This window comes from Falco peregrinus, chromosome 2 (assembly GCF_023634155.1).
Source record: "Falco peregrinus isolate bFalPer1 chromosome 2, bFalPer1.pri, whole genome shotgun sequence".
NCBI classification, from domain to species: domain Eukaryota; kingdom Metazoa; phylum Chordata; class Aves; order Falconiformes; family Falconidae; genus Falco; species Falco peregrinus.
In genome coordinates, this window is record NC_073722.1 from 113,000,690 (window position 1) to 113,072,778 (window position 72,089).

The 72,089-nt window shown below is 44.8% G+C and overlaps 1 protein-coding gene across 4 annotated transcripts; it reads left to right on the top strand.

Annotated features, from left to right (window-relative positions):
• Positions 1-16,625: 16,625 nt before the first annotated feature.
• WSCD1 (WSC domain containing 1) lies at positions 16,626-49,696 on the top strand. 4 transcript variants are annotated; one of them, XM_055797694.1, is made up of 10 exons: positions 16,626-17,112; positions 17,352-17,396; positions 26,370-27,066; positions 31,973-32,087; positions 33,849-34,033; positions 37,215-37,336; positions 43,288-43,453; positions 44,961-45,125; positions 45,832-46,032; positions 47,957-49,696. In XM_055797694.1, exons 3-10 carry the CDS (start codon positions 26,640-26,642, stop codon positions 48,307-48,309), a joined length of 1,734 nt encoding a protein of 577 aa, XP_055653669.1. In that variant the 5' UTR covers positions 16,626-17,112; positions 17,352-17,396; positions 26,370-26,639; the 3' UTR covers positions 48,310-49,696. The 4 variants fall into 4 exon arrangements, with proteins under 4 accessions (XP_055653669.1, XP_055653670.1, XP_055653671.1 ...); XM_055797695.1 differs by lacking the exon at positions 17,352-17,396; XM_055797696.1 differs by lacking the exon at positions 17,352-17,396 and having other exon boundaries at positions 16,626-17,099.
• The last annotated feature ends 22,393 nt before the right edge of the window (positions 49,697-72,089 follow it).

Here is a 72,089-nt window from a genome sequence, read left to right on the forward strand (position 1 = left end):
GGCATCCAGGCCAGGCTGGCGTCAGGAAGCAGCAGACACGAGCCAGCACAAAGCACTGCCTTGCGCCACGGCTAACGGTACAACACAGACATGCAAGGTTAGGCGTGCGCAGCTGGCTAAGGAGGGGCTGGGAGCCTGTCCCCCACCCCGGCTAGCTGGAGCCACTGCTCTGCCAGCAGTGAGGGCCACAGTATCGCCCGCTAGGCTGGAGCAAGCCACGGGCACACCCCGCCTGCGGGTGGGCAAGGCAGAGCCCGAGACCCCCGGGCTCTGTCCGCAGCCCCAGCCGCCCGCTGGCCACCCGGGTGGAGGGACCCTCGCCTGCTCCCACCCGGCCGCGGGAAGGGGGTCCCGGGGCTGCCTCCCCACGCCAACGCCTCTCCCACCGGGAGCCTGATGTTGCTCTTCGCTGGGGAACACTTGGTTGGAGCTGCCAGAAAAGCCATACGAGGGCCAGAGAGGTACATAAAATGCTCCGTTAGTGAATTTAATGCCTAGTGATAAAACGTTTTATCCATTCTGGAGGACAATATTTAAACAGATGCTGTTAGTGGTTGTATTTCAAAAGTCAATGGGGCTAAATAAATCTAACATTTACTTCTACTAAAAATGTTATGAGGCCAAGCTCTTTTTTTTCTTTAGGTGTTCAATTAAGCAAAAATACATGGATCTCCCGCAGAATTTAGGACTGCCATGAACAGGAAAGCTTTTTGGTTAAGCTTTCATCTCTTCATGTAAAGAACTATATTGATGATTTTTAAATAATTTACATCCCAGAAGTAGTATTAAAAAAATGTCCCAAATGGAGCTAAAAGCATCGTAAATATAATTTCCTGTCAGATTATATGAAATACTCTGATGAATGAATAATTCTTAAAAGGACACTAAGTGTGGACTTGGAAGGTCTGACTCCAGTTTTCTGAAAATGCCAGCTTTGAGTAGTGTGCCATTTGACTTCATTTTTGCTTGTCTTGAGCAAGCCCTCTGAGATACATGAGTGTGTACCTTTTTTTTTTCTTTCTCTGATTTATTACATCAATGGTTATGTTTTGAAGAGCCTTATCCATCTGAGAAGCAAAGGGAAACTAGTCATCAACCTGGAATTTGGGGAAGGGGAGAGAAGGGAATCACAACTCTGTTTACAGGCTGGATAAAGATCCCTTTGAGCCCATCACCACCTTGCCAATGAAAACAAATGTCTTTTAGTTTTCTTTCTGTGTGAGTGCCTGTGGGAGGGGTAGGAGACAGAGGAGGGAGTGAATGTTCTCTCTGCTGTTATAATGCTGAATTAAGACTACCACCTACCCATCATCTACTTCCAAATCCTTTTTGCCTTTTAAAGATGACTGATGTTTCACAGCCTCCTGTTGCCCATCTTGCTAAAATATTAATGCATCCAAAGGTTCAGATGGCTGCAACCATCCAGAACACGGAAACAGAAATTAAAGGCAAATAGGCAGAGCAAAACCCGGTAACAAACGCTTGGTTCTGAACTTGCCATTAAAAGATGACGTGAGCGTACATTCAGCTTGAGATATGAGTGATCCTTTTTTGTTATTAATGCAATATTTATTAGCAGTGACTCCTCTCCTTGAAATTTCCACCAGCTCTGTTTTCACACCATGTTCATCATCACAGCTTTTCAGTTTCCGTACCCAGCTATCACATAAAATATGCCCCTGTTTTGCCCAGCTTCTCCAGCTAGCTTTCTTGCATGTCATGTGCTCCTATTGTGTAAACAGCCTGTTTCTCTGGATGTTTTTAATTGCCATTCTAAAAATAACATGGGCAATTTCTTCTCTCGTTCTTCTTAAAACATTCCAAGGACACTCTGAATATTTGATTGGCTTGACTGGGGACCTCAGCAACAGTCATGACTAACATGGACTACGATTTTTCATTTCACATCCAACTGGTTAATATTTATGTGAACAAAAGGTAGTGTGGACTATGAGCAGGTGCCTGCTCTGGAAGAGATGTTAACTGGGGTGGAAATACGACTCACTAATGGTGCCAAGGGCACAGAGATCTTCAATTCTTTTGTCGGGGTGGATGTGGTGCTGCTTGAGGCATAAGTAAAGACCGCCTCTGCCTCAGGAATAACACCCGGCCAGGTCTGAGGGAGAACCACTGAGGGTCAGAGCAGAAGGGGTTTGGGGACTTCAGTGGAAGCTGAAGGGGACACAAGAAAACAGACATGGATGAAGAAAGACATATTTGGCTGGTGATCTACAAGGTGTTGACCACAGCTCCTGGCACGAGTGAAGAAAAAGTGAGTACTCCTTCCTCCAGCCCAATTCCCATCAAAGCATTACTGCATAAGACGGTATTTGCTGTAAGCGGGTTTGGTTTTTACACACACAGCTCTGAAAATTAGGGTAAACTCAGTGAAGACATAGTGCTGGATGTCACTTTCCCTTGCCTCGGGAAATAATTCTGACAGATGTTTATAAATGTGTGAGTAGTGCTTACTCTTGTAATGCAGCACTACCTTCCCAAAGAATATTGATGTTGCTCAAATTATACCTGTTTTTAATTGTGTTATGGAACTGTGTTCCTGTTTTATATATTGGCATTTGTTTGATGCATAGAGACTTTTTATAGATTTGTTGTTCATCACAGTGAGTCAAAAAAAAAAAAAAGAAAAAAAAAAGAAAGGAAACTACCATGGAAATGTTTCTCCTCCTACAATTTCTTCTAGAAAACCTGTTTTCCCTCATCCCACTTTACCTTATTTGAGAGTCCGAGGCAGATTTCACAAGCAAAGTCATTAGCAGAGTATCTCCTAAGAGGGGAACAAGGCAAAGGAAAGGCAACAAACTGAAAATAAACCACTGCCCACTAAAACTACAGAAACCTGATCCACCAGGACTCAGCCAAACATCAGAGCATGGACCCCAGCATTTCCAAAGGGAGGCCACCACGCTGCTGGACAGCTGGGGCATGACATGCTCTCTCACATCCCATCTCTGAAATGGTTCCCAGAGAGCCAAAACAGCTCTGGGCAGTTGAAACAGCTCACAGGTTGTCCTGAGCTGTGATGAATACCCTTCAGAACCTGCCTTGGTCCCCAGATTCAGAAGGCACCAAGCCATCTGAAGTCAGCCTTATCTCCAGTTCCAGCAGTGGGCTGAAGCCATGAAAGTAGGCATCCCTGGCTCCTGCACCAAATTAATCTGGGTCCCTGGTTAGCTGCGTTTGCTATGACACTACAAATTTGGGATATGGCTCAGAGACGTGTTCTCTGTACTATTAGCCATTTCTTCTTTTGCAGCTGTGTGTGCTTCTAGGTGATGGGAGAGCAGTGGTGAAATAAAAAGTGACAGTCCACATCAAGTGTTGTTAGGATGCTGTCATTTCAATTTTTAAACAGATGGAGTTGGTACAAATTGAACACAGCTCTTGAGAAGCACTAAACGGCTTTAGCATGATTGGTGGAACTGACCTCTAAGCCCAAGATGTAGTACCATTGTTCAAAACATCAGGGATGACCTAATGTTTCATACCACTGACACTGCCAGTCAGTCAGTGATCTGGGTACTGCTGGAAAGGTGCTGTGCATCTGCGCTCAGGAGCCCTCTCAGGTGCACAGCACTGACACTGGAACCGCTGCTACTTGTACATCCTGGCAAGTTGCATGGTCCTGTACACAAGGAATTACCTTGGGCTCTTCCACCAGCCTCCTCAGACCACTGGTCACCCAGCCCTGAGTCTGCATGAAGAACCTGACCCATCCCCATCCCTACATGGGGTCATCCACTGATGTTTGAGAAACAACACGGACCAAGATAAAATTGTCTTGGTATCCTATTCCATATGATTACACGGCTAACACCTTCATCACAAAGTACTGCAGCAACTTGCAGGCCATCAGGATACAACCTGCTTTGTCTCTCTCTGAATTTGGCCAAGGCAATTAGACGTTACTCTGCTAGCAGCACTGAAAGATACCTCACTACTACGTCCTTTTGCTGGTTATGTGGCTGGCCTTCTCATCTGCTGCTCTGTGACATCCTGTTCTAAAGGCTGCACTGAAATTCAACACAACAGCAACAGCCTTTGATGTTCTCAGAGGTAGGAAGAGTGCCATTTGGACAGCCAGGGAACATTACGGCTTGTGGAACTATCAATAAAACCTGAAAAACCTGCCTTGGCATCAAAATACCAAACAGGCCTTCTCACTGCTCTGAAGATGAAGGTTTATATTTCATTACACCACTGAACTCTGATTATTTTGCAAAGCCACATCTCCATCCCCAGCAATTTAATGGGTGTGAGAATTTTTTTCCTTGCTTGTACAATTTGGAAAGTTTCTAATTTGCTAATCAAGGGATCAGGATACAGTGATCGTTCTTCTGGTATTTATTACCAGCATTGTAAAAGTAATTATGGGGAAGATGTCCCGATATTGATGCCGCACAAAACCTTAAGACTGGATAGAAAAGTAATTATTAACAGTTCTGTACTGTGTCTTTGGGAATAACTGAGATGTGAGCGACATACAATGGCTGTTCAGCTCCCCACTAGATCAAAGCCCTTGCATCATCCATGACTGAGGTGCTACATGGGCAGGACCATGAAGATTAAAGCCAAGCCAACTGATCATGCCTATGGAGGTTTACATGGAATTCTGCTGAGCTCAGTCAATGCTGCGGTGACTTACACAGACGCATCCTGCAGGGCTGCGATGGCTGTCCATTAGGCTAAAGAGGAACAGAAGGCTGTCATTAGGTGAACAGCAGCAGTTTGGTTTCAGGACAGTTAAGCTTTTTGTTTGCCTGCGGTCTACAACTGATGCAACTCTTCCAGATACAGCCCCATGGGCTATTGACAACCTCACCCCACGTTCATGAAGGAAATGCCATGGCTGAGCTGCCAGTTGCTCAGCCACCTCTAGAGCACAGGGCACTACTCGAGGATCACCACATCTAGTCTGCAGACAGGGAGAGCAAGGCATGAAGGAGCAAGTGACTTGTCCAAGGGGGACATCTGGCAAACCACCATGAAAGCTGAGAACAGACAGTGAACGCTTCTACGGCACTGGTCCTACCTACAACACTGACCTGTCCTCCCTGAAGAGGGTAAAACATGTAGCTCTTAGAAGAACAAAACTATGCTCAGCAAAGAGTAAAGACAAATGCAGATGTTATGGGAAGTGCTCAGTTTCCTTCCGCTCAGACTGAAATTCAGAAATTACAATGGCTAAACCCTAAGGAGAAGAGGATGAAAGGGCTTTGCTCCCAGGCATATAACACTACTCCCCTTTGTGGGACAGATGGGAGGAAACAGAGGGGAGAAGAAAAACAAAGCTGGAGCTGAAAGACTTTTTTTCTCCCCCCCCCCCCCCCCCCTTTTTTTTTTTTAAGAAAGAACAAAATGAAAGCAATCCTGAAAGAACAACTGTTCCTTTCAAAGCCATTAGTTTGGGAAGCTGGCTGTAAAAGGGTACATTTCTGAAATGTGGCTGCGGTTACCAAGCAACGGCTGAGCCCCTGCTCCACTGCCAGCAGCATCCGAACTGGGAGGGAGAAAGGCGGGGGGGCAAACCCTGCAGCTGTACCCCCAGTGCTGGGAACGGCCCCGGCAGGGCTCACGCAGCCGGCAGCCCCGAGCGCAGGCACAGCCTGTGGCGTACGGAGCTGAGCATCCTCCACAGGGAGCGGCCACAGCCAGCCCCTGCTCCCAAAACAAACTGCAGCTTTGAAAATAACGAGGATGTAAAACCGACTGATCCATTTCACTTGACAGAGCCTGATGGAGGAATGGGGAGAAGAGGAAAATATGAAATAAACCCAGTAACTGCAGCAGAAGACCTCTAGTTTTATGTGGGCAAAACTATGAGCATAATTTGATGTCTATTACTAAAAGTAAGGGAAATGGCAAACAAACCCCTAAATTAAAGTTAACAGTTCTCATATGCATTGGACACACCGCAGTGTTTTGCAGCCTTTTCTACAGCTCAGGGATCTAACAATGGAAAGAGAGAAATAAACCCTCCTGGGACCTCATGTTTCCAGGCTGGTTCTGTGAGCAGCTGAAAACCCACAAACTCCGGCTGGGTCCAGAGCTCCATGGTGTTTCATCCCGGTAACTCCAGACAAGGATATCATTACACTTATCTAATCCATGAGCTGTTTTGTTACCTCCATTACTGTTCTAAATGAGAATTAGGCACAACATGTGCTTAATTTAGGCTATGAGTTGAGCTGGCAAATATCTGTGCTTATATCCAAGCCGTACAAAGAGCTGAGGAGTTTTCTTTCCATGCGTTTGGTGAATAGAACTGGCCCCAAAACTTGACAGCCTCACACTGCCCCAAACATCTCCCTGCCAGCATGCATCCCCAAACGCCCTGAGCTGTCTGGATCTGAGACTGGGTTCAAATGCCTCAGCTTGAAGCGTTAGCAGAAAGACAGTGATTAAATGGCTTATGAGACTGCTGAGGATGCCAATACCAAAACTGCCCACCTACGTCTGCTCTGTTGATCACATAAAAAAATAGAACTGAGGACACAGACGAGTTGTCCACACAACTCAGCATCCTGTCCCTGATGCTGACTACTTGCACAGGCTTTGTGAGTGCACGGGAAAACTGTGTGGTGAATAACTGAGAAAAGAAAGTTTTACTGTACACCTCCATTTCATTCTTTTAACTATCACTAATGGGACTGTTATGACTTCCTTACGCAGACATGTTTCACTCTTTGCGTGCCACCAGGCAACTGTGCAGACAGTTTTTCAAGTCTTGAAACTCACTTTGAGCATTGCTGAACACCTGCTTGTTCCAATGTTACAAGAGAAATGAACTTAGTACCTCCAGTTCACTATTTCTCTACCATTCATTCTCCTACATTTCTCTGTGATGCTGTCCTTGTCCTTCCTTTGTGATCCCTGACTCTGGATTCACCTTTGACAGTCTGCCATGTATGTTGTTTGTGATGCACTTAAAACTGGAGGGAGGGGGAAGTTTTTGCCATAGAAAAACTAACTGGCCAACTCAGTAGTGCTGCCAGACAGCGACCTAATTCATGGGCACTGAAGACCGCAAACTAACTGCCACGACTCTGCTATTTCTCCTTTCAAAGCTGGGAAAAGGTGGCAAGTGTTAACTGCAAGGCCAGGTTGCGAAGAGCACTGCATGACATCCTGGCTGTTATTTAAACACTGAATCGGTGTGATCTCTGTTGTGCTGGGTGTTCAGGGCTCCCTAATTGTTGCTGTCAGCTCCTGATAAGGAATGATTGAGCCAGCTTGGGAAAACTCCCCTAACCTAATGCTATAACAACCTCACTTTTCTCTACAGAATCTGAAAGGGAGGCTACGAAGGTTTCTGAAAGGTCCTGGTGCTGCTATTTTATGAAATGGGAAGACATTGGGGACATTCAAATGTTTATGGCTCTGGTGACTTTCTACCTACTCACATTTATTATAGTCCACTAAAAATAAAGAGCAAGACATTACCTGCACTTGTCAAAAGACCAAGCCTTCAAGCAGAAAACAAAAGCAGACGTATTTGATTGAAGACTTTAGCTGTTGTTGCTTTGTGATTACCACAGAGTAAGGTCTTATCATCCACACTATTCCTTCACACAGTCTGGCTGAGCAGCTCCAATAAAGCTTCCCTTGAAATCCAGCCCAGAGTCTGAATGGGAGAGGGGGAGGCAACATCTCTAGAGCTTGGTGTGGTGCAGGACCCACTGCATACCTAACACAGCAGTGACGCAAGCTGCTGGTGAAACTGCAAGTTTCAGTTTCAAAAAAATTGGCCTTTCTTCAACAAACAGCTGCATTTAAAAGATAATACCAGTCAATAACATCAAAAGGCACTACTCAGAAGAATACCAGTACTTAAAGCTAAATGTGTTTTCTGAGGCTGAAAAACACTTGAATAGGAAGAACAAAGATAGTAAGCTGATTTGGCCAAGGACTGTCCATCTCCCCTGAGCTCAGCTCAAAGGAATCCCACAGTTAGAGACACAATATCAGGAAGGAATATACATTCAAAGTTACATTTGAAGGCCCTTGAATAGCAGGAAGCGCTCCGCTTCATGGGGCCAGGTTTCAAACACGCCATTTTCTTTCAGTCCGTGGACCTTCACAAACCTTAGTATTTACTTACTCAAGACTAGGACACTCTGCACGTTGCCATCGCTCCCCGGCTTCTTTCCTTGGGCCATGGCAAGACCAGTGGGCCAAGTGCGGAGACGTGGCATGACTGGGGCCCAGATACATGCCAAGAGCAGCAGTGGGTGCCACCAGGCTCGGGCACAGCCGGCGCTGCTGGCCTCGCTGGAGAGACACCACAGAACAAAATGGGCAGCAGGGGGGTGGGAGGGTTGCACCGCATCTGTACCCCCAGCTCCCCCAACATCTGGCCACCCCAGTAGGTTGAAATACTTCTACTGAGGCAAAGGAAGATGGACATCATGAACAAACAGAAACATGTGGGCAGAACAGAGACGACTACAGGCGATGTGACCACAAGTGTTGAACACATTTTGAGGCCACAGCAAATGAAGACCATTTTGTCCAGCTTCCTACAGAACACAGACCATTAAATGCCCAGTAGCTTGCATCATAGCTGTGTCCTGTTGTGCTATATCAGATATCATCTCTTATGACTAAGGTTGTCACTGCCCAAATCATAATCAAATTTCCTCAAAGATTACAGGTATATAAAACCCATTTCTGCACACACATTGCAATGTGCTCTGTACATTACCGACCAGAAGCTCTACTATGTTCTTTGGGTCCAAATCTTTGAGTGGTGCTTTTAGCAAATTTACCTTTCGCAGCCACTTAGAAACAATTCCGCTGTATCACCATCATCTCTTACCAGTCAGGTCAAACAATACCCTCAATTTAGTTGCTTTTGCATGAAGTTGCAAGCACAAACACCAGAAGAGATCAGCAAAATGTTGCTTTTTACTGCAAAACTAACAATAAATTCTACCCCGGAACCCATGTTCACATACCTATCTACTCTGCTCAGTGCCTGCAGCCGATTCCCTTGAATCCTATCCTGTCCACTGACAACACCTAGCTGTCTTGTTTCTCATCAATGGTACAGAAAAACAGGGTTGTCATCGGATTTTTGTTCCACCAGTTGCATTTCTTTTCCCAGGGATGCTAACCACACCACCAATACTTTCTTGTGCAGCAGTACATGCAATTGCCATCTGTATAGTTGGCACTTCTTCAAAAAAATATTTGAATATCTGTGGAACTTATAAGAGTGTAAATGAAACATGACAAAAACCATAACACGACATAATGCATGCCTGAAGTAAGGGAACATCAACAAGTTCACAGTGTTTGAAATGAGGGGAAAAAAATGCTGCACAAGTGCTACACAATCCCCCTCTCCCACCAGTTTGCCAGAACTTCCTCCATACCCATTCGCTTCAAAGCAATCCTGTTCCCAATATGTGCACACAGTAGCTGCTTTCTGGAAACCTATTCCATTTTCAGTTGAATCAAACCAGTCCCACATTTCTGTGCCAGTGCTAGGTGATGATTACTAGAGCAGCAAGGAGCTGCGCAGCTTGATTACACACAGTACAAAGCACCACTGCCACTTTTTGTTTATTTTGAAGCTTCCCCTCAGCATTTCATGCGATGCTATGTTAAAGGTGAGAAACAAAATCTTAACAACTTTTAGACCAGCAACATCCTGACCAAAACTCATATTTACCTGCTCCTTTTCCACAGTGTACTTCAGTCTTTAATAAATTGGAAGCTGAGCAACAGCAACAGCTATAGTTATAGCAAATCTTACTTATGCTGAACTTTTACCTTCACTTTTCAAATCTCTCCTGAATTTGGAAATTAACTTGGCTTTCCTTTATTATATCTTATATTTTTGAATGTTATTTCACCTCCACCTAGACACTACAGATGTGTTCAAGACCCTCATCTATGTTATCCTCTTTCTTCATTTATCTTTTAAGTGGTTGTTTCTTCACGCACTCATTATTGCAACAGCTTCTGTCCTTTCAGACCCCCCAAAAGTAAAAAGTGGTATCAGCTGCTTCCAAACCCATGACCTACCTTAGCAGCAATGATAGCAGGAAAGGGGAAACTCTGGAGTTGGAGGCCCCAGTCCTAGGCAGGGTCTGTGCTGCACCTTCCAGCACCTCTTCCCACCATTTGGAACCACACTCCATCATTACCTGAATCAGGTGCAACAGCTTACTGCCCGGTGCTACAGTGGCACTTGCTATTAAGCACGGTACTGCTATACAGACTAGCATCATTTTAGCATCTGCCTTTATTTTCACAGCTAAAGCAAATTCTGATAGATGTCTTAGGAATGTAAGATTTTTCACTTACCTGCACAATCTTCAACAAATGCTCTATGTCTGGCATTTGACATACTGGGTGCTCTGAAATCATGGAGAATTTTGCCAATAATTGTATTAAACCTGATAGTTTTCCCTGTGTTACGCATAATATGGCATTCCTGTTATAAAACTAGTCATTCTGAAAAAAAGAACAACGTTGTCAACCACTGCACTAAACAGCTGTTTTCCTCGGTCATTTCACGAAATAACTCAAAATTGTTGGTAGGCATTACACAGAATGCCTAATCCCTGAGAATTTTGAATTATTAAATAAAAAGGACAAGAAAACTATTTGCTACCTTACATTGATTTATGAAACCACACAGTCTTTTAGATGTTTCTTCTTGAAACCACATTAGCAAAAACTGTCACTTATCTGAACGGATCCGTACTTTTACAATTGAGCCTATTTTCTGAAGTGACTGAAACTTTGAGTCATTTAGCACGAGAACTGCTCCCACAACAGGATTCTAAAAGTAATGCCACTCATTTTGCAATTTCTGTGCTGTATTTTGTGCAACAACCAAGCAGAACCATCAAGCAGAGAAAGTGCTTTGAATTTTACTCAGATGCAGAATGCCTCCAGCTGCCGTTCATTCCATCAAATGACTAATTTTACAACATGACCATAATGCACACATGCTTTATTTTCCTAGTTTTGCCCCTTTTCTCTTAGTGTTACTAGATATCCTTTTCCACGTCTGCATCCTGCTCAGCTCTGTATCTCGTTTTCCTTTTCTTTGCTCATTCTTACACTACTTCTACCATGTAAAACATCAGATCCTCATTTGAATTTAAAATCTGATCTATTTTCCTCTTAATTTAACAGTAGCTGCAACAGGCACCTTCATGGGTCTTGTCAAGGTACAATTTCTCTGTAGACAATGGGACGACACAGATGAAAAATACTGTGAGTTAAACAAGAGTAATGTCCTGTAGCTCTGAGTCTGAATACAGGTGAAACAACCTCACACATCATTCTTCATAATCAACACCACTCATGCCTCATCCCATACAGCACACATTTTTAACTTCTCCTTCCGAACTGCAGGTATTCTCAGCAGTCCCATTTGAGGGAGAGGAAGGTGACGGCACACCAGCTAATGCAGACAGATGCTAAAGGCCCATTATTCACACTCACCTTAAAGCTCTTCAGGTGGGCTTTTCAGTGCTCACCCTTTAGAGCGATGACTTTGCTTTGCCATGCTTGAGACTGCATTAGCACTTCAAACACAGAACAGGTATTTCTCTTTAAGGCATTTAAACTGCAACTGTGAACAAAATATTAAAACAAGCAGCCGCTTCAGTCAGCCTGGATTAAACAGAGCTGATCATCGCATAGCTTGGAGGCAGAGCACGCATCACAAGATCGACCCCTGCTCCCTGTGAGGGACAGAAAAATTCCCCGGGGAATGGGAGAAAAATAGTATTATTAACCAGACAGGAAATTAGGGAGTGGAGAGATTATGGCCAGGACTCTGAAGGATAGTTAAGCTTCCATCTCTCTTTGAAATCTGAAAAAGGCACCAGAACTCTCCTTGTCAAGGCTTTCAGACACCCCCACCCCATCTTAAGATCATATGGTGAGTGTGTGCCAAAGGTAGGAACTGAGCCCAGGTCCCTCAAGTCACTGGCCACTGTCTTAGACAAAATGTCATCATTTTCTTTTTTATCCATGTTTGAGAGCAGAACCTGGCATAACCAACGACAGAAATGAGCCCCCCTCAGCCAGCCACCTTGTCGAAATTCAAATGCTTTTCCTGGGTCAGGTTTTCTACGGTTCTTTTTCTCTGGTCAGAGCTCTATTCCCAGTCCTAGAAAGTCCTCTCTTACTTTTTATTGAAGCCATGTAAAATAAAGCATTAAGCTAGATAAGCAGGCAGGATAAGATTCTAAAAACAGTACTGCCTCTTAGGATTTAATGGAAATCCAGATGTTGGTGAATTCCGTATCCTGCATATTTAGAAAAACCAAAGTCCTGTTGATGAGCATTTGCAAAAGACCTCCAGATTCCTATGACCACCCCTAGATTTCACATCACCGTTTCCACATAGAGGTCAATTATCTCAGCTGCCTTCCCATTTACCAAAAAAATGTGGCATTTCCACAGAAGCTCTCATTACATTTAACTTTCTGATTATTTTTTTTAACAGCATCATGTTTTTTGTCATCCACCGCCACGTTCCCAGGCTCACCAGACAGGGTCCTGCCTCCCATCAACAGAGGTGCAGATCTGGAGTGGTTCCCACGGCCTTTCTGGGAATCACTTCAGATTTGCATCAGGGCACAGAAAAAGCAGAGTTTGGCCTCCTATTTTCTCAACTGGAACACTGTATTGATTATTATTTTATCCATGTAATATCATTTTAGTAACAAAACGGAGCTGACATGAGCACTGTGGAATGAAAGATAATTGCAATGTACAGAAAAAATGAAGTACCAGCACATCAAAGGGTAGGGGAGACCTTGCAGATTCAATATATAGATACTTCATACAAGATGCAAAGCATACTTGCTAAAATGGCCTCCCCAAAGTTACCATGGATTTAATCCCTATTGGTTACACTTGGGTAAGAAGAGAGCAAACTTAATGTCACTTGCCAGACAGTACTAATAGAGATTTGTTAATCATCTAATCACAGAATAGTAATTCTTTAAAAAAAATAAAAAGAGACTGTCCAATGTGATGCAGGTCTTATCAGTGCTGAGTACAGTGACAGCAAAGCATCCTATCTATGCTATATATATGATATATCTATCATACTATGGCATCTAATCCGTATAGTATAAATAAAATAAATAAAAGTATATATTGATTTCATTCAGCTGACTTAATTAAGCCTTTGCAAACCTTATGTGGACAACCTTACTTCAATTTATGAATGCCTTGTTTTGTTTACTGAAACTACGTTATAATTCCCATCTTCACAGAACAGAGATTTCACGGCTCCCTGTGATTATTAACATCATCCTGTCCAAAGGGCTTACTGACTTCTTAGCCAGTCTCTCTAGACAAGCTAAACTGAAATAATCAAGCAAGCTTGAAAACAGTCTTTTGCTTGCTTTAACTAAGTTAATCAAACCAGTGAAACTTTGTGCAGAGCACCACGCATGCTGCCGCTGCCCGTGCCTGCTCCAAGGGGCCAGAGCAGCCGTGCCCCCACAACAGCGCACTCCCATGACTGCTACATAGTGCAATGCAGCATCAGCAGGGGACACGGAGCACCTCCTACCCTACCCCGAAATACTCCACTGCACTAATTTCAGGAGAGAGGAGTGTTGCCATCTCCCCTGGGGATAAAACCCTACCGTCCCTTTATTTTCCTTGCTGATCTCATCAACGTGGTGCCGGTTTGAATCTTGAGCAGTGACATGACACTGCTGCTTGCAGCCCATAGCCCCCTCGGCTGGGTCACCCTGTGGTAGCAGGGGTCTTGCCCATGGCTGCACCAGGACTTGCAAGCCTGCGCATGGTATTTTGTACACAAAATCCTGGAAACAAGCTGGCACTAAAGAGGGCTCAGTGCTGCAGGGCTGATGTTTTATAAAACCTAGCAGTTTGTCTGGGCTTTTCCTGAATTCAGAAATCAAGGCAGAGCAGCTACAAGACCCCCAAACAATAGTGGTTGTGTTCACATCAAATCTTTGACAATAGATGGTATGTCAAAGCGATAGCGTGTCCCCAGGCCACACTCATCGTGCCGAGCAGGTCTCACCAACGCCTTCAGAAGCATGCCAGACGGTTGCAGACCTGAGCTGGCACTCGCTCTGGTAGCAAAGGTCCCAGCTGGCTGTTCCTGCCCGCACGCACCTTCAGAGACCACGCTGCCCACACCACCGGCGTGCCTGCTCCCACCAGCACCAGAACACTCCTGGCAGAGCTCAGCCACCCGTTCCATTCCTACCCACTGCACCAGGGAAGGGCTCCTGTGCTGGCACGGGTGTCCGGGAGGAGAGGTTTGCTTTCATGGCTGCAGCGCTGAACGATGCAGCCGCACTGGTGCAAGTGTCGCACCGCTGGTACGCTGCAGTGCAAAGCAGGAGTTTGGTACATTTTCAGCATCGTTTTTCTTGCTGATAACACTGAACTTCATTTCCTGCCACTGCTTTACCTGGGCAGATTCCTGTAATTCTATTGATTTAGGCCCCAACCCAGCATAACATTTAAAAATGTCATTACATTAAACATTTGATTAATTTAATTTCAGTAAAATTAAATTAATTTCAGACTTCTGCAGCCTTAAAGCTGTATGCACACATAAAGGTTGGATAGGTTGCAATCTAACAGACGCACAACTTTTCAGGGAGAGAATACTTCTCCAGCCATCACTATTTTAAAATCTGAATGTTACATTGTTAAGTCTTGCAGTCCTCCACTAATCAAAATCCACAAGATCACTGTACAATTGCAGCCCTATCAATACATTCGGTCCCAGAAAACATTTGTTAAGAGCAAAAGCATTTTAACTGTTCATTTCCACATTTTACCAGGTCTGAAGGATCTTCAGATTTGTACAAATGTTGTAACAGCCTGAAATCCTTCCTGGATTTCTGTATATGAAAACTATTTGCAACTATTGCAAATTTGTTCATAGCAGGTTCTCCTGTCAGCAGCTGCCATTTTTTTCTCATCAACAACAACAGGCATATCTTGTGACTAAATGGATTTGCAATTGTCATTATGATACAAACTTTTCAAATTCTATCACGAGCCCCAAAGACCATGCTCACAGCATCGCAGCATGTAGTCAGACACAGCAAGGGATGCGAAGAGCAGGACAAGGTGCACAGTGCTGGGGGATGCACAGCTTGCCCACGATCGCTGGGACCTTGGGGGCAGGGCTGGAAGGAGACCCCCATGTCCCAGCTGTCCCCCATGGCGCTGGTGCCTGCCTCACCTGCTCCCCTCGCCCCTTGGAAACACACAGAGCACTACGGTTGCTGTTTGAAGAGGCGCCGCTGAGTGCAGGGTGCTGGCGGCAGCACCCTGGGCTCTGCTCCTGCTGCACAGCGCCTGCATGGGCTCAGTGCTTAGGCGAGGGGGCTCTGCTGCCCACCCAGCCAGGCTTCCTGCCCGGCACCCAGCCAAAGCTGCTTGCAAAGGGGATGCGGGGGGGTCAAGGATCTGGCAGTGAGCAGAAATGCAAAGTCCTTCTTTTTCGTCTACCATGACTGAAAATTATTCCCCATGTTCTGTAGCTAGAAACAAGACTTTTTAAAGCAAAACACAACAAGACAAAACATCCTTCAAAAAAGGAAAGGAAAAGTAAACTGAGAAACTTCAGTAGCCAGGCACAGCACAGTTTACTTACTAAGACAAGAAACACAGGTGGAACTAAAGCAATGCAAACACAAATGTGGTAAAATTACTCCCTTGATGCTGGCACCAATTAAAGATTGAACCTTTCCAGCACCACTGCGCTATTTGTTGCAAGGTGGCGAACAAGCGAGATCAATCTATAGCTCCCGTCTTTGGGAGCATTTCTAATCCAGTTCCGCTTCGCAGCTAGAAGATTTTGAAATTAGCTAGCACGTATGCAGAGATCTGAAACGAACAACCAGGTCCCTCTTTGCCTAAACTGCACAGAGATGGGAAAGCTGAGTGTAATTTAAGCAGCGTTAGCATTGTGTTGGTGGGTTCAGATCCCACTCAGGGAGCTTGCTGTGTGGAGAGAGATCCATGCACACAGCATCACTGAAACCCACAGAACTGGTCAGAGCATGAAGTACCGTGCAGCATACAGAAGGGAAACAGGATCAGTTCCCAAGTGGCATCCAAATTCCCTCTTTCAGATCCAGGAACCCCCCCGGGTGCTGCTTTCTCACAGCCTGGCAGGTGTTTGGTCTGACATTACTGACCCACACTCCCTACAACTGCATCCGTTTTTGGCACCAAGAGACAATTCTCCACAGCTTTTGTTTAAACATGCAGAGACTATGGGGTGCTGCAAAACCACATGCAGTTACAAGCGTGCAGCCTACTCCCATTTAAATGCAGATGCTTTAAGAATAATTATAAATTGATCAATCTCCATGTGAACCAGTAGCAGAAAGGAGTCCATATGTGCAGCGAAGACAGCAGAGCAGGGCAGGCAGTCCTAAGGACACTAAGCAAACTGCCTTTCAGCTTGCACATTTATAAATAATTTACTTCTATCCACCTGTGCCCAGAATAACAATTTGCTGCCTGAAATCTCCGAGCTGGTGCTGGAAGGCTGCTGGGGACTCGCTTTCCTGGGACCCTCTGCACCTGTTGGGGAGGGGTCTGGGTCTCCGGAGGAGCAGCTCCAGAGGGATCTGCCCCTAGTGGGAAGAGGCATGGAGAAACAAACGCAGGAGCATCCGTTCAGCTGATCACATTAGGTCTTCATGCTGCTGCTGCTTAGGTATCTGCCTATGCAGCCATCCATGCGTTTAGACAAATATATAGACAGAGTGTATGGATAGGTCTGGAAACGTCTGTAGCTGCGGAAGGCTGCAGAGCTCTTCCGTGAAGCAGACGTAAAGGAGCGGCTCTGCTTCCCCGACCAGGGGGAGTGTTATGAAACACGAGTGTACCGACTGTGGCTGAGGATTCTGGCAGTGCAGCACTGAGGCTGCTCCAATCGTGCCTGTTGGCGCAGGAGGCCATGGAGCATTTCTCTCCCACCAGCCCCGGCACGGCGCAGGACCCCGGCACCCTGGCCCAGTGAGCCGCAGGGACCCCGGCGAGGGACCCCGGCGAGGGACCCCGGCGAGGGATCCCGGCGAGGGACCGTGACAGGCGGTGGTGAGCAGGGAGCATGTGCGGGCTGCGTGTTGGCTGGGTTAGTTACCGGTATTAACAGCTGGAGGAGCAGAGTGCCACACAGCCAGGCAGAGCACGGAGGGGTGCTCGGGGATTACGGCTCTGCGCGCTGGGCGCGGGAGGCAGGAGGAGGATTAGTGGGGAAGGGCAGCGGGAACAGGATTTATCAGCTTTCCAGATATGCATTACAGCTTTTTATAATATTTCACTGGATTGTCTAGGACTTTGCCTGGCTACAACCGGAGTTCCTCGATCATAAAAGAAACGTGAGTTTTTTCCTCTTTTTCTTACACAGTTGCATTATCTGTGTCTGCAAGCTGCTTGTCAGCTGGCCTTGACACAAGTAATAACCAGACAACTTTTTGCAGAGGCTGAGGTATTAACATTCATCACAGTCTGAATGGCTGTTTGATTTATTAAATTTATCCATGGCATCTAAGTACACGAGGCTTAGCTGCATTATTTATAAATTGCAGTTTGCTCTCAAGATGCCCTTCTCTGGGCATCCACGAAACATTATACTGGAAAAGTAAGAATGGATAATGTGAGTGTGTGTTTGTGTCACATAGACTGGTGAGGCAGACTAGAATGCTCGGCTTTTCTAAACAATTTCTGAAGCATCACTGTGCTAAATAAATAGAGTAAAAATTTTTAGTAGGTGGATGCCACAGGAATTTGGATGTCGAGGGGTTTATGAAAGACACTTAAATACCTATGATTTAGTTAAAGATCTGCATGTTATTATAATTCTAGTAGAATTCCTTGCACACAGGAAAAGATCTCATCCCTAGCTACTGTGGGCTGAGACAAAAATCAATATATAGTACCTATTTTACAACAGTACCTTGGAAAACTTCAGCCTACAGCTACAGCACCATGTTGGAGTTTTTTGGAAATTGCAGATAAAGCATCATTCGCTGGGTGCTTGAGTTCTTAAATATCAAAGGGATGTACATTATGCATGAATGGTTTATTACTGATCAAAATACTTTCTAGGTTCAAGAATACTGTTTGCTGATAGGTCTCAGTTTATCGGTGAATGGTGACAGCAGACTGCATGTTATCTTTTGAGTACACATCCCTCTGTGTACCGAATGCATACACACATACATATACATGTGTGTGCAAGCACACATATAGAGTGTAGGTATGTACATGTCTGCATCTTTTCCACACTGGCATGGAATAAGACCTCCTGATTATTACTTTCTCACTGAGCTAAGTAGAAAGTATTGGATTAATGGAACAAATACCATATCGCCATGGTGTGCTTTCTCTGACAAGCTGTCAGTGGAACACTTTCCAAGTCAGCACTCTGCCTCACAACACGCCTTCCCGGCCCAGCTGCCTCCCGCGGGCTCTTCTGCATCCCTCACCACAGGCGACTGTGTTCACCAACAAAATCACTGCCTAGATTCACACCTACTTGTGCTAGAAAATTGGTCTCAAAAAAAGTGGAATATCTAGTGAAAGAGCTGCCGTCAACCAAATTTGAACAAGTCAGCGCTGACTCTCCAGCCTCAGGCTGCAGCTCTGTTCTGTGGCATTGCCTTTCACTTCCAAAGCTGAATTATCCATCAACTGTAAAACACCTCCCATGTACAATATGCAGTGAGTATCATGTATATTTTTAACTTGTGTATTTTCAACTTGATTTGACTAGTTTATGGACTATAGAGTTTTTTCTCCATCTTTCTGCTATCTCTGCATGAAGATTTTTTTTCTGCTGTATTTATCACAATGCATCATTATTTAACAGTTTTAACATGGTATCAGCACCAAAGATAACTTTGCAATCTAATTACATCTTGTAGCAAGCGCACTTGTAGCAAGCAGTAGTAAACTTGACAGAAAGCCCTCTCAGCTTGCAATGTTTCCACTACAGCATGTGGAGAAACTGTGGTGCTTCTACCTCATTTCTAGTTTGTTGGCAGACCTTATGTTGTGCTTCAAGTAATATTCAAAGCAGCACTGTTTCAGGAAATTGTTGCTCATGAGGGGGGATGTGTGTGGAGTCAGCACAGATCAATCCTCCAGCAGGTAAAACTTCGTAAGCTGGAAGAAGTGCTTATTGTTTCTGAAAGCCCAGACAGCAAGGCCAGATCTCTTGGTAGGGAAGCTGGCATGACACACCGGAGCTTCAGTGGTCAGGGCAGGCTGAAGGTCCCTTCACTTATGTCTCATTGGCCACCTCATTACTGAAAATTCCTAGATTATAAGCTTCATTTTGATGGGAAGGGGGTGGAAAAGTCAGTTTCTAGAAATATTTGAAAGTGAAATTATTCTCCAAATCAAACTATCGGAGGTGACTTGGGAAGAGATGAGGAAGAAACCCTTTTACTGTATTTAAATACAAACCCTCAGCAAGTTCTGCAGCAGCAGAACTGACTGACGTGGTGTGTTTCACATGGAGCTTGATGCAGAATATCCATGAGCAAATCATGGGCACTAACTCATAGCCAGCTTTGCATGCCTGAGCTAGACATTCCTGCCTCGGAACAATGAAGAAAAGCAACCTGAGTTTTCCACTTGCCTTGCAGGAAGGGCAGGGGTGAGAAAACTGGAGAGCAATAGAACTGGTGTGAGCTGTGGCAGCTGGTGGAGCTCTGTGGCATGCTGCTGTGTGCGGCTTGAGTTGTGCCAGGGCTGTCTCCTGGTCCTGCCCGTGCAGGACGGCTATGCACTGCTGGGACGGTGGCTGTGGTTCTTCCAGGGCCTGTGATAAAAGCTTCGTCTGCGGGTTTATCGGAAGAGCGCGGGGCGAATGTCTGCCCAGGGCCAGAATTGGAGGGTGTTTCTGCCTCTCCATCTGCAGCCAAATGCTCTGGGAAGGCCAGGTTGTTGGACTCTAGATGGGTCTCATTTGAGCATTGCATTGTAACTGCCAGAAAGGTCAATGATCAGGTTATATTCCATAGACCCTTTCTCATAGAAAAGTACACATTTAAGTTGGTTAAGGAAATTAATATTATACTAACCCTTCATTGAAAATTTCCTCTCTTTTTGGTGAAAGAACATCCTAGGAAAGGTGACAGAATTACAAAATCACCTCTTCTTCTTTCCTTTGCATGAATTCCTAAATTACACTGTTAAGTTAGTGAGACAATTCTGCATGATGTTTTCTTAAGAGCCAGAAAAACTAAAAATGGACCTGAGCCAAAATTCATCAGCATCAACCTGTATCTTGATCTGAGTGGATTTGGGCTTAAGACAGTAAGAGTACCAGGACGTATCTTCTAAACTTAACTTTTAGCATGTCTGATTTCCACACAAATGTGGATCCACATTTTCATTTTTCTCTCTTTTTGCATGGTTTGGAAACTGGGATAATATGGAATTCCTCTGTCGACTCCATTCAAGGTATGAGGGGAGAGCTCAGACAGCCCACCTTTGTAGTCTTTTTTTAACCCCTTTCCCAAAACTCAAGCAATGGCTCTGGCCACATATGAAAGTATGGCTGTGAGAAGCACTTGCTGTTGGCCATCTCAGGACCAACAGAGGCAGATACTCAGGGTTACTCAGGATGCTTTTAGCTATTTGAATAAAGGAACCGCAAATATTTGATAGGATACTGACATTAATTTTGGGGCTTCCCAAGAGTTTTTCTTCCTACACACATTCACACAGTATGACGTCGGCCTTGACTTTCCAAACAGCCTCAAGAAAATAGCACTGTGTATCCAAAAGAACGGCTGCAAGACACAATCCTCCAGCTAGATCCTAACCCACTACGTTTGTCCTCAAAGAAAGCTGCCAAAAGAAAGCAGAAAAGTGGAAGAGGGATGGATTTTTCTAAAAATAGTGTTCATGAGTCCAGTTCCCTTCAGTTTACAATAGAAAACACAGTCTTGCTTCCATGCCAAGAACTCTGAATTTGCAAAATCCTGCTGGTCTTTAGACAAATCAGCTATTGATGAGCTGCAGCTGTCAATGCAGCATTGACCTTAGTTTCTGCACTGAGTAACCTATTAAGTGACAGTCCTCAACAGAGCAACTCTTCATCTGCAAGTCTAGGGCTGTTCTTCAGTGTCTTCAGCTTTTACCAGCTTTCACAGCACCACTGAAAGTATTCAGTCTTCTCTTAAAAATGCTGTAACTATTCCTTTAGCTAGGGGAGTAGAATTTTCAAGAACTTTACAATTTTTCTTCTATTTCTCTTTACAAATATATTAATGCAGCTGCCTAGTGTGACATCTTCTGTCACACTCTACGAGATCATTTTGGAAGCATGGCACTGACCTGCTTTTCATTATAGCAATTTTTTAGTGGTATTTATACATCTGGTATTATATATGTAACAAATGAAAAATAAGGATTAAAAGAAAACCAGCACTTCAAATTGGAAACACCTCAGGTCTGGTGTTTAGTCCTGTCAGCGCACTTTGAGATGCAACGTACCAAGTTCACAGTCTGTGCTTTGGGATGTCTCAAGGCTGTGTATAACCTCATAGCATTATAAAGACACCAAGGGAAAGGCGCATTTCCAGCATGGCCTGAAACGATTAGCACACACAGACAACTCCCTTCTCTGCATCCTTCCCAAAAGAGCTCCCCACAGACACATCAGTGGTGCAGGTGTTCCCCTACCTGTTAACCACATTGTTTTTATGAGATATTGACAGAGCTCTAGAAAGATACTTTATCCTTTACCAGGCACAGTGGCTGTTCCCAGTGTCTAGAGCATGTTCAACCAGGGACCTTGCATCCTCTTGAAAATGGCCAGCTGCCTGCTGACAGACGTACTCAGAGCTAGGCACTACATGGCTGCCAGAGCTTGTTTCAGATGATACCACTAATTCAGAGGATAACACTAAAGTTCCCTCAAGGATTGCTGCCTCTGCCACCCCACTCTCCTGGGTAATGACAAGATCCCACAGGAGCAGGCTCTGAGCAACGTGGCCTGCAGGAAAGCTTCAGAAAAGCAAAACAGCTTTTCTGTGGATGCTGGTAGGACCATGCCTTGTTTGAGCATTGCAGCTTTGTGGAAAGCCTTTGGGAAAGCATCTCTTACAGCTGGCACCCAGCACCATGCGCTCCAAAGCCTGACAGCACCTGAATAAACAAATAACCCACCTGCAACAGTTTTCGGGAGCATTCCCCAGCACTGGGACAGCGCTCTGAAATCTTGGCTACCAGCCAGCAAATCCACTGGTGATCAAGTCACAGCAGATTTAGAGGGATCTTTCTTTTAAGATGTTGGCTTTCCCAGAGATAGCAAGAAGAATCACAGCGTTATCCATTTTAGGAAACTGATTGGAACAGATTCCTATATTGAGATACTGGGATGTCAGGTAAGATGCATTTTTCAGCTCTACATTCAATCCTGCTGGCATATATAGAGATCTTACAGAAAAAAAAAGCCCTCAAACTATTTTTTCTAATGACGTTTCCAGACAAAAAATTTCAGGCACAAACAGCTAAAAATGCCATTCAAACAACTGAATGGTTATGAGTTCCCAATAGCTAAAAATTTACCTGCGACTAGTAAAGTGAAAAAAATCCTTATTTCATAAAATAAAATCACTCAGTGTTTTTCTGAGCCACATAAAATTCTTGCCCTCAATAACCAGATAATTATCTATTTCATAAAAACATTGCCACCAGATGCACCACCATTTTAGTGGTGCAAGTGATCCTTTCCCTGCTGAAGGCACAGTACCCAGCTGATCTTCTGTACTACTGCTCACCATCTCCAGAGCTGAGCCTCACCACTACTTATTATTTTCCTTTTTTTCCTCGTTGCAGCGTTAACCCTTTCATTGTTCTCTTCACCTAGAGGTCTTCTCTGCTGTTTAACAGTTCTCATTGCCCATCTCGAAGTCCTTTCAATTATCATTTTATGATTTCACTAACTCAACTCTCAACTAATATGGTCCTAAAACCCCTTTGGCTTGAGAACTGATAAATAGGAACAGAAGACTCTACTTTTCTTCCATTTTCCTTTATTTTTTTTAAGTGAAACATGTATGAAACAGATAAATGATACATTTTCTATTACCAGATAGTAGTTCATATCTTCCTCACTCTTTCCTTTTTAATATCATCATCAAAAGTGATGCATTTCAATTCTTTTAGGCATACTTTGATGATATTGCAATATGCCATTTATGGAAAAAACAAATGACATTTTTTTTATGTCAGCAGCATTCTCTGCTATTTCCCCAGTAAAAAGCAACGTTTAATTTTTGAATTGCACATTTGCAGCAGTTGCTGTGGGTGGAGAGTCTGCTTATTTATTTGGTTGGTTTTTACTACAACGTACTGTCATGGTAACTGTACTGAGGGCGAATGCATCTGGAGGTAATTGATATATGTCATATTGACTGCAGTAAAATTGGCTTGTATCATTTAAACTTTTTCAACCACTGGGCAAGGGAAAAGTTAGCCTTTTGAGACCCAGAAGCAGCTTTTCCTTAGTAGGTAAATAAATAAACAAACTAGGCAGAGCAACAGGAGCAATGCCAAATGTTTCTTGATGTTTGGATGCAGAGCTTGCTGCATATTTAAATTAGGTTTGCTGTCTTGGGTAGTAACTCCAGTTCTGCTGATGCATGGCAGGTTTTCCATCCTGCTAATGTGGGAGGCAGCACATCGCACCCTGCATAGCCATTGCTTGGGCAGATGGTGGCCAGATCCACCTCCCCTGGCACCAGGAGGCATTGCCGTGTGCTGCCCAGAAAAGTGGCAGAGCCTCTTGTCGGGGGATGACACCACTTCCAGCTGCTCCCCACTACCTCACAGCAAACATGAAGGAACTTTTCTGAAATTTGCTGAAAGATGCATGCAGTAGCACTAAAAGGGACTAAACTGGGCCGGTGATGCAGTTTCAAGTATAATGTGCCCGACCATGGCTACACGGCTTCGATGCTCCTTCTCCAGCCAAGCTGCCACTCTCGGCACTGTGGATTGGCAATGCCTGAAGGGTCCCAGCCACCGCAGCACCTTCCAATGCAAATGACTGGGGAGCACTTGAGAGCTTTGCTCACTTTGTGAGCAAATCAAAACAGCTACGAAACCCTGAATTACAGTTGGATAAAGATGACTGCAAGTCTTACAAATTTATCTAGCCTCATCTTGCTACTAGGCGGGAAAGAAAAAAAAATCTTAAACCTTTTGAAAACCTATGTGATTGCTGCCACTATCATCGCACCTACAAGGGTTTGCGGCAGCATTTTATTAAGAGCCATACCTTTGCATTATAGATGACAGCTCAAACAGTGTGCTGTCTGCTCAGGTGCCAAAGCATGCAGCTGCCTCCTCCGTTGGCCAAGCCTTCCTCAAAATACTGTATGCTGTAAGGAGCACAGTAATTTCCCAGTTAGAATCTCAAATGGCTAATACATGCACACATCTTTCTTTTCAATTAGACAGCCTCTTTTGGGAATAGCTCAAGTTTTCAGTAGCCCCACGTTAGGAACAACTAGTGTATCAAATCATACCTATGCTGACAGACAGTATTTCTTCAGATAAATTAGCACAGTAACAATCAGCAGTATCTAATTATGGCTAATTTCCTGTTCATCTGCCTAGGTACTTCTGACCCTTTACTGTAATTCTTGAGCACTCACAACGTTGATCAGAGATTTTCAGTAATTTAACTTTAAGGGTCAGCTCTTTAGCTACTGTAAATCAATGCATTTTCTTTGGCTTTAGAGCTGATCAGAAGCGGGGGGTGGGTGTCAACTTCCACAGTAGAGAAAGTGGTCTTAATTTACTACAACATGCTATGGCCTTGAAGCCCTTTGCACCTGCTCACTCTCCCGAGTTCTTGGAGAAAGCGTAGCAATAAACACATAGAATATTTCTGGATATTACTCAGCCCTATACAATTGAGACCATGACACATGAACTTTAACAAAAAAACATTCTAAAAGCCACCTAAATCAGGTCCTCCAGACCACCCATCTTGTAAGATTAGAAAACGGGGACTCCTGCCTTGAGCCAACCCCATTTAGCAACGGAGGCTGAAAGGTCACACAAAAGGAATTCAGGCTCCATTGACAAAAGATGCAGCTGAGCTTTAATATATTTTTGGTCTGCAAGTTTTTGAGCTTTGTTTTTGATTTCTGCTTAAGATAGAAAGAAGTTCCACAACTAAATGACAAAGGGAATGGATGGAGACTTAATTGGCAACATCTATTTAAGAAAGAGGCATAAGTGAACATCCACAATACTTTAAATCAGATACCAAAACAAGAAGTACAGTGAAGGGACGTTTCTGTGCCAGGACTGTGGATTTCAGCAGTGTGCCCCAATTACAAGTTAAGCAAAAGCCATAATATTTTCTTTTCTGGAAAACACTGCATCTTTTCTCAACACTTGCCTGGCTCCACAGAGAAGTGATTGACTGGGAAAACAGGAACTTATGGGGAGATGCCAGCTTTTATTTGCTGCGGGAGGTTAAAGGTTCCCTAGAGCACAAAGGAGCTTTTCTTGCCCAGACAACCCCATCATGGTATACACCAGCACAACTAAAGCCTGCAAAGCTCAGAAGCAGTCAAGAGATATCTGGTGAAACCTGAAATTATTTTTTTCAAAACTTTCACTGGTTTTTATCCATGGCATCCACACCTCAATATTTGGCAACAGAAATCTACTAAAAAAATAGCAGGATCTCTAGTTTCTTTTAAAGCAACATGCACAGCAACTCACAAAGCTCTGTAAGTACACAATCGTCAAATATCCTTCCAGCATAAAGCCTGGCTTTATTGCGCTGCAAAGAGATTAATAATCTTATCTATTGTGAGTTGATGCAATCTTTTTTTTCCCACACACACCCACACTGCTGTTTCCTTCTGATCTGCATTTGTAGCTTAGCTACTGTCTAGTTGAAAGGAAGGAATTTGATAATACCTTCCTAAAAAGATGCCTATACTGTGGCTGTCTGTTCCAGGCAGTGACAAAGAATGGAGATGTCAGCTATTGACAAAAGAAAACAAAGAACTTTTTTCCCAAACATCCCAAGAGAAATAACCTCATCATAAAGGTATTTCTTTTTCACTCCAAGTTAAAAGAGAGAAGGGGAAAAAAAAAAAAAAAAAAAAGTAAGGCTGAAGATCTGAAACTAGCTTCTGCTTAATCGATCATTCTCATTGGATTCTAGTTTTTGAAGTGCGTAATTATAAACAACAGATGGAGAAAAGCTGAGCTAAAAAGAAGGAGGGGGGTGGGAAATAGTCACCCTGATGATGGGTATTTTCTATTTGGATGTGAACCAACCTTGCCCCTTGGTATTTCAGGTTTCAGCATCGTCTGTCAAGCAGCTCAGCAGAGCACAACAATGGCATCACCCTGGGTGCGTGTGGGGCCCCTCGGCCAGGCAGGCGCCTGAGGCCGGCAGCAGTGCCGCGCCAGGCTGCTCTGTCTGCCACGGCCATCCGGCAAGAAGGCTTTTCAGCAGGAGAAGGCACCGAAGTGATGGGCTGAACTTATGGGAGGAACCAGTGTCCAGCCAGACGGAGATTCAGGGGCCTGTCAGGAGGCGTGAAGGGCCCAGTTTCAAAAAGGGCATGGCCAAAGCTTTCTTCAGGCTACAGAAGTTTCTCCGTCGGACCCAGTTTTTGCTCTTCTTCCTCACAGCAGCTTACCTGATGGCTGGCAGCCTCCTGCTGCTACAGAGGACCCATTTGGTTATCCAGCAAGGTTCGCGTGGGACCTCCACTAACCAGGCCCTGCCAGTGCTGGATGGGATGGCTGGGGTAGGGATTGTAGACCCCAGGATGCTGCAAAACCCCCGCCCCGGTCCCAGGCTGCTGGTGGGCATGGATGCTTTGCAGGAGCCAGCCCTGGACCAGCAGCACAGCCCACGGTGGCTCGTGACCCGCAACTCGGAGCTCAGGCAGTTGAGAAGAAGGTGGTTTCACAGGTTCATCAGCGATCAGGAGCCCATGCAAACAGCGGGATTTAAAGCAATGAAGCACACTGCTGAACACAAAGGTAAGGGAAGTACCCCTGCCCTGTCTTCTGGCATGTGTATAAACTGCACGTCCCCCTAGGACTGTCCCAGGTAGAGATGGGCGAGCACCACAGTGCCCCTGCAGCAATGCCTTCCTCCTGGCTCATCACCACTTTCAAACCAGTCCTTAAGCATATCCACAGGCCAAAGTATGGTCCTGGTGTCCCTGGTCATGCTGAGCTGTAACTTCCTCCAAAAAGTATTTTTATTGATTGAGCAGAAGCCCAGTGAAATATGCTTCCCTAATTTACATTATTTTCTCTTCAAGCATGCAGAAATGAACACTGTTTAACTGATTTTCTTTCTCAGAATGGGAATCACTTTAAAAGTGGATTTCATTAAATTAACTACCCAAAACCACGCAACACCTTAAGTCTAGAAGTGCCTCCTCACTGCTAAAGCTTTCTAGCATATACCAAATTCTGTTATTGCAAACACACTCACTGTTCCTGACCTACCCCCTGTGACCACCTCTGCAAACACATTGTCCTTAGGGGGACAAGATGTGGGCCATACAACCCTTCTGAACTGGAGACATGCTCCCAGTGTTTGGCAGATTTGCTGGAAATTTGCAACAGGCCAAGGGGAACACAAGGGGAATTCACGCCGCTGAACAGGTGTAGTGCATCAGTGGCCAGAGCACTGGGTACAAAACTCTACATTTTCCAATCCAAATGGAAAGCCATTCAGGTTTGACAGAAAAGTGAGTTCACTTCACTGTAAGCCTGATTGTGCTGCCCCAAGCACCGCTGATAAATACATGCATGGACTGCTTTGGTTCGTTCAGTAGGAAAGCTTTTAATAAACTATTATTCAGAGCAGGCAAAGCAGCAAAACAGGAGTCTGTAGATATTCACATTTCCTGCATGGCTTTACACCCTCATGACCCTCCAGAGAGCTGCATCACCCCAGCTAAGTTTGGGACTGCATCCCCTCACTGGACCCACGATGCTCTCCGGAGAGGTGCACAGAGCCGGATGCCCACAGCGCTGAGCTGTTACACAGCTGAGCAGCTCACCACGCAACGGGGAGCTGGAGCCCCAGCTCTGCAGTCACCTCTGACGGCTGAGCATCCCCCCAGGGAGCAGACAATCCCCCCATGAGGAACCCAACACAGAAAGCATCAGGATTCAAGCTAGCTGACTGACCATGCTCTCAAACCTGCAGCATCAAATCACGAGTTTGCAATCTTTCATCCTTTGCCTTTTAGAACTAGTTGTTCTTGGGGATGTTTCACCGACAATAAAAAAGGAGTGGGATCTGGATGACTAGACACCACATAACTAAACTGCTTCTTAGTTTGTTGAATAAATTTACCCAAACAAAGGGGCACCTTCTGCAAAATCCCCACAAAATGGGTGCCACCTCATAACTCCTACTGACTGACTTGTCAGAAATGGGAATAAGAAGGTGATAGTGATGGTGTATGGGAGATGAGTCACACAACGTGAGCCAGGCAAACTGTAACCACTGGAGTTACCTGAAACATCGATCTGGAGCTTCCATGAGTGCTCCACCGGTGCTTTGTAACATCCCATTTGTAACAGGTTTTGGTGGCAGAGAGGAGAGGCTGCAAAGTGCAGATGTCTCCCAGAGAACCCTACTGCACTTTGTGATGTGCCCCGAGCACAAAGCCTGGGACCTCAGAGCCTAACAACAGCCCCTGGAACAGCACAGAACATAAGGTTACAACTGCTCCATCCCATGCATCAGTGACCAAACCTGGTGCAGGGCAGCAGAAAACTTTGGGGAGGGGCTCTGTCCCCATCCCTGTCCCCACTGGGAAGGGCAGGACGCAGACACCATCGGCTCTCTGCGGGAGGAAGATGCGCCTTCACCTTCAGCAAATATACATCTTTTGCTGACTTTAGTCACCATCCACTTTAAATAAGCTCTTCATGGATAGTTGCAGAAAAGAGTAACATGAACCCTGCAGGCTACCACTTCTGTATGTGTACCTCATTAAAAAAGTATTTAATATTTACAAAATATTACTTTTTCACACTTTTGCAAGCAGCAGGCACCCTGGTCTCTGCTGTGCAGTAGCAGCTGATGATTTAACAAGGAGGGGTCCAGGCAGGGTGCTACCTAGGCAAGCCTGCTGTTCCATGTTGGGAGATTTGAGGGGGCCAGGGAGGACAAGCAAGTGATAAAATAATACCGGGTACATTACGTTCCCTTGCTCTGGATACCCTGTGATTTTGTACTTCCATGCTGCACATGCTCTGGTAGCACAGATAGTTTCAGTGGGTTCAACGAAGAAAACCTGGCTGGCTGAGCTCGGTGAGTGCCCACAAGCCCTCTGGCTTTGCCTCTTCCCCAGTCCTGACCGTGTAAAGACAGCATGGCAGATTCTCTGTCCGCGGACTGTAGCTGCTGGGGCTGCTCTAGTCCCTGCTGTGTTTGGTGACTTTCTTTTCCCCCCAATGAACAAAAGAATAGAGAAAGAGTAGAGAAACTTGATGAGTCTTTATAAGCTACTCTAATATCAGCCAGAGTTTGAACCTGTTCTTTAAAAACTTCAGTTAAAACCAAAAAGATTAGTTTTGAAATTTATTGATAAAGTTAGTTGAGACTAGTGCCTTGTTCAGGTTGACTGCTGACTGAGAGGAGCCAGAAGGACTATTTACTGCTGCATCTCACTGAATTATGCTGACTGAAATATGCACCATTTCAATATCTGACTGAGCATGAAGTGACATTATTAATAACAGTACTGTTAACAAGCACTGGACTGGAATGTTTTTGGAAATTATCAATTAAAAATTTCACTACCTATGTAGAGCATGTCTTCTTCCTGCCTCCCCCCCCCCCCCCCCCCCATAGTAAACTTACAGGCTAGTCATCTCATTATGGATCCCTTCCAAGATATAATGAATTCCTCTGTTGCTGTAATGCTTGTTAAAGTTTCAGCATTGCCCTGTGGTTCCCGCTCAGTAAAGCGTACATTACCTTATCACAGAGGCTGTGTTTGTGCCCTCCTCACCAGTGCCATCCTAATAATGCCCGACATGCCTCCTGACACAGCATGGCTGCTCTGCCCCTGCTCAGGCACGGGGATTGTGAGCCAGCCGTCACCAGGCTTCCCAGGGCAGACCCTTAACCTGAGGCAAAAATGATGGCATCTGCTCCAGCATACTGTGAACACCTCCCACTCCCACCCCTGCCCCACCTTGCCTTGCTCTGTGTCCACACAGGATCACGCAGCCTTGGGTAAGAGAATTCAAGTTGTCCTTTTTTTTTTTTTTTCTTAGCTCCACTTCAAGCTATCTTGCCTGCTTACATGGCAAGTGGCTCAGGGTAGGGACCACACCTTGTCCTGCCAGGAAGACCGGCAAATACTTCTAGTGCTACAAATAAAACCAGGAATTTGTTATGTAAAAAATGAAAAATTTCTGTTATGAAGGCTTTCAGCAGATGGGGTGTTTCATATCATTTCCCCTGGCCTGGTTATGCCATTGCACAGGATGCAGAGGTGGCAGGGACTGGCTTGCTGACATGACTTTCCACTCTAAGATCGCAGAGTCTCTCCATGACTCATTCACAGGAGGATGTGAATGAGATATTACTGCTGCCGGCTGGCAGCAGTGGCGGGGGAGGCAGGGAGGAGCGGGGATACTGCCCGTGTCAGCTGGCCTGCCCGCACCCCCCAGCTTGGGCTCTTTGGCCCCACACACTGAGTCTTCTGCTGCTGCTGGTTTGAACCGAAGTACCCAAATCAAAAGTCTCCAGTAAAATGCAGAACATCCTTATTGCAGGTGTGTGGCTCCCATCTCGTTAAGAGCATGCTGTGGGTGTATATTCACAGCCTGTGAATTTTCTAATTGCATGTTTGCAAATTACCAGTGTGCAGGTCTTTGGATCTACTGTTGTGTTTGTAATATTTAAATGTTTGATTTATTATTCCTATCTGCAGAATCTCTGTTAGTGGCCTGAACTTTCTTTTTCTTTGGATTATTTTACTGTTAGTATAATGCCTTTCAGTTTCATTTTTTATTATATATTCTCTTCCTGTCCACAGCTCACGTTATTTAATTTCCCTGTGTTATCATCTCAATACTGCTACTTCTAAAATCAAATTTCCTTTTTTCCTTCATATTTTAATGATAAAATGTACTTATATACACACAATTACTTTATAATAGTGGGACTACACATCATCCTTCTAATCGTATATTAAAAAATGGGCTGGATTTTTGCAGTATTCTGTTCGTGACAACAAAAAGGAGGGTTAACATAGGATGCATTCTAAGAGAAATATTTATCTTTCATATGCTAAATAAAGGAAGACATATTTTAAGAGACTCATTTGCACTGCAGAGAAAGAGATCGTTCAATCCGATAGCTAGACAGGGCTGCCTAGTTAAGACTGAAGTTATCTTTCCATTATAGCTTTAATATAACTCTATGTACCCAAAGAAAATTGATTTTCTTAATATTTCTTTTGCACCATCTTATTATCAACTAGAGATTTTCAAGAAAACAAGCTGTCTCAAAGTTCATACATTTTTTGAAGACTACCTTCTCCTTTACTTTAGCAACGCACCACGCTTTGTCACCGAAGGGCAGGAGCAGAGCAGGCAGCAGCTGCCTGCAGGAACTGTGGCTCCAGGGCCGTTGCAGACTCTGGATCTGCAAAAGCAAGCCTGCTTAAAGTAACCCAGGCGAGGAAGAAGTCCCTTCTGCTCATTTCCATTGGGCATTCGAGCTCCCCCCTTCAATAACACCTACCATGGTTCAGTACCAGTGGACAGGTCTGCAGAGCAGGCAGGACTCCAGACAGCTTGTGCCGCTTTTGCCACTGGATTGCCGCTGAATGTTTCCCCCCGCCTCTCCCCCATCTCCATCCCATGTACATTGCCTAACTCTGGTCTTGCATGTACACAGGCACCTACATGGGATGCTTCAGTGATGACTCAAGGGAGAGGACACTGAAGGGAGCTGTGTTTTATGACTTAAGAAAAATGACAGTATCTCACTGTCAGGAAGCTTGTGCTGAGAGGTGAGTGGTATTTTTTCACTGCAAGTTTTCTCTTTTCTGACACTATGTGGAACTGAATTTGAAATGGGAAAAACATGCATATGTTAAACACATAGCATCTGTGAAAACTGTGATTATCTCATACCTTCAGGCGTGGCGTAGCTCTGCTACTTTGCTTAAAGTAGACTATCTCACTGCTGCCTATTCTCTTTTATTATAGCATGGCTACTTACAATATATTTTCTGTTGTACTGGTCAAAAGTTACTGGTTTGTTAGATAGTCTTTGTTATATATTGCCCTGTAACCGAAATCTTTCATAATACTGGAAAAACTATGAACAAACTAACACTCCCAGGAACAGGAGAGAGCAAGATGACCAGGTGCATGGGAAGGAGCGCAGCCATTCCCAGCACAGGCTGGGGAGCCGCCAGTCATCAGGGAACAGACAGGCATAGTTCCTGCCACCGCTCCACCTGCCTGGTCAGCCAAGGCAGGATGCAGACCAGAGACAATCGTTAGTATCTGGGACACGACTATATAAAAATATTTATGAAAAAGACTTCCCATTGCTCCCAAGCATAAGGGAAAGCATAAGAAACAATGCAATTTAGAGCTATTCCTGTGAAATCTTCTTCCCTTGGTCTGTAGGGCAATGTGGTGCAAGTGGAGCCCGTCACTTTAGGAGTGCCTGAACTGAGCTTAACCCTATCTTGCTGGCTTTTATATCCCTGTTCCAGCCCAGTCCCCTGCAGCCACACAGAGATGCTCCAGACAAAGCTGTCCCTTGGGCGAAGGAAACAGTACTCTCAGACGGAGAGACCGTCAGGCTGCATGAGATGCTTTTTGGAGACACAGACCCAGCCCTGGCTTGGTGCAGCCAGAAGGCTCAGCTGTGGGCCTGGCCACAGGGACCCTCATGCGCCGTGCACGGGCACGACATGCGGTCGCCTTTGACATGAGAGGCCCAAGGGAGTGCTTCACCCTGCAAAGGGGACCCAAGAGTCTGTGCTTCTGTGACGGCAGGCTGCCACCTCCTTGCAAGTGCCGTCTCCTGTGCCACAAGCCCACCCAGACCAGACAGCACTTTCACACAGCATAGGAGGCGCTGGCAGCCTGCGGTGACAGCTCCTGGAGCCGGAGCGGTGGTGGGAAGCAAGCGCTGGCTCGGGCACCTCGGGAGAGGCAGCGAGCCCTGCGCCTGCTGTTCCAGCAACAGCCTTGCCTTGGTCTGAGCATCTAAAAATTGCCTGACTGGATCCAAAATGCTCAACTTTAAGTGCCAGTTGACAGAACCTCTGAAAGGGGCTTTTCTTCTGTCACTCTAAACTGCTCTAAACATTTCTGGTCAAAACCTGGTGGTAGCTTTGGCGGGAGCCAATGTCACTCCCAGCGGCGAGGCTAGCAAATCCGTGGTGCCGGGGGGGTGCAGGCCCAGCTCCCGCGGGATGGCACAGGCACGTCCGTACAGCTGGGGACAGGGCTATCGCTCGGACACCTGTGTCGGGAGACAAAGCCTGCTTTGCCCTCCCGACGAGCACCCTGGGCCCAGGCAGGCTGCGACAGGCCAACCCTGACCACCACTGCTCCCTGCCACTGCCTGTGGGATGCGGTGGCTGCCTGCCTCAAGGAGGCTGTGCTGGTCCCCGCGGCCAGCTGCCTCTCTGCAGCAGGGCAGCAGAAGCGTACACCATAGGCCAGGTCAGGCTCCTGCCCTCATTAGGTATAAACTCAGGATTAGATGGGGTGCCTGTACCAACAGTGCCTGGTTTTGTTCCCCACAGGGCTTACACCTACGCAGGCCTGGCGTACGGAGCAGAGTGCTACTGTGGGAACAAGCTCCCAGTGACCGCCTCGAAGCCCGAGGAGTGCAACAACGAGTGCAAGGGGGAGAAGGGCTCCGTCTGCGGAGGGGTGAACCGGCTCTCTGTCTACAAGGTGGAGGAGCTTCGTGCAGGAGCAAGACGACGTAAGTGGGTGTGCGACCGGAGAGAGGCAGCCGCTCTCCCCAGGAGGAACACTCGCCCCACAGGGTTGATGCCACAGCCGGGCTGAGCACGTGGGCTGTCTCCACTGCTCGTCTCGCTCCATTTGTCACCAGAGTTTGAAACAGCAAAGGACAAAGGTGCCCATGGGGCACTGTGTCCATTTGCTGCTGGTCCGGTCCCTGGTTCCCTCCCCAAAATAGCAGCTCTGCTCACTGCCTCGGAGTGGCGAGATGTGCCTGGCGCGGCTGCCTCTGGGCTGCCACGTGGGAATTTAGCATCACTGGGGAAGAAACAGAACACAGTGCTGAGCAACTGGAACAGCAGCACAGTTTCAGCTGAGAAACTACTCCCTTTCGCATCCACTGCAGAGGGACAAGCCCACAGGTGTTTAAGAAACAACCCTGGAAGTGGGTGCCTTATAACAGAAGGGCAGAAAAACACCCATACCAATGCCACCCTAAGCTCAGAAATCATCCTAAACGAAGTAAGTGCTATGTGACTGCAGCAGAAGAATAAGTAGAGACCAGAGAGAGAGAGAGGCATACCAATCGCCTTCCTAAGTGAGAGAAATGAAACCACAGAGTTTTGCTCGTCCAAGGACTTCTGTTCTAGTGGCAGTTGGGATTTTTGTTTCAGCTTTAGAGGACAACACTTGCTCTACTTGTCATTCAATTATCTACCATGGGAGATACAATAGATAAAGCTTTGGGGCAACACCAAGCACATAAAATATCTAAACAGCTGAGCAGTCTTTCCCTTTGGCAAGCTCACAAGACCTTACGGATGTTATTTGATGAGAAGAAGCACCAAGACCTTAGGTTGTGCCAGTATTGACGGTACTTCATTTCTTCTTAAAGACAAGTCAAGGTTTGTACAATAATCCACCCAGCTACATATAAATTATATATCAAAGGTACATAGACCCAAATTGCTAGTGTCAGGCTGACAGGCACATTGGCAGGTTTCCCAGGACATGCATCACTGTTCAAATCTTCAGCATAAGATATATATGAATATTTCACAGGAAAAGGCGGCACTTATTTTTTTTCTTAAGTGTTAATGAATTAGTAATCAAATTAGTCTAGCCTGGAGCTAGATTTGTATTTTGTTTGCCCTTAGTTATACCTAATATTTGACTGTTTGAAGAACCCCACCGACACAAACTAGCTGAAGGGCCAATACAAGTATTAATCACGATGAACAAGTATATTGGAAAGTAACTCTGAAATTGTAACGGCATCCGTGATTTACTCTATGCAATATAGAGAACAGATCTTGCATAAGGCTTCTACTTAGGCAGAGCAGATCCAGTGGCATCTTCATTTAATCCTTCCCAGACACGGGGGTTTCTAGCTCCTCTCCCCGTCCCTCGCCTCCCCCTTCCCACCCTGGCTCCCCAGGCACCACAAGCTGCGCAGCTTCTGTACTGCGGGACTCGCGTCCCCACATCACTTTGAACACAATGAAGCTCCAAGCCTGCAGCTACTGCAGCCCTGGAATCACTGCAGCACAGAGTGCAGTGTTCCCTGGGGCAGGATTCAGTCATCCTTCCCCAGAGAGCAGGCAGATGCTGTAAAACAGCACACTTCCAGTGTGATCAGCGGGTTCTCTGTGAATGCACCTCCCTCCCAAAGTGCTGGTGTGGGCAGTTCAAGCTTTCTTCCTGACTCACTGAGACAACTCCAAACATGTTCATAAACACTTTGTTTCAGGTATTAAATACTAGTGTGAAATTTAGTAGAAGTCTTTCAAGAGCATCCTGAGAAGCCAAAAACCTTCTGTTCCTTTGTTCTTTGGTGCCACACTTGTAGTGATCTGGTCCCGGGGAGACTCCTGTTTCCCCCTAACTTGCATAGAGTTATTTTATTTCCACATCTCCTCAGTGATTCCAAAGATACAGCACTGTTGCTAGTAACTGGTTATTAGAAACAGTTATTAGAAAACATTTAAGCAGCTTCTCCTTAGATTGCTCTTGGTTCATGCTGGAGAATCTGGGTCCTCCTGCCAGGAAATTCATGCAGAACCAAATTTGTCCTTCAAAACAGCACTGCATCTCTCCTGTCATCCAACACATTTCCCACATCAGCTCCGGTGAGTATTGTTTAAGGTAGCCAGTGGGTATGGACCAGGACTCAGAAGACCCAAACTCATTCCCAAATCCACCTTTCTCCCTTATTGAGCCATGCTAGGCAAAATCTGCCAATAGAGAGTACAGAGCAATGAAGTAAAGGCGTTTTTCACCTTTGTAAAGCCCACAAAATCCTAAGAATTACAGAAGAGTCATACAACATGCAGACCTTTTTCTTTTCTAACCAGCCACACCGTTATTTTCTTCATTACCATTAGTTCATCTGTGCAAATGCATGGCTTCACCTGGGTTAATGAGTTTCCATGACAGCTTTGTGGTTTTCGTTTGGCTCTGACAGGGGACATTTCTCTCTTAAGCAGGAGGGAAAATTGTATTGCTGCTTGCAACAAGTATTCGGGCCAAATCCTGACTTCAATCACAGTGATGCAAAAAAACCCAACAGTTCTGCCAAGCTCTGTGGCATTTATACAGGAGCAGGTGAGACCAGAGGCTGATGCTAAAGACTTGAAGAAAGCTGTTCTCCCTGAACAGCTTACAAAAGCCTAGTTTAGATTTCGAAGGCTGCAGCAAACTCCCTTGGCCTGAAAAGAAAGCAAAGGGGAAGAGGAGAGGGATAGCTCAGCGACTCAGCAGATGTGCAGGAAGGTGGATCCCTGTGGGGGCCTTCAGGATTCATTTAAATTCCTTTCCTTTTCCAGTGTAGATCATGGGAAGCTTTGTAGATTTTTATCGGGGCTTTTAAGTCTTTCAGGGGAAAGCATGTCTTCAAAAGAAACCTGGGACTTGCAAACAATAGCAATGCCCTCCACTGGTGGAATTTAATCTAAACTCTTTGCTGCAGCCCTACTTTCAGTGGTTTGTACAAAGGTAAAGGCATGGGCTCCCCTCAATACCACAGGATTTGCAAAACATTTTTCTAGTGTATATCATGGTTTCTCTTATTTCTACAGCATTTGGAATATAAAATTTATTCTATTATTTTCAGCTTCTGAACCTAGTATTGTTCTTTGTGAAAGAGGCAGGATACTATGGACATTGTTTTCTCAAGAGAAACCTATTTCATATCCCTGCAGGGAGGAATGTTATCTATCGAGGATGTTTTAGAGCTCCAGAAAATTTAACAGACACCTTTCCAGCCTCTTTGATACAGCCCAATTTGACGGTGGAGATGTGCTCTGAATTTTGCTCCAAGAAAGTAAGAACAGTTCTCATTTCACATCCTTTCTTCTTTTTTGTTATTTTAAATTTTAATCTACTAAGGGAATAGCAGAGATTAGTGCCTCAGAGCTTTGAATTTGTAAATGAGTTACTGAAGGACAAAACTCAGTAAATACACAGCGATGCATCTGGTCCAAACCCCCACTCTGGAATGTGGCTGGCGGGAGGGAAAGCCATCAGAGTGATGCCACTAAATACGATGCACAAAAAAACCCCAAACCATTCTAAGTGACGAGTATTGACCATAAAGAAACCAATACCATTTCCATGTCACATTCAAACCAAACCAGAGCCAGATCTGACCCCGGGCAGGTCTTGGTGGCTGCGGCTCATGGGGAGGCACACTGCCAAGGGTGGATGTAGACTGACAGCACCCAAAACATAGCTCCAGTGCCCTCTGGGGAGCTGGTCCCCAGTGAGCTCTTGGGGACCCATGTGTGGGCAGGGTAGGGAGAAGCAATTCCCAGTGCCCTCCACTCTGTGCAGCCCCTCCAAGGTGGTTCTTTTGGTCTCGGGCTCCTTGACAGCACAGCACCAAGCATTGCCGTAGCAAGCAAAAGGATGCTGAGCTATCTGCACACAATTTTTACATCAGTGTGTAACTGTGTTGGCTAGGAACGTGATACAATCTTAAATAGATTAAAAAAAAAAGCTGCCAGAGAAAAATTTTAGCAGATAAGTACACTGAAAGCAGGTGGACTTTCCTGGTACTTTTATACAAATGTGTCTCTTTCCACACCAGAAGAATTTATAACACTTTCACTATAGCCTATGTAATTTAAATCTAATTAATTTTAATTTAAAATGGAATAATTGTAGAACTTCATATTGATATATAAGACTACAAGAAAGCTATGAATATGGTCAGTTGTGTGCTTATTGGATTTTGAATAGAAGGTAAGAAGGGGCATCCTAACATTTGCTGCCTTTGTGCACACTCTTGGCCTGAAGCATCACCTTTGCTTGTTCTCCACACTTATCAAAGAGTAAGACTATGGATGTAAGAACTGAAGGAGTTTGACTTTGATGGACTTGGGTATCCCCATGGGAGGGAATGTTTGGCCCAGGGCACACTCTTCAGTGGCTGTTGCTGCAGTTGATTCCTTTACCTTCCACCCCACCCCAATGGGCCTTATTTTTTTGTACAGAGGAGGGTTCACTGCCTGGTCAGATTTAGCCTGCAGCAACATTCAGTCTCATGCACTAAACTGAACATTCAATTACTTTGTCTTCTAGCATCACAAAATTGATTAAAACTATTCAGGCACAAACAACAAATCCTCTTAATTACTAGGTAAAGTGGGAAAGCTTTTCCCAGTCAACATATCCTCTATACCAGCTCATCAGTGTTTTAAGAATGCATCATGGAATTAACTCTATGCAGCCAATTGCAGTGAATCACCCATATACCCTATATGGTACTTTACAAATGTGCATACAAACACACTGTCACAATCCCCTATGCACATAAATGTTCAGTAAAGCAGGACTTCATCACCAATTCTTTCCAAGCTCTGCCATTAACCTATTGTTTAACGGTGGAAGAAAAGATCTTGATCTTTCTGTGTCAGTTCACCATGTTTATCACCCCTCCCAGCCTTTAGTTCTGCTAGGCACTAGGGTATTCTTTGGAAAGTGACTGTTAGAGAGTATCACCTACAAAGACTGGCAAGGTCTCCCTCCACTTAAGCAGCAGCAGTTGGATATCCACAAGTCAAATTGTTACACATTGATTTGTGCTTGAACTCTATAGATACCAAAAAAAGTCCTATTATGACACCAGAAATGTTTATCCTGACTGTGGTTCCTTTCCTTTCAAAGAAAGACGGACTATTTCCTAGCTGATAGCAACATACCCAGCCCCCTGAAATCAGGAAAGCACTGTCGTTCTAATCCAGCCTGTTGTGCTGAAAGGAATTATCCCACCAATTCCTATGTATCCTGAAAAAGCTAGTGGGCTTTTAAATGGAGCTAGTTGGATGCTTAAACACATGACTAAGTCTTTTATTCCTTGGGACTTAAAAGAAAAGCTAATTGAGGCATACCATATTTATTTGTTAGTCTTGCAAATTGATTTGTGCAGCTGAAATGGAAGCTCTAGCCCTTAGAAGCATCTGAGACATGAAATTGAGGTAACAACTTCAGATGAAACCTGCTAAATACCCTTAATTAACAGGGTGATGACATGGCTTAATAGCAACCCATTATGACCCCATAACATAGATCCATGAATGTGTTTCTGTGCTAGGTCCCTTGGCCAGTAGCCATAATTTTCATTTATGCCTTTTTGTAAGCCAACCTGCATACTAAATGAGCCATCTCTACTTGAATTTATATTTTTTAATAAACAGTCCTTTTACCACTCAGCTGCTGTATGCAGTTATACATGATGATAGGAATAAAATATGGAAGAACACTTAAGACTTCAGGAGAGAACCTCAGTATCTCAATGCATCCAAAAGCCACGCCAGTAAGTTTGCACACTTGAACATTACCAACTCTAAGGTGCTCTTTCTTTGCTTTACAAAACAATATACAGAATACAGCAATCTCCTACCTTCAAAAGCAGACATGCTATTTTGGATTCCAGAGGTAGCTACATGCTATTACTTCCCCATAAACAAGACAGTCCTGACATTTTGATCCAAATTCCACTGTAGAATTCATACAGTGTTTTTCCACAGCTTCATTTAGATATTTTGTTTGTTTGTTTGTTAAACAATAAAACAAAGACAAGTAGGCCAGAACCTCAGCTGGCACAGATAATCACAGCCTCGCTGCTTTTATTGCAGCAGTGAGACAGCAGTATTTCAAATCATGGTCACACTGGGCTTAACAGTGCACTGAGAAACTGTCCCCTGGCCTCAACAGATCACAGTGTAAAACAAGTCACAATTTTTATGCACAGGCATGATTGGCATTATGGTATTTATTCTTTGCTCTCAGCACATCTGGTCCAACAAAAACTTGAAGAACAACTTCTAGGTTTGCTGCAAAATGAACATGCCCATTTTTAAATAAACCAAACTCACCATTTTTACTTGAGAGAGAAATTTCCTTCCATGGTCAACCCCCATCTTTTCTTCCTTTTGGTAGATTGTGAGAAAATGTTTAATTGCACCAGGAGAGTTAGTACAGGTAGTTGGAAAAGGAACTTAGCAGAGTAATCAGAGTAGAACCAGATAAGTGTATTATTCTTAACATATTCATAATTATTTGGATACAATCTGGTAAAAATCACTGACTGAATCATCACATCATCTGTGCTGCTACTGGAGAACGTCCGTTTTCCTTACAGCATTTAAACTACCTGTTGAGACTCCATCTCACAAATTCTTATGTAAATAGTGCCATTGACATCATCTCTGAGTTACAGCTTGCATGATGGACACTTGAACCTATCAATGCATGCTCTAAAGCTCCATCCAGAAAAATCCTTATTCACAGACCCGCAGACTTCTCTGGCAATACACTTGTGTTTAATTGAAGCATCACAGATCTATGTGCATTGAACTTGAGGACTAGTCCTGCACTTAAAAGTTACATGGTTGCTTAAAGCCATAACCATAGTTTGGGCATACATAAATACCCAGGTGAGCAAAGTGGATGGTTTGTAGTTTTGATTAAATACTGATGGGAAGGCAAGACTGAATGATGTTACTTTGCAATCACTTTGTGCGCTGCATCAGGTAGACAGTCCAAATAATCAGCCAACCGATGACAGCGCTTTGCTGACGCTGGGGATCCTGCTGTGATTCCCAGAACTACTGTCATGCTTCTTTGGATGCATGTGTTGCCATCGCTGAAACTTTGAAACTTTCACTTGTGAAGCTCACTCCCTGTTTCCCCGCTCCTCCAGCCCCTGGCTACCCAAGCAGCAGGAAGGCTGCAGAGGCGAGGGTCAGCCCGAGTGCCCTGCCACCGACAGGCTGGGCACTGCACACCACCATTACCCTCCTCCATGTGCGGGGTGGCTGCAGAACAGCACCACAACGACCAGCGCTTCTGCAGACACAGAAGTACCGAGAAGTGCCTGCTTAGGTCTCTTCGCAAAACCTCCAGCCTTTCAGAAAAAGTCCGTTGCTTGCAGGTGCCGCTTGGTGCATGGTACAACATAAATTTTTATTCTAGGCTGCATTTGAGCACCAGGACACTTACTAATTTCTTAAACTGAGAAACACTGCTTCATTGTAAGGGGAAAATTACTGTTTGCAGGCAAAACCAGAACTGTTTCACCCTTGGATCCAATCTGTAAATAGTTTTTGACAATGTCATATCTCATTTGCTAAGCAAATGTTGGCTGTTTGGCCAGAGATGGCACATGTGTTGTATTTGACTCTTTATCAGAGGATGAACACGTGGGGAAGAGTGAGAGATAAGCTGCTCAGCAGTCCTGCCACGCACTCCCAGACTCCAAAAGACTTTCAAAAGGCAAAAAGTGTTGCTACAGAACAGGTGGAATTGAATGCTATGTGCTCAAATAACCCCTGAATAGCTTTTAGCCATTCTGTAGCTGCATCAAGCCAGTCCCTGCATGCCAGCGCACCCCGGCCACTGGGTGAGGCATCAAATACTTCAGAAACCCAAGCTCTCCCGGTAAAGAAGAAAAACTGAATTTTAGAGCCAGTTTCAGCAAGGTAGCAAGCACGCTTTTCCTCTGAGCACATTAGCAACTGCAAATTTCTTCAGCAAATAATTAACATGTTTCCCTCAAACTTCTATTAATTCTCATGAACATTAGCCCAGCCTCGCTGCTCTGCCACCACACAGCAATGCTGCTTTGCAGCCTGTTACCTGTTTGGGTAAGACTGGTACACCAAAACCTGAATTACTTCTCATCAAATCCATTCTAAATAAGTTTCTTACAGCCAAAAATTTTCCTTGGGAATTACTTCCTTGCAATTAATGCTACCTATAACTTTCCTGCAGTTGCACATTTTACACTCTGCTGAGATACCCGTCACTTGCAGTGGTCAGTCTGGATTTCCCGATGAAGTTTCCCTATCTCAAAGCAAGTTACATAAAACAAGAAGTGTCTGTGCCTGAAGACAGAGCCCAGGCGCCAGCAGAGCTAGCCCTGCATGCAGGCAGAGCTGTGCCTGCCCTTTGCTTACACCAGCGTCAGGTATGGCTGTGCTCAGGCACTGCAGGCCCCCTCTGCCTTTTCTGGAGCAGCCCTCCTTCACAGTCAGCACAGCCCCTCTGAATAGATGTGCCAAAAATTACTTGATATCATATTTCTAAATTTTTTTTTGTCAAAGATATACACAGTAGCTCTCAAATTCTACATCAGTCCTTCTACACATTTATTTCTTGCAAACTGTAAAGAAGTCACAATAAGATACATACTTTTTTTTTTTATGGCTTGACATTTTTTCTCTCTATTTTTAGACATGATTGCAGCAGTTAGCAGACCTAGATTTCCCTCTTCCCTTCAATTTTTTAAGTTTAAAAGCAAGTTTCCTCTCCACAAACTGGTAAAATAAAAAAAAAAAAACCTAACAAATTTTAAGATCTGACTTCTCAGTTTGGGGGAATATAAATGGAAGTTTAATAGATGATCCAATTCAAAATCCTTATTTGGGGGCAAATGAGAACAACTTTTTCTACACTGATATTTTGCAGGTGGAATTTTGTACTAGGTGCTGCAGGAATATTATAAAAGTATTTTTTATGAATAATGAAAAAAACAGAATATTGTGAATTTTCAAGCTTTACGAGGTTTGTGTCTGAAAACCAGTTTTAAGAAATTGCAATATGAAAGACAGTAGTATAAGAAGCATAAGCTTTACAATGATATATCAAACACTGCTTTGATCTTGACAGTGGCCTTGCGAAGATTTATTTTTCTTTGTATAGCAGCAGCATTCCCCACAGGCTGTTAATGCCATGGCATTTACGCACTGATCTATTTTCTCTCTTTCGTAGGAGTTCCCCTTGGCAGTCATCCGAGGGCGGGAGTGCTACTGCGGCTACCCCACTGGGCGCTTCTCCTTGCACAACGGCGCAGACGGGCTGCTCTGCAATGGCATGCACAACACCAGCAGTGTTGCCGAGGGAAAATACTGCCTAGTTTACCAGACACCAGTGCAAGGTACAAGCTCCAGGCCTCATTATGCCAGGGCCAGAGCCACCAATGCTAGAAAGAGCCCTTGTGCCCTTTCTGCAGAGGGTAGAGGTGTTCCAGTTTACAGCAGTCTTAGCCACAATGGCTGGTATCACAATACAGGCAGGAATTTAGGAAACCACTCTTACCTAAATCCCCCCACCTGCAACCTCACTTTTAAATATTCATTTTTCCAGGCTCTCCTTAAGCAGCACAGCTTTCCCCTACCCTGAAAAACTTAGTTATTTTGCAGATTGAGAGAACAAGGCAGAGCCTGGGAAGGCATACCCCAAGCCATGCAGCACCCTGGGCAGCTGTGGACAAGGACCCCATGCTCTGGTTCCAGTCCTGCTCATTAAATGCACACCCAGCCCCCATGTTACACAGCCACCGAGACAGCTCTGCAGACTCTTAATTTTGCTCTACCTATCTTCCTCTAAAATATTCATCTGCATATATGTTTCAAAGCCGGAAAATAAAGCAGAGAGTAAGGCTCCAATCCACTAAACCATTTATGTGGTACTGGCAACTTTATCCATGCAATGATTTGCACTAAGTTCACCGAAACTTCTCGCAAGCTTAAAATTAAAAAAATTAAGTGCTTTTTCTGGACTGGTGCCAGGCTTCCCCACCCCCCATACCCTTTTTTCTCCCCTTCATTTCCCAGTTCAGAGGTAGACTGCAGACACCAGCACATGAGAAGATCACACAAGAAGAACGCTTGCTTTCATGAAATTGCTAGTACTTCCCACACCTGTGTGGATCAGCAGTGGCAGAGGACAGCCTTCACTGGGCTCTGCTAGCACTTCCTAGCCATGGCTTCAGCTAGAGGCTGCTTTGAAGAATGAAGAGTAATTGATAATTTATTTCCTGGCTTCTTGTTGAATTATCACAGAGGGTCAAGATTAGTTCTCATCCTATCGTTGCTTTTATTAGCACACTAAGAAATAAGGTTAGGATTTACAAAATTATGTATGGAAACCAGGTATCTAGTCCCCATGGGAGATTAACGCAATACAGGCTCATCACTGCCTTGGGCCCTTTGGAAAGGAATGGCAGCACAGAGGTTTAACTGAACACCAGCTCCTTTCAGTAGGAGGGGTTTCTCCTGCATTATAAAACTCGCAATTTCCAGGTGCAATGGCACCTTTACAGTTTCACTGAAGAGCCAACCTGCCAGGCAAATAACCGTTAGCAAACAGACATCAAAGGGCTATTATCACAACTTGCCAGCAAGTACAATAGTTTGTTGTAGCTCTATCAAAAAAGCATTTCCCAACACAAAACCGGCAAAAACCTCTTCTGAGAATAATGTCTCTGGGCCCTTATGGCTGAATTAATTTTTGGAAGTAGCTGACTCACAACTGGACTCAAATTGATATCCTATATTCATAATAGAGAGAAGAAAGAAGCAATAAACCCCATAATCAAGAGCTGTCAGTGAAATTATTAAAAAGCCACGATACTAACAATGAAATATCTTCTGTACTCGCAGACACCCGCTGCACAGACAGGAAATTCTTAACCACCAAATCCAAAGTGTTTGTTGCTTTGTCGAGCTTTCCTGGGGCTGGGAATACATGGGCTCGCCATTTGATAGAGCATGCCACAGGATACTACACGGGAAGCTATTACTTTGATGGAGCCCTCTACAACAAAGGTATTGTATTCAGAGGGATGGGACATGCAAAGCCCTTCTGAGGCATGCATCCTTACTTGCTCTGGCACCCTTCTGCTTGGAGCCAGCAAAGGCTGTCGCTGTCAGCACTTTTGGTAAAATTTAAACACGTGCCTGGAATGAGTAGTCTCACGCAGCAAAGACAGCAGTAGGGACTGCTCCAGTGCTGCACTGAGCCTGCAGTGCTACTGTCAGGCAGCTACTGACAGGCAGACAACAGCCAGGCTCTCCATTTGCAAAATTTGCATGTCATCTGCATTGGTGCTGCGGTTCACATGCACATGTGCAGGTCCCATCTAAAAGACTGGTCCAAAAGACCAGTTGACTAAAAAAAAGTTGACTAAACCTTGAGCCTCAGCACATGAAACACTAGGGTTAAATTTTTAAGTGTTACTAATTATTCTGGGAGGACATTATCCTGAAGGCTTATGATATTTAGCAAGCACCAAGCATCAGCCCTGTGAAAAAACACCCTTTTGCAGTGATGGGCTGACAAAGTCCTCCCCAGTGGAGGAAAGCCTGGGTTCCAGCACAAGCCCAGCTCAGCAGCTGGGACTCCAGTCATGGGTTTAAGTGACTGGTACTTTCACAACAGTTCTACGCCACTGTAGGGAATTATTGAGAGTGTGAAAAGGCACAGACATATGAAATCAAGTAAAAAAGCCAACAATTCTGTCTTGTAAAACAGGTTTTAAAGGAGAAAAAGATCACTGGAGAAGCAGAAGGACCATCTGTGTGAAAACACATGAAAGCGGCAAGACAGAGATTGAAATGTTTGACTCGGCGATCCTGTTGATAAGAAACCCGTACAAGTCACTGATGGCGGAGTTCAACAGGAAATACGCTGGGCACCTGGGGTACGCCACTGACCGCAACTGGAAGAGCAAAGGTAATGTGCCAACCTGGCATGGGCTAGGGGTGCTCACTGCTGCTTTGGACAGTGTTTGAAACCCATCATCTCAGGATGCTGGCAAGGGCGGAATGCACTGGGACCCCAGTGGGCACTGCAAACAAATTCAGTGGGACCCGAGTTCCACTGCAGCCAATGTCAGTCCCAAAAGCATTCAGACCTGCTCTTTGGGAGTAGTTGTGGTTCTGCCATACATCCACCACCATGGAAAGGAGGGTAGCGCAACACCAGTGCTGTGGCCACAGACACGCAGCAACATTCCTGCCATTGTACTGTTTGGCAGAGAAAACATGTCCAGGTACAACACCCCTGTGTACAGCTCATTTGCCAAGCTATGTGAGGTGAAGATAATTTGCCCCTGCAGCATTTAATAACTGTGAGAAATCCAATTTAAGATTTGGAGGATTCAATGGAGCATGACATTTCCTGAAGGAAATTTTACAGCCCTGCACAGGTGCTACTGCACTGCAGATAAATAAGGATAATAGCAATAAGGGGACTTGAGATTCAGTGTTCCTTGAACACATGAAAAGGCCTCCAAATATACCTGCCACGCTTCATGCATTTGACTGGCAAGCTGGATGGTGTGGCTACAATTTCCCAGCTGAATACACTGCTGCATTCAGACTCTGCAGCAGAAGAGATTCAGCTTGCATTTCTCCACGTGCATGTTTTGGGCATTACTGCTGTGGCTTGGCAAACCACGCAGCACAGAGCTGGGGGAGGCTGGGGGGAATTGTCCTCTGTCACAGCACATTTCTTGGCAAAGTTCATGTATCATCTTTCAACAGCTACAACTCAAGACCTATTCATCAAAAAACAGACAAAATAGCCCTTAAAGAAAAAGAGTCTGGAGGGAATGGCTTTCCTGTACTGCAGACTACAAACTGCTACCTTTCAACCACAAATGCTCTTTGTCCAGCCCAAAAGCTTTAGCTGGGACTATCCTGACCCTCAGAAAATTAAATTATCACAGACAGCAAATACAAATTGAAGTGTCATTAATGCCCAAGGCAAAGGTAGGAAAATAATTCAGTAAATTTTGTCCCAGTTATCCTAGCAGGTGACCTTAAATTCCTTACATGTACCAGGAACAGAAGAATCTTCCCTATTAATCTTATTTCCTTATCCAGTCTCCCCATAAGCAGACTTGTAAGCATGCAGAAAGATAGGTTGTTTGACAGATTTGGAAGTCAGGAATACCTTGGGCTGCAGCCAAGATCAGTGTCTTGATGCTGCATTTTACAAAAAATCTAATGTACTACTATAGAATTATTATATATAATTTGCCTACATACATATTAAAAGATAAGCCTATCTTTCTCAGTCTATATCTGAAATAGAGTTATAAAAGGGTAGGAAAACCATGGAAGTGAACGAATCTGCTTGAAGTTACATGGCAAAGCATTGCTTAAGCCACCATCTGAGCGGGACCTGCTGTCTTCCCTGCTCATGCCCCACCACCAGCTTTCAGTCAAGCTCTTCCTCTGGGGTGTTTCATCGTGCCCCAGCCGCACACATGCAGAGAGCTCAACTCCTGTGAACAAGGGACAGTAAAGATGCAAAGTTGGAGCTCTGCCCACCTGGCTGCTGCCATGCCCTGTCCATCCCCGAGGCTCCCTCGGCAGCAGAGTGGCACTCCCAGCCCTGTTAAGGGCCATGAAGCCTGTGCCACCCAGCTGGCTGAGGGCAGTGGGGTTCAGTATCATCTGTCTGCAGGGCAGAAGCTGCAAAGCTGAGCTGCCATACCCCAGCAGCCGGCCATGCTGCACTTCTCCAGAGCACAGCAACATCAGGCTGTGACCAGCCATGCCAGTCTTGTTGCACAAGGTAACATTTGGGTAACTGTTGAAATGCAGCGTGGTTAACATTATCTCATTTTCCTGGTTTTCTGGTCATCTAGAGTGGCCGGATTTCGTGAACAGCTATGCATCCTGGTGGGCCTCCCACGTCCTGGACTGGCTCAAGTATGGGAAGCGCCTGCTCATCATCCACTACGAGGACCTGAAGCAGAGCCTCATCCCCAAGCTGAAGGAAATGGTGGAGTTTCTGAACATGACAGTGACAGAGGACCGACTGCTCTGCGTTGAGAACAACAGGGATGGGAATTTCAAGCGATCTGGTGCGAAGCAAAAGGATTTTGAGCCATTCACCCAGGAAATGAAAGATCTTATCAACAGATACATCCTGACAGTGGATGAAGCCCTGAGGGGAAGAAATTTCACAGGGCTGCCCAGAGAGTACGTGCCAAGATGATAGCCTGGTAGCACTCTGCTGTGTTTAAAAATAAAATATTTTTTTCTTAAAAAAAAACAAAAACAAACCAAACCATAAAAAAAAAGACAGACCAGAGCTTTACCAGAGCTTTATAGCAGTTAAAGCAAAGACACTTGTGGAGTCTGCTGAGCATTGCAAATTCTCTCCACTCTTGGGTGTTCTTCAGGGCACTAAGTGCTCCAGAAGGCAAGCAATGAAGGATGGAAATTGGGTTATAAACCAAGGCAAAAAGCTGTTAGTGTCTACCTGTGTGTACCCCTCCCTGCACAAGCGGCTCAGAACTTCCCAGCGAAGCACCCCTGCTTCTGCAGCGGGCATCCTGACTTCTCGCCCCCACTGCCATCACAGACCTGCAGGGGTTGCTTTGGTTTTCATAGCAGCTGTGTTGTAAATGGATGTACGTAAAGGGAGAGGGAAAGAAAACAACAAAAAAAAAAGGTCTTAACACTGATCAATTTTTGTCTGAGTGTTTACGAAAATCAGTTGCTTTCTTCTTAGCGTAGCCCACTAGTTTCCTTCTCCCCAGTTTGCTAGTCAGGCCACCTGCCACAGCGCTGTCAGAGATGCCAGGGCAGAAAAGCACCGGTGGGCAAAGGCACCCCGGATACCAGGCAGAGAGGCACTTCAGGACCGACCCCAGCCTTCCCTGCAGGAACAGCACAGCCTGGGGCCAACACAAGTTTCACAGGGAGGTGGGTGGCCATAGCATCCCCCCCAGAGCAAGGCGCACAGCTGGGGACCCATAGAAGAAAACAGAAATTCAGCATAGCCAGAGGTGGAAGTCCCTGGGTGTCACCAGTACCAAGCAAACCCAAGGCCTGGCCGTTGGGGTGTGGAAGAGGAGGGGCTGCTGCCCATGCCAGGGGCTCAGCACAGGTTTCTGCACCTCCATCTCTGTGCCCAGAGAGTCACAATGGGGCCAGAGAGACACTGGGGCCAAACATCACCGCGCTTGGTACACTTGGTGCTGGAAGTGGCCACGGCCAGGCAGCACTGGCATGAGCCCAGGCCATCCAGGGAGCAAGGGCAAAGGGCACAAGCCCCAGCACAAGCAGGACCCCACCTCACCTCGATCCCTGGAGGAAGACAGAGGCAATCCAACCTGAAAAAAGTTACTTATTGCTGCTCTCTGGAGCCACCCCTAGCAGCGATGCGTGTTTTACCTTTAACTCACTGCAGTTCCCTGTGGTTTGTTTCATCCCACATGCGTGGTGCAGAGGGAGCATGCTGTGGTGGGGGCAGCTGGCCTCCTGGTCCTGCCTGCAGGCAGGGGCTGCCAGAGATGGTTAAACTGCACAGCCAAAGGGGCTGCCCTGTTGCCAGATGCTTTTGTCCATGAGAAATAAAGGATTCCTTAAAAACTTGAGTGAAAATCCTAGTTTTAATAAAACAAGAAGTTTATATAAATGGAGCTGGACTTCCTCTGCGTGTGTATCATTGGTGCTTTAAAACAAATACAGGACATTGAGCACATTTTGGCCTGAATCTCTCCCTGTCTGTGCTCCACACGCGGCTCGTCTCTGTGCTCAGGACCACCTGGCTGGTGAGGGCCTCTCATGCACCCATCTCCAGTCCCAAGTTCCTTCCCTGGCAGCAAAGGCCCCGGGGGCCACAGATGCAGGATTGCGGTCGACTGAGCTGGCACACAAAGAAAGCTGAAATCTCATTTTGCTTACATTAAGTGGCACAGCTTGGAGAAAAGCAACTGAGTTAGGATGCTGCAAGTCCAGATAAAATTAAGTGGGAAGAATTTAAAAAAGCTACTTGCTTTAAATAACAAACCCAGTCATATTTCTAAAACAATACACACACTACACTGTACCTTGCCTTCGAATAAGCAGATCCCAGTTTTAATGAGCTGGAGCCTTCCTGTTTGCTGGGAGCATGTGTGGGCATCACAGTGTGCATGAGGACATGTGCCACAGACTCCGTGGTGCCTGCACAGCCCTTCTTGGGACACGGAAGCACAGCTCACACACACACGGCCATGTGTCCCCGCAGGAGCACGGGTTCCCAACAGCCTGGGCTGGGGATCCAGGAGTCACAGGCGCAGACACAGCCATTAGACCGCCTGCTGGGGAGAAGCCAGACACCCAGGCTTGTTCTGCCTGGGACTGCTACCTTGCAGTACCCATTAGTCTGCTTTTAATACTCTCTCCACAGGTCCCCTACTAGCCTCAAAACCAGGTAATATTGTGCTAGACAGATGTAGCAAACACCACCGATAGTATATAAATGCACATGTATACAACCACATAGGTACAGAAACAGATGCATAAAGTGGATAAATTAGGATGCTACAAAAAAGGGCTATCATCATCCTTCCTGTGACTTAGTAAAGAGCAGATTCTTTGTGAAATTAGGCATTAAAATGCTTCAATAGTCCATTTGGGTACAGTTGCTGTTGAATGTGTGTCACGTCCTGCAAAATTTGAGCCTCTGCAAGGTGCACAAATATTTCACAAAAAGAAGTTGCTCTCAGTCTCACTGAATCGCATGAAACGACAAACCAGAATTTGGGTCCAACACAAAATGTTAAGATTATGAGGATGATGTTTTATTGTATTGCCTTTCTAGCCTGGTATACCTTTATAGGATCATTTAAAAACTATTTTATCATTCCAAACCTGTAAGTGGTGAGAGTAAGGGCAGTTTGTGAACTCTCAAGAAGGCTATTTAATTATATGCATGTTCTGTAATGAAAACTCTAGGTGGCTACAATTAGAACTGGCAAAAATTACGAATATTCATTAGCTCTGTGTATGCCACCAATCATCTCATTTAAAAAAAAAAATTGTAGCTAATTCTTAATATATGAGATATGGGACTGACTCTTTACTTATACATCTGTTGTATATAAAATATATAGACACTTATATACATCATACATCTATATGTATACAAACACAACATGTACATATCAGCCTGCTATACGTTCTGCCAGGGCTCATTCAAGACCATAGGAATAGACAAGGACTTCTCAGACCACTGCAAACCATCCCTGCATCATGCATGCAAGTTATTCACACAAATACATGGACTTTATCTTAAAAACAGTTGCAGTATTTTTACCCCTTGCTCTCCTAGGAAGAAGGTCGCAGAATCTTTTTCCTCTAATCATTAGTAACTGCCTCCAAACAGGCAGCCTGAACATACATGTAGCTCACACTGCCTTCCTTTGTGCTTTTTTTCTTTGCCAGCACTGTCTCTTAGCTTAAGAAGCCCTTCTTATTTGCCTCCAGATGTGCTCACAGACATTGATCATAGCTTCTCTCAAGCTCCCTCTTGCAAAGGCAAATAATCTGTGTTGCTTTAGCCTTATATCCTAAGTCAGCAATTCAATGGCATTTGGAAAGACAAAGCTCTCTGCCACAGCTGACCTAAGCGCTGCAGTAGGTTTGCACAGCAAACACTGATGCTGGCACACCGCGCTGCACCATAAGAATTGTGCACAGATATTACATCCATTCATTGAATATGAAAATATGCATTTCTTTCAAAAACAGCATGCAGATTCCACTTAGGTCACTGCTGAGTGCACGCACTCTGGTAGATGCACAAAAGAAGGAAGAGTGAGCCACCACAGGTGGCTAGTGCAGTCCAGGTCAGAAAGGAAAGCTTCCATCTGCTTTCCTCTCCTGGAAGATCACCTCCCTCTGACCACAGAAAACTTCTGGAAGATTAAGGCCCACAGAACTTGACTCAAGGAGCTGTATTTGTCCCATTTTCCCTAGAACTTGGTTCAGAGATCACTCACCCTTCCCGCTCTCCATGGCATTATCTCTAACTAGAGAATATCCTACAGTAACATAACATTTCAGACCCTCAAATGGTGCAAGCTGCCCGGGTAAACCTCTCCATGTACCAGGGCAGGTGAAGCAATGGTCAGAGTCCAAAACCTGCCACCAGGATCAAGAGCACAGAAGGCTCTAAAGAAGCAGATTGCTCTATCCAGTACAGATTCTGGACCATTTTACTGGGACTCCTCTGCTTCATGTCAGGTCAGGGAGCAACACTGGCAATAAATCTACTAAAACTGGGCAAATTAAGTTGCATTTGGGACTGCCACACCATAGAAGCTATTGGTGAATAGTAGGTTTTATTGAATTATTTCTCCCCCTGCATCCATTTTAATGAAACCTAGGGGTAGATGAAGAAAACTACTAAAAGAAACCCCAAGCGATTTCCCTGCAAGGCAGGTTTTCCTACATGCAAAAAGTGCTTTGCTTATCACACTGAGCTTTAATTAACCAGGATGTTTTAGTCAAAAAAAATAATCTATCATGCCATTAAAAGTCATGTTGATGTTCACTCCACGTACATTTTCCTCCTTATTTTGTATTCAGTAGTAGCATATTAGAAATAGAAACACGCATGCAGTTCCCTCAAGCTTTCAGTTTTCTTCAGGAAGTTAAGGCTATGATGAGTCATAAACAGGCAACTAAGAGATGCTACATTTGAAAAACAAGTAGAGTTTAACGCCTGAATTTTTCAAAGGGAACAACTGTGAGAATAAACAAGTTGGAAACAAGATTCTCCATTAAACTGAAGTTATGTTTTGCCCTGCTGCACATCTGAATTCAGGTCACCCTGACCACTCTCCTGTTCGATCCCGATCGCTCTCCTGCTGACTCAAGAGCTCAAAGCCAACCTCCAGCCACACTACCAAGTTCAGCCTGCTTAAGGAAAAAGGTTGCCAATGCTTTGCATTTCTCCCCTCCTCCCAGAATAGCCATTGACAGGACCTACAGGTTAAAACATTTGCAGACACCCTCCCCACCACTCTGCAACCCAGGCAAGGTCCGTTGTGTCAATGAGCAATGTTCCCCAGGTGCTCCGATACGAAAAAGCCTGGTTGCTCAAGCCAACACCCCCGAAGCCAACAGGCAACAGCAATGCAGGTGGACACACTCTCCACAAACCATGAACTGCTGTACACACGTATGCTTACTACAGACACACGCTGTAATGGCACAAAACCAAAACCAAGTTTTGCCAGACTTAGCTTGAAGACAAGAACAGTTAGCCCCTCTCCCCCTGTCAAAGTTGAAGTCCTGCAAAACTTCTACATGTAGGTGGGAGACAACATCTCTACAGAAAAAGACTGGGTTGGTAATCTCAATTAGAGACCTACTTACTCCTCAAGCGCATGGGCACTGTTAAGGCCGGGGGGAAGAGGTAAACCTCACTAGGAACAGAGGACATAATAGGAGAGAAAATGGTTTTGCTTCCTGGAAACCAAGTGCAAAATAAAGCCTTTAAAGCAATACTAAAAAAAGCATGAACGTCATCACCAGCCTTATATGTAATTCAGCCATTCGCACTGCTTTATTAATTGTCCATTAAACTCATTTCTACTAAAACCTATTCTTCACTGCTAAGACCAAGCTACTACTCTACTACAGCAACATTAACCTCCATAAAATAATTAAAGGATGGATTATCAGCATGAGACCTTATGCGTCACCTCTCTGGAACCTAATGTGTCTTTCAGTGGCCTAGAATGTAATGAGATGTTCAAATATAGAAAGTTGAGTTACTGCTTTTCTCAGTTGTGACATTTATTCAGCCAGAAAGCTCCAACTTCTCATCTGCATTACTTATAATTTACTTTTGACCCTGGGTATTTGGGAGTAATCTTTAAGGAAGCTATCCCTTTGAATCTCCTTTTTATATTAGCATTTAATTACTCTAACAAATTTCCAGATGTACAAATTATAATGGACTGTAAATCAGCAATTCCCCTTTGAACCACAACATCTCATAGGAAGGCATTTTTTATCCTTCTTCACACTCAGACCAGCAAACATATCTCTCTCAGCATGTGTTCTTGTTCCTTACAGCATCTATTTATTTCCAATTCATGGCCCTCAGGTCTGCAGTTTTTTGTGTTGCAGTACTCAGCCTACCACCCAAACACTGTAGTGGTTTCAATCTGCAGGCATCTCAAGTGGCACCATAATGGTATTTTTCTTAAAAATACAGCAACTCACATGCATATCCAAGAAAATGCAAGAAATGTATCAGAAAGTATACCACTTCGACACATGGGGCACGGTCATGGTTAATGGATGTATATTTTTGACCAAGCAATGTGAAAGAGCAGCAAAGAGAACAATGGCTGCTTTTAGTCACATGAAATGGTGTCAAGCACTCCCATAAATGAAGAAAGATATGATTAAAGTGCATTTTTTAAATGAAATGTTTTATGCAACAGTTAAGATGGTGTGATAGGCCCAAAGGTTTTTAAATGAAATCAATTCTAATTAATGCAATCTCATTTCACCAAACTGGTCTTCCCCACTTCCCCTCCCCCCCACCCTCCCCCTTTACACCACAGAGCTGCGTCTCTTCTCTGGTTTTGGAGCCTGCTCATTCCCCGTCCCCTCCTTGTTCAGGGGAGGGTGGTCCACAGCCACCAACCTGCCCACCTTGGGGACACCAGGCAGGATTCTTCTAAGGTTCAAGGCTCACCAAAGCCTTGGCTAGAACTCCTTTAGGTCGTGCCCCAGTGCAGTGAATAACATCTGGATGCCCACCTGATTATTGCTGCTGCTGCCCCTCAGCAGTGCCAAATGTTAAGCACTGAGGTTTGCAGACAGGAGATGCTATGTAATTGCAAGCTCTTACAATTACTGAAAAAGAGAATAATTTTTTCACGTGGACCATACTGGAGAGATCTTTCAAGGTCAGTTCTGCATCAGTGGGGTGGGTTAGAAGAAATACTGCGTAGCTGGAGCAGTTCCTGCAGATCCACATTGACTGGATTACAAGCAATTATCATAAAACCACTGCAGAGGCAGAACAAACGATCATAGCCTTTGGTTTTTTAAGATATGTTGAAAGCCTGCATTAACCTATAATGCTTCTAAAATAAAGCACTTAGCACTGCCTTAACAAAATTATACAGCTCATTTCATAGAAGAAAATTCATGTCACAATGGATAAAAAATACAGATAGGGAAATGATTTAAAGGAAACACCTTGCTAATGACAAGAACATTTCTTTGACTAGTAGGTATATAAAGGAGCAGTCTGAAGTAAAACTACATCCTCCATGAAGCATCAAATATGCTGGAAAATAAACCAAATCTTCCATGCTGACTTACCCTATTAAAATGATGTTCTGGAAAATTGTCAAATGTATGCGAGTACATGCACATGTGACCACACAGGCGGTTGGTCCCATGTCCTTTGCAACAGGACCTGGAGACTTGTTCCTGCCTCAAGTCCCCTGGAGCCACCATGCCACCTCAGGGTGTGCAAGGCCAGGACCCCCACCGTGCAACAAGGAGGGCACAGCTCGGGCAGTGCCACACAGAGCACTCACTGCCACAAAGCACAGCTATGCTTTAGCCACTGTACTCCAGTGAGTATTTTTTGTTAAAAGACTGTGCAGAATATTTGTTTTCTTAGAAACTATATTTCTTTTGCAGTTACTCATTTAAATGGATTCCACTGTGCCTATTTTATGCCTCTCTTCATTCCAGCAGAGACTAAATTAAGCTTTGAAGTTTAGTGAGAAATCCCAATGGCATTAAGACTTCAATGCTATTTCCTGAATCCTGGGGAATTAAAGAAAGGGGGAGAGCAAGAGAAAAGAAACCATTTTCATTGTTTTCTACAGCTTGATCCTGATGTGACTGACTTTGAAAATAACCTTAGTGCCTAACTTTATGCATTATTCATATATACTAAAACATGTAAATATAGTTTTCAAAGGTTAAAATAAAACTCCATTCCTATACAGGTTACAATTATTTAATATTTCGACACAGCAACTTACATCATTAATATTAAACAGCAGATTGGGGGGAAAAGTGACCTAAACGAGCATGTACTTCTCTCCTCAGTATAGAAGATCTACACATTGCTCAGAAAACTGGCAGACTACAAATATGCATAAGGTTTTCCAAAAAGGAGGGAAGAATTAAGCACTTTAATTTTGCATAAAACCGTGCAGCTACCAGTTTGCCATTGACTAAGTATGTATTCTGTCAAAATGTCTATTTGCAAGGATTTTCCTGGCATAGTAATAGTGTTAGGGGAACCAAGCAGTAGTATTACTTCAGTTTTCAGGAATAATAATGGTGATTTAGTCCCAATTAGAAGATAAATTAAGGGCTTGTATTCGATTACTACAACAATAAATAGGATGCACCTGGAGTGTACCTAGTATACATGAGTCTGGACTAATTTAAACCCATGTCCTTCCATACTGCAGAACTTGTATACATCTATGTACCACAGGAAAACCTGGAGATGCTGTGAAGGATAAACAAAATATTTGTCTCAAGGAGCAGATCAGCTGATGGAATAATATTTTTTTGTAATTATTACTGGGTCTTATTATGAAAGACCCATACATTTGGGGTCTTTTTTCCCCCTCCTCTCCTAGAAAACTCTTCTGGTATAAGCAATCCCAGTCCAGCTCACCTCATGGCCCCAGCACAGTGCAAGGAGGGGTAAAGGGACCAGAGGGATGTTCCCTGGCCCATGTACTCACTGGTGCCAGGCTGGAAGGAGGAAGCAGCAGAGACAGGCAGGGCTGGTTGGACACCAGCCTGTCCACACACCCATGGAGGGTACACAGCTCCGCAGACCAACTGCAGAGCAGCCTAAAACCATGGCTTGCTGCCCCCATGCACTGATCTGCTTTCCAGTGCCATTGTGAGCAGCCATGCAGAGCATAGTGATGCTGCATGATAGCTGTAAGCCACACTGCTGGCAGGTATCCTGACACCATGCTGATGGACGGCTTCCACATGGCAAGCAATGCAGCCAAGGGCACAGTCCTCACTACTTGAAATGCTCCGTCTTGCTGGATATAGAGTTGGAAATTGTGCTCCAGCAGCGGTGACTGGAGGCACAGGAACCAGGTTAGCATCCCCTCTCTTTTCAGCAAGCATAGTAACTGAGAAAGCATCAATGTACGTTATTTATTTTAAATAGATTATGCTACCAGGAGAGAGATATGTGGCAAGCACAAACATGTCCCACATATAAAGGGCCTTCACCAAAAAAACAAACTGTCTTAATTATTCACTTAGTTTAACGGCTGTTAGATCACACTGACTTCTCCAACTTGGGAGGAGTCTTAAAAGCTGGGACCTGATTCTGTCTGCTTATGCCTGTGTAAACCAGAATAACTGCAGGAGAAGTCAGCTGAGTAACCCAAATAAAGACAGCAAGAGAAGAGGTCTCGCCTTCTGACAGGCCCTCTCTAACAAGAGTGTCACATAATCATCCTTTTGAGGCCATCGTACTGCTCTGAGACCAGAGAAGAGTGAGCGAGCACTGCCTGCGAGCACCAACAAGCACAGCCAAACCACAGGAAATCCACTCTGCTTTCCAGAGGCTGCACAAAGTTTAGCAGGTTTTACACCAGGGAACAGTAACTGTTATAGTGATACTTGCATCATATTTTTAATCCACCCAGGGCATTATATATGTCATTCCTTATATATATATGTGTGTGTGTGTGTATTGTAGACAGACCATTACATTACTATAAAGTGCATTTGCCATCGAGAAGGTCAACCCGGTATAAATTAGAAAAAACTGTCTTTCCTATTCAAGGTACTAGGAAAGTTCACTTTAAAGATGAAATTCACTTTCAAACCAAATGGCAGCACCAGCCCTTTCATTTTCCAGCCTGCTAAGGTCAATTTTGAACGTTTAAATTGAGCTGTACTAGTTCAGAAGGCCAATAAAGATCCATTTGCAAGACAGCGTTTCTCCTGTTAACGTCAGGATCCTCAGCACAAGACAGCCTCTCCCACAGCTCCTCAGCTGCCAGAGATATTTGCATAACAGCTCAAATTATCTGTGCCTACTACTTCAAGGAAGAGGAGAAACACCATCACAAGTGGAGTTTAGTCTGCACAACACCTCAAATTTACAAGTAAAACATCTCCTGAATGGAATGGACAGGAGATGTATGAGGCAATTGCACATCTACCTTCCTTTCCCAGCCTTGGTATTTAAGGGAGTGATATGTACAGGACTCACCTTGCTACATGACCTTTTCAGAGTAGCCTCTGTCTATTGCTTTTACCTTGAGGCTGCAAGAGGAAGTTTTTCCTGTGCTGCAGGACCTGAGCCGCACAGCACTGCTCACAGCACCCTCCTATAATGCCAAATCCATCACAGCAGATGGGTACCAACGTGCACAATATCAGGCAGGTTTGCTGCATGCACTCATACGATGATCGGGACAGCCCACCTTAGTCTAGATGGATTTACTTAATCCAGCATGAGCTCCTCTCCATTCAGCCCTTCAGGGTTAAACCAGAGGTCCCTGTAGTAATTCACACAGCAGAAAATGCCTTGGAGCATCAGCAATACGACATGTACCGAAGGAGAAGGTTTCTGTGAAGGTACTCACTTGTAATCGCCTCACCTAGAAGAGTTTACTGTGATACTACATTAAAATTGAGCATGACTAATTTTCAAGTTCCAGTATGAAATTTAATGGGTGTTTTCTAATCCATTTTGTCTATAGCAGCTTGGTTCGCACCTGCGTGTCTCCAACACATGTACAAGAAAAGCATGCAAAGCATGCAAAAGGGACAGTAGCAGCTTGTTATTAAAACCTTCGGGGTCTGCAAGGGAGAAATACATGCAAGTACTGAACATGAGAGTCCACGTTTCCTCCATATACAAGCAAGCCAGGAAAAAGAGAGAGGAACAAAGTAATAATGACAGGATGCACAACTTGCTGAGTCCCAAAAGACTCTGACATGGGTGTGGATAGAGCAATTCACAATGTAAAATCCACACTTGGCGGGGGCAGGGGGAAAGTCATCAAAATTTCATGGAAACTAAAACAAATTACAATCGCATTTGAGAATGTAACAAACAAACAAACAAAAAAGACAGACTCATCAGGATAAATCCATCCACTTCATACCTTGAGAAACCAATTAAAACTATTCTAAACGCAAAATATGTCTGCAAATTCCATGCTCCTTGGGTAATGTCAAAGATATTCCATTCACCACTGCCATGATTAAATTTCCTTATTGAAGGATGAAACAGGCCTGAACTTTAAGCTTGAGTTCATTTCTTCTAATGTTGATTCAGAAAGGAGGGAGACAAGAAGTTCTGCCTTTGACAACTCTTTACCAGCTATAAACAGGATTAATCCTAATTGCCAGGGACAGAAATCCTGTTAGGCTATCCAGTCCAGCAATCTGATAGCACAGGATATCCCCCAGGGGTTCTAGGTTATTATCTATTGCTTTGTTTAGTCTGTCTTTGAGTTTCGTGTTGATGCCCATAACTAGTATGTAAGCACCTCTCAAGTTAATTACATTGCCAAGAAAGATCAATAAATTTCATGGACTCTTCAGTTCTCCAATTCAGGTCACTTCAGCACACTAAGGGAGCGGTAAGGTACCAAATACTAGAAGCCAACAAGAACATTCTGCATCCTCTTCCTGCTCTGTCAAAAACTGCTTATGGAAAAAGGCCATGTTCAAAGTCTCCCCAGTTAAGAAAATAGATTTGGAAAAAAGAATTGCAACTGCCAAAGTAGCATTCATTGAAAAAGGCATGTTTTAGTTCAAAGTGCATTAGCTTTACAATTTCAGTTTATAGTTGTTTGGTTTTTAAGCAATTGAAGGTGAAGCAACATCCTTTCTGGGACTGTTTTCTTCCTCAGACTAATTACATTCATGCACGCACAAATGCCCTTTCAACTCTCATTTAAAGTGGCAGCAATATGAAAGATTAAAAGAGGGTAGATAAGAAATTTGAGATTTCAGTTTCCGGGACAGAAAACAAAATCTGCTCATATCTACAGCAGTTTTAAAATTAAGTTCTGAGCTTTTTTAAACATAGAGTCTTATTAGAAACACACAACCTTTATCTAGTCTCCACGTATGGTAAGCACAATGAAGTTATTTTCAGTGTGCTTTCTGCATTATTTGGTCAATGACCGTTAATGATGTTTTAATTGCTATTGCTGTAAATATATGGCCAGTTGTAATTAGAAAAGAAGATGTGAACCAGATGCTGACTTTCTCTGGAGTTGCACGAGAAAGATTCTTGGTTTACAGAATAACTATAACCCCGTAACAGCACACTTTCAAGTTAGAAAAGCTAAAATGCTTCATTTTATCACACCCTGCAAGATATATGCTAAGTATAAATATAGCCAAGTTGGAAATTGCTAAAGCATTAGCATATATGTAAAATACCTTCAATCAGAACCACGCAGAGCAGAACTTCCAAAACAACTTGTTTCCACAGCATTTTATGAAAACCAATATTGCTATTGTAATCAACTAACTTCCAAAAATAAAAATAGGCCTGCATCAACAGTGTTGAGAAGTTACATAAAATTCTGGTCAATCCTGCCAATTTTATCTGTCCTAGAAGCACAACAGAAGTGTTTTCTTAAAAAAAAAAAAAAAAAAAAAAAAAAAAAAAAAAAGAAGATAATGGCTTTTATTTAACTAATCTAAGAATTAATTTAAATAAAGATTTGCTGTCACTTGTGAGCATCAAACTAACACAACATTATTCTAATAATGGCTTATTACATTATTTTTCTGCTAGAATGCAATATTGATTGGAAATCCTTGGGATGGAACAAATTGAATATTTGAGCAGATTTAGCAACTGTTTACTTACAAATGCAGACGCTTATTGTTTAATTTGAAAAGAGTTTATAAGCAAGTTCTAGATGTTGGCAAAGAGGGTCCAGTACAAACACAGGTGTAAGTGGTTAGACCCACAATTAGTTCATCTTGGGCAGTTTTTCACTGTGCCAAGGTGTGACTTGGCCCAGCCTTTCCCAAAACACATCATCTGAACCCACATTCTACCAGGTGGTGTTTTAGCCAATTGTTCAGCCCTGCAGAGTCAAATGTGCCAAAAAAAGCAGGGCTGGCATTCAGGGCAGGGCACTGCCTCCCCAGGGTACCTGGTCCCTGCCTCAGTCCTTGCCTGGACTCCCCCTAAGGGGCTCACCCCAAGGCTCCTTCCCCACCACGGTGCCCACGCAGCGAAGCACAGAGACCAAAGCAGCCCCAGACCTTGCTGGTTACTTGCAACACTACCTCTAGCGTCATCTATTTAAGAAGATTCACAAACAGCTTGCTATGCACAAATGCTGATCCACTGAGAACTGTAATGATGCTGAGCTGATATCAAAGGAACATACAGATGTAACAACGATATCCAGAGGTTAGTTACCCTCCATTTGTAGCTACTGAATCCACTGCACCTTGGACTTAAGTTTCTGGATTCCACAGCTACAACTTAACTGATGCCAAGGTCTCAAGGCTATAAGCTTTTGATTATTCTAATTCAGTAAAACGCTTTTCAACCAGCTGGCTGAAAAAGAAAATTAAAAAAAATATATTAAAAATTGGAAGCAGCAAGAGAAAAAAAATAATTTGCTTCTTGGTGTGACATGAAACATTTCAATCCTGACCCTCGAGAACTGTCCTTTGCCACAACAGCACGATTTGGTCTACATGTCCGCTTTGATCAGTATTACTAACAGCACAGAACGGCCTTCCTGCTTCCAGTGGGGCTGCCTCCAGGTCTTAAAACAGTCAGTGCACATATTTAAATTAGAAACAATAGCACACCCATGCTCTATAAATAATTTTCAATGTGTCAGCAACATGCAGAAAGCTCAGAAGGCAGCTAAAGCCTCTGACAGTGTCCATGTTCAAACCATTCTGCTTTCTTAGGTTTTAAATTCTGTATTATTTTTGCTGATTTAAAATTTACTACTACTGCCAAACATAACTGCAGGCTTTTAAATGAAACAAACAAGCACCTGCAAGGTAGAAGGGGTGGAAATTAATAGAACAATACCACAGAACACCAAGTTGGCTTATTCTACATGAGCTATACATAAAATACACATTTCATTTCAGACACATCACAAAGACCTTAAGACTGGCTTCTTTTTGGCCCAAAGCAGACAAAAAACTTTCTCTCAGTTTCAAGCCATTAAATCTGGACACCAGAGCAGTGCCAGAGCCTTTCCCTGAATCACAGCCCCATTGCACTGCATGGGCAGCAAGAGGACAGTCTCTGCACGGGCCACTGCCACCAAGGCTGGAGGGGCAGGGACAGGTGAAGAAACCTCTGCACAGCACCAGCAATGGTCTCTGTCTTCTGGCTCCCTCCACGTGCTCAGATCTTGACTTGGAGAAGATTAACATGGCAAAGAGGGAAATTTGAGGACAGGCACTGAGAAGAGATGGTGGAAGGGTGCCACAGCATCCGCTCTCAAGTCATGGAAGAAAACATTAACACGAGCCCATCCACAAAGCTTAAATTCCCTTTTGTACCTGCCATAGCCAGGTTTACAAACAGCAGATCTGTTGTATTACTGAGTACTTGGTCTTATAAGTCATCTAGAAAAAAGAGCAAGCAGGTTTTTTAGTAGTAATGTGTCTCAACGCAGGCTTTAAACCCTCAATTTATCTCTGTCATTGCCAACATTTAGCTTAATCTGTTGCTCTGTCTCTTTCTTATAGTTAAGAATCCCAGAAGGATAAGGAACTAATATACATAAAGAACTGAATTTCAATTAATGCAGGCTCTTGGTAGTTTCTCTAACATATAACTAAAACATTTTAATTCACTATTTTCTCATTGCTGAGCCTCTAGAGAAAATGCTTCAACATATTTATTTTTTCTGCAAGTTGGTATTTATCACCCACTGTAGCTGTGTCAATGCCATGAAGGTTTGCAAGCAACGCCTCTATCTTCTACCTTCTCAGAAGTAAATATTTCAATTAAAATGAGAAGCAATTTAAATATTAGCATGAGGTTTCCAAACAGATTTAAATAATGCCCCAGCTGCACAGTGCCTTGTTCTTGTTCGGTTCATCATTTTAAAGCAGAACATACGATATTAACCAAACAAATACATCTCATGTTCTGTCAACACAACACCATTAACAAGGCTAACACCAAAACACACAGGAAAAGCTGAAAATTCTTTTCCATGGAAAAATACTTCTCTGTGGAAGCGACATCTGTGGCATGTTTGTGCATTCTTACATAAGGCCAGGACAAGCCAGTAACATCAGAGCAGCTCCCGGGGAAGGACCACGCAGGAGGTGCTGCTGGGGACCCAGCTCCAAGGGACCCCTCTGCTTCCCCAAAGCCAGCAACACCAACCTCATCAACACTGTCAGCAAGGACCAGTGTCCTACCAACCCAGCAGCTACAGTCAACAGCCAAGAAATCATCAGACACAGCACATGCAGTAACACCTGTCCCCCAAGACAGCTGAATTTCTAATCACTAATTATCTTCTGGTAAAGTCATTGAAAGGTTACTCTGCCCTAGTGAATCTGAGCCTTTGCACTGGCTGAACGCTTTCCCAGAGCCAAGCACCAAAGAAATTATAACATTCTACTCACGGAACCAAGCAGAGACTCGACAAACCCACCAGAGCCAGCAGTCATGTGGTGAACTGGCATTTCCTGCTTCATCAGGAGCTTCCACCAACAGCAGTGAAACAAGCTGCTTGGCCACAAGTTGGGTCCCTGCTCCCCCAGGTGCAGGATCCAGGGTCTCTGAGCTGCACCCAGTTTCACCATCATCTCCTGCCACCCCATCAACACAGCTGCCCTCGCAGCACCCAAGGGCCGAGCCAGGCCAGCCCCTTAGCAGCAGGGTGATTAACACCTTGTTTAGAAGAGGACCTGCCCTGGCCATGAATTCCACTGGTCTTATTCTTACCTCTGAAAAACAGCTGGTGTACCAGAAGACAGGTGAAACATTTCCAAAGTAAGTTGGTTAATCCTAATGGGGAAGAAAAAGGGAAATCCCCTCTCCCTACAATGACTGGTTAAAGGCAGGAGCAGGAACTTTTTGGCATGGTGTTACTAAGAAGACCTCTTGCTGATACTGTGCTTTGTTAAAGCTGCACGGCCCTTTTTGGAGGGATCTAACACTAAGCCTGGTCCTAAGGACTGTGAGCCCCAAGGCTGAAGGTAAGCCCATAGCTACAGCAGACTCCCCGAACAAAGCACGACGACCCAGTCTGTTAGCTTTTCAGCAAAAAACCAAACCACTGTAACATCAGTATGGGGGTGATTCCACAGTCTCTCCTGATCACCATAGTTCAAGCACTTTTATCTCTCCATTTCGTTTTCTCAATCTGCCTCCGTAGCCGTGATGTGTCCTGCCAAGGGGCAAGCAGATATGCTCCGGGACATGTGCTGACGCCCATGGGACAGGGCACATGCAGGTGCTGGCAGGGAAGGGAGCCCAAGGCACTGGCCACAGGGGTCTGCTGAGGGAAGAGAGGGACAAAGAGCTCTGCAGTGGGTAGGACCTCACACACAGTGAAAATCACCACAACCATGCTGACCCAGGGACTGAACCCAAAATACAACTTTCAGTTTCAGCCCATTTTTAGCAGCAATGTAAACAAAAATAAATCCCCAGCCTCAGGAAAGAAAACATACAGATTTAGTTGATTATGCTAAGTAGAGCTTGCTCATATTGCCTCATTTTCTCACAAACTAAAACCAGCTTTTTGAATTCTTTTGCCACTGAACAATGATTTCTTTCTAAAAAGTCAGTCTAGAAATAACTGCACCGCTATCTGACAAGCTTAAAGATAAGGGACCATTCAGCGTCTTTCCAGCATTGGTACTTGCTTTGCATGTCTGCTTTGTGCTATTAATTCATTGATCTCCTATATCTGCACTCCATTCAGATTTCTTCCCTGCTGTTTTCCGAATAAAGTAGTGCTTTGTATCTTCCAAGTGTCTGTTTACTGACTAAAATAAAGAAAACAAGACTGTACAAAGAAGGCCATGCCTGTCCTCTTCAGCTTCAAAAATAATCATGTTTCTTTTTATCTTGAAACCATAATTCACCACAGAACTGAGAAAGCCACATTAAAGAAATTATACCTCTTCTTCGTGAAATCTTTATTTTTATCTCTCTTAATTTTTATGTCAATGTGAAAAGGGGTATGAACTGTTCTCCACATCAGTTAGCAGTTTTAGAACAATTTGGTATTTTCTTTTGGTAAGAATTGGGACCAAAATCTGTGCAGGCACTCGCTGCAGGAAGGGGCTGCCACCAAGCAGGCTGCTGCCACAGGTGCTGTACCTGTAGCACTGGCAGGGAAGGGGGAGGGGGGGGTGTTCCTCTCCTGATGGAAATCAGGAGATTTCCATCTCCTTCACTTTCCTGCTAAATATCAGCACGGAAGCCCACGGAGTGTTCACAGGGTGCGAGTTACACATAAACGTTTGCAGGATGCTTTTCATTACCAAAGTGCCTGTTATTTCCTCTCTGTACAGTGCTTAGACCTCGGGTAACACTGCCAGAAGCCATCCTGTCAACACCTGAATTAAATAACTTTTAACAAAAGCCATAAATGGTTTTTAAGAGTCATGAGCATGTCTCAGGCAATCAATAAAACAAGCTTGTTGTAACCATGGAAGGACTCCAAACGCAGGAGGTGATCAGGCTGGAGTCCCCACAAGCCAGGCACGTGCACTTTGAGCATCCTGTGGTCTGCAACAAGACTTTGGGAGGAAGCCAGAAAGCCTACAAAAGGATGACCCCATTAGTCCAAAGGTAACATGAAGGTGCCATATACTCCATATTCACAGTTACGTGAAAGGGTGCAGCCAACAACCATTAAAGGGTAAACGGGGCATTTGGAAATACATTTGAAGAATACTCCTGAGGAAGAAAGTCTCCAGCTTCAGAGCTGCACCAAGATGTTAATGGAACTAAAGTAACCTAACAGCCATTAAGAGGCAACGTCAAACCAGCAATGACACAGCCTGACCTTCCTAGGACTGAAAATGGTCTCTTTGGTTTCCTCTGAATTTGATTTTAAACTAAAAGCCCATTGTTAGCTCCCCTTCAGCTTCTATAGGCTTTTTGTTCTCCAGATTCTGTATCTGGCAATTTTAAACTTTACTTGGCTTTTACCTTGCATCCTAGTGCAATTTTCACAATGAATCCTAACAGCAACTTCTGCAAAGGAACAGTTTGATAGAAAAGTTGAAAGACTGCAGAACCTAGGCTGGAGTCTCGCCCTGTAAGCCTATGGGCAAGAGGGACAAACCTTCCTCAGGATGCTAGGCTTTTAAAGGATGCCACACAGGCTGGGATCACTGGGGTCACTGCTCCAAGCCCTGCCCCGGCTTGTGAGCATCTGCCTGGCAGCAAGATGCTGCAGGATGAGGCAGGCACTGGGATTCTGCAAAGCAGGAAAAACGTGCCAGGCAGCTTGGCATGGCATAGCTGTGATTTGCCCAGATGGCAGGGGTTTAGAAAGCCAGCCTTTTAACGTTGCAATCAATGAAGTACAGGAAGTCTTTTCAACTACTAAGTAAGGTTTTTACAAACAACCCTGTCTGCTCTGTGGATGCCAGATGGTCCCCATGTGGTCCCTCGGACTGTGGGGACCATCACTGCTCCCTTCTTGCCCATTTCTGCCCTCTTCCTAGTAGTGCCCCCAGGAACTCAGATTCTACCTGGCAATCACCGACGAAAGGCACCACACTGGACAGACAATGAGGGGTAACAGAGAGGGGCCGCTCTCCCACGTTGCCTTCAAGGATGCCAGCCCCCATGAGCTCTGGTTCCTGCCAGAGCGGAGGACCAACTGCTGCTCCCAAGGCAGGGACCCAGGGCACAGGGCCACCGCAGCAGCAGTTGGGGTACACCCTGTGCTGTCCGCACGTCCCCTGCTGCAGGTCTGCCTGCAGCTCTCCTTCAGGAAACTTGCGCCAAATTGCTGGTGACAAGCAGGAAGGTCACCATCATTGTCAGAGACAAGCAACCTTTGAGGCAGAAGTGCTCAGCAAGCATTTTACTCCCAGCCCCAGTCGGGCAGTAAGAGAGAGGAGAGTGCTGGAGGGGAATCCCATCCTGTGCAACATGTCATTGCTTTGGCAGCACTTTGCTTTCACCACAAGGAGAGCTGTCGTCTCTGCAACTCACAGGGGATCCCTGAAGGAGCAGACAGTATTAGGTCTTAATCAAGAGTCTCTGCAGGCCAAAAAGACTTTTTTTTTTTTTTTTTAATCTGTCTCTAGGAGTGAATCTCACAAACCACCATGTAGTATTACCTACTAGGCAAGCAAATTACACAGCAACTTTCTTCACCTTTCAAATGGGACTGTTTGTTTTGGGTTTCGATTCTTTCATTGTACTTTTCCTTTATGGGCTTTGTAGCAAAAGGAAGTGAAAGGAAAGCGGGGAGGAAGCAGCAATGCTGTGGCTGAGAACATATCCCTAGAAAGTAGTAGCCCCCCTCGAAGTGCAGGGGGGGCTGTTCTTCACACACATTCACACCCACCACTAAAAGTGCTATTGAAGACAAAACTACATTTGTTATGGCAAAGATCGAGCATGTTAAAATAGAAAACTTCTGCTCCCCTTCTGTTGGGAAGATGAGTAAGTCTGCGTCACAGAGCTCTCAAAGACCCCTTTTGCCAGAAACTCCTCCTGTCATCCAGGCTATTGAACCCAAACTCCGAACAGGAGGGCAGAGCATCCTTTTAGTACGGGTCAAGACTGAAAAAAATGGGCGTTTAAATTATCAGCAAACAGTGCTCAAAGAAACCAGATTTTAAAGAAAAAGCATGCCAGTAAGTTTGGAGAGCTTTTGTTGCTTTCAAGAACAGATAAAAAGCATCTCATTCTCTGCTCTCACCCCCACTGAATTCACCTGAGTTTTGCCATAAAGTTATATGGCTCAGGAGTCAGCCACCCTGCTGCTCTAGTGCTGTCAAGGTCCATTTCTTTAGCTGGTAAAAGTTAGCATCATTCTGTCGACTTCAAACAGATTTCTTTTGGTTTATCAGCTGCTGAGGATCATCTCCTTCAGCCGTTTCAGGGTAATAAAAAGGTTGTTTAAAAAACCCATTATGACTGATAAACAGTCCATGCAAGGAAACATTAAAAAAGGTTTCTAAGTGCAAGTTCTACGTCTGAAGAAATGCCTCAATGGTATTTTTATATTGCTGTTTGTGCAATAAAACAGACAAGGGAGTCATGAAGTGACTTGGATTTGGATACCAAAAAAAGGGCAAATAGAGGGGAGAAGCAGCATAGATTTCAGAATATATTCATGATAATGAGATTAGCAAAAGAAATGCAGTATCACAGTCATTATAGTCACTACCTCTGCCAGGAGGGTCAAGCAGAAGGAAGTAGAGGACCTACATGTTGGCTCTATGTGAAACAGAAATAACAATTACAAAAGCTGTATTAACTTAACTTATTATATATGCCAGATGTCATACATAATAATATAATAGAGGAACACAACCCAAATATTCATGGAAATGATGTGTTCACATACTTTGCCCAATATCCCATCCAAACCCACCACAGCAGTTAGACCCAAATGCCAGTCACTGATCAGAGGGACAGATGGTAATTTTCATTTTGCAAGGATTAGCATGTTGGCAATAGGCAAAGTTCAAAGACACTGTTTTCCTTGAGCTTTAGAAAAATATCCAGAAGCAGTAACATGTTAGACTATTTTTTCTGTTTGTGGCTTTGCACCATGCAATACCCGAGTTACTGCAAAAAAAAAAAATAGTTGTGTCCTGTGAACCAAGTTTTGGATTAATTCAAATGCTCCCCATGCTTCTGTTAAGGTTCTTCATGGCTATAGCCAGGGACTGTACAAGGTCAGCCCAACTTGTTCCTCTGCTCTGGCTGAACACAGTCCTGATTTTCAGCTAGCAGATCTGGGCTGGGTTTGCCTGTCCGGAGCAAGACATCTACAGCACAGTCACCCACCTTTCAGCAGCTATGCACCTTTGGCGGTCAGTCGAGAGCAATGAGCACCATCACTGCACGATTCCTTTGATGTTATACATCTACTTTAAGATAGCACTTACACTTCTCCAGAGTTTGTGTTCTGAAGTGACTAATTTTCAGAGGAAGTATTTGCTATTCTCATTCAGTTTGTAAGTTTATACCAACAAACTGCCTGAACCACTTGCCCTTCTGGCCTGCAGTCAGAAGTCACCAAGTCAGAAACTGGCAGCAGTGACAGAACATACTGAAAACATCTTGCTTTGTCCTTTTTCAAGTACATTGTCATACACTAAGGTCCTCACAAGTACTTAGCATTTGGTCTTGCAAATGCTAGTTCTCCCTAAGAGGGACTGCGTATGTGTACCACGTAGCACAGCTCTGTGTTACAGATACCAGCTTGTTTGGCAGCAGCCTCATCAGTATATTAGCCTCACATTTGAGCAGGATTGTCAAAAGGTTGGCAAAACCAGGGATGCAGTTTTACACAGAAAAACCTCAAACACTGAAAGTAAGGTCTCTTAATACCCACAGGCATCTATCTCTGTTGGGAGTCATAGTGTAATAACTGTCAGAACAACTCCCAGAATTCTAGAAAAAGAATTTGTAACCACCTTTCAGAAGGAAGTATCAATAATTCTGCTGGTTTAATATTCAGCACAGACAAGGTCACCCTCATATTTGTATTTTGGCCAGTCACAGTGATGGGAGTGAAATGGTCCTGGCACCTGAACCAGCTCAGCATCATCAGCTTAACAGAGACAACTTGGGCTTTTGGAAGCAACAAAAAAACCACCAAAGGAAGTAAACAATTACTGCAATGCTTTGGGGATATCTGAGTGACGGAGGCAGGACAGATAGCAGCTATTAAAAAGCTCCATAGACCTGTGGGTGTCAGCACCCTCCAGACAGCACAGGCTGGCCAAGGTGATCCCAGGACATGCAGATTCAAAGGTTGCCAAGACTTCTTACAGTCCTGAGGCAAACAATATGCTTCACTGGACTCAGTCAAATGTTCAAGGCCAAATTCCCAGTTAATCTAGATCAGCCACAGATTTTGCAGAAGCGCACTGATTTGAACACAGTGATTATGTGATTTCTGGGAACCTCCCTGTACAGGTGATGCCAGAAAGGCCAAGATCATTGTCACTAAGCCACAAACCCGTTTTGGCCAGACAAAGCCAGCCTGAGCAGCACAGACGACTGACCTGCACGCTGTCTGGGCAGGGCTCTGTCCTGTCCTTCATATTTTCAGCCCAAGCACGGCATGCCATTCCCCACCACAGCAGCTCTCCTGGGCTTGATGGAGAGGCCCCTCATGCGCCCTGGCTCCCACCGCACTGGCTCAGCTCAAGCCAGCAGCTTCGGCAGCCAGCCTGAGGTGCCGCTGCTCCCCAGCACCGTGTGCCAGCTGCTGCCCGACATGGGGCCACGGCCTCCTTTGACAGCAGTGGCTTTGGGGCTGCTGTGCCAGCAGCCAGGGCACACCACTTCTGACAGAACCCAGGCAGGGAAAAGGCGGTCTAAATAAACTATAGTGCAAGCAGTTCCCATTTAAGAAGAATAAACTGCCGCCTTTGTACTTCCTGTCACCTGCTACACCTGAAGTTCGCTGGCAGTTGATGTCAGCAGCTGAAAAGACCTGGGCAGGGGCAGGAGCCACTGTGGCTGGGCCCCACCGCAGGTGTGGGTGGCCCACGGCCCCACTCTGCGGCCCAGTGCTGTCTTGCCACACAAGAAGTCAGAGGGCTGTTGGGGGCAGCCTCGGGACAACTGGTTGGGGGACCAGGAGTAGAAGTGACTCTCTGCTCCATCCCCCCGCTACAGGGGGTGACGCGGTGGCACAGGAGGTGCTGGCAGGCCTGGCTCCAGCTCGCAGCCACCAGCACAGCCGCGGTGCTGGGCGCTGGCTGGCCCACGTGGCAGCAGGTCTGCCAGCAAGGGTCTTCAGAGAAGCCCTGCTACCTCCCGTGCAAAGGGCTTTAAACTGGATTTGAAGGAGGAAATCAATAAAGCCAGGCTCCTAGAGAGAGCATCTCTCTCTCACCAGCATCTCACACCAGCATCTGAGGGATGGCATGCCAACAAGGTCCCTCGCCCTGCCCATGGTGTGCCGAGCACACTGAGCACGCCCGAGGCTCCCCTGCGGTGGCACCAGCCTCTGCGCAGGCTGCCCACCGGCGGCAGATGCCCCAGCCCGGCACAGTCTGCATGGGCCCGAGCCAATGTAGCTGAAGATGCCCCTGCTAGGACTAATGACCTTTAAAGGGCCCCTCCAAACCCCCACCGTTCCATGGTTCTATGAGAAATATACAGCAGGTGCAGGGAGCTCTGGCCCAGCCCCAGAGCATAAGCAAAGCCTGGCAGGATGAGCCCTGCAGCCGCCATGACGGGCCATTATAGGCCCTGCAGGGGACGGGTGAGGGGGGGCACAGGGTGTAAAGGCAGGCTGATGGTTCTTGCCATGTGGGACAACACGGCTGAGAGCCTCTGGGTGAAGATAAAGGGGGACCTGGTCCTTATGGGTCCTTTCCACCTCAAGATATTCCATGATTCTGTGACTGTATACAGATTCACACATACACTAATTAGTATGAAGATTATGGTGTTGAATGACAACCCCAAATGAAAGCAGATTTGTTCTATGGTGCGCCTGAAGAGAGATTTTATCTCAAGTTGCTGGCTATGAAGCAGTAAGCTAGAATTAAATAAGCTTTCTAAATTGAAAAGTACAGAAGATTGTTGTGCAGTTACTTCAATTCAGAGGGTTTGCATTTTATTTTGTGGCCCATTTGTCCAGCCACATGAGGTCTTCCCAGAAATAAGATTGATCTTTTAAAATGAAAACAAACCTTTTGGTTTTTCCCCTTAAACAGCTCTTAGAAACCGTCCAAATGAAACCCAGCTATATCCAGTACTGCAGACTGACAAAGCCCGAAAGAATAATTCCCAGAGATGCAAACCAC

Excerpts from the sequence above, each read along its gene's own strand:
- WSCD1 (XM_055797694.1), top strand. The coding sequence starts at position 26,640 with ATGGCCAAAGCTTTCTTCAGGCTACAGAAGTTTCTCCGTCGGACCCAG. Across the intron at positions 32,088-33,848 it reads CAGGAAGCTTGTGCTGAGAG|GGCTTACACCTACGCAGGCC; the intron begins GTGAGTGGTATT and ends TGTTCCCCACAG. Across the intron at positions 37,337-43,287 it reads CTGAATTTTGCTCCAAGAAA|GAGTTCCCCTTGGCAGTCAT; the intron begins GTAAGAACAGTT and ends TCTCTTTCGTAG.